Raw genomic sequence first — 60948 nt, 5'->3', positions numbered from 1 at the left:
AAAATCAGGGCACTGTAACTAAGGGAGGGGCTTCATAATGATATGAGGTAATCTGGGGACAAATGTGCAGGAGGAATACTGTTTCTTATTCGTAATCAGTGTCACTCTGCCCCAGGCCAATACGATTCTTGAAAAAATATTAATTCCTTATACATTAGTTAAGGGACTATATAGTTAGAGTGAAGAGACACGCTCTTTCACTAGCCAAGTTTTACAAAATACTGCAGAGCAAAAACATATTTAAAAAAATCAAGTAAGTAAAATTTAAGGTGTGTTAGACATTAAAACTTGCTTATGTCTGCTGGCCAGATGTAGCTGGCAAAGTTTGGAGGGGAAGAGGAAGGGAGAAGACGGGAAACTTTCACAGTTGAAAAAAATTATAAATACATGGCTGTATTCCAAACAAGACATTTTACCCAAAATGTAAATTTGTGAGTTCTCTTGAAGACTTGGCAGTTCTGGTGACCCCGAGTCCATGTTCCCAAAGGCCACCAATTGGCTAGAAGTGAAAAAGTGGCATTCCCAGTGCCCTCTGCCGATGCCGGTGACCTGGGAAGCTTGCCATTCGTGTCTCAGATAGGAAGGGTGTCAGCTGCCATTTGTTATGACACTTGTACTATTCCTTCCTCCCTCCCTCCCTTTCTTTCTTTCTTTCTTTCTTTCTTTCTTTCTTTCTTTCTTTCTTCTTTCTTCCTTTCTTCCTTCCTTCTTTCTTTTTAAATATGGAATGCTTCACGCATTTGAGTGTCATCCTTGCACAGGGACCATGCTCATCCTCTGTATCGTCCCAATTTTAGTACATGTGTCGTGGAAGCAAGCCCTGTACTATCATTTCTTGAAGGTAGATTTAGGAAGAGAAAAGAGTCATATTGTCTGTATTCTTATCTTTCTCAAAAGCAGAATAATTAAAAAGGGCTGTTTTTTTCATCCAACCTGGCATATTTATTTTGATTTCTTTTCTGGCCCCTGTGTCCAGAGAGTCTGTGGCTGTCTGCACTACATGAGTTTCTTTTTTTTTTTTTTTAATTTTTTTTTTCAACGTTTATTTATTTTTGGGACAGAGAGAGACAGAGCATGAACGGGGGGAGGGTCAGAGAGAGAGAGGGAGACACAGAATCGGAAACAGGCTCCAGGCTCTGAGCCATCAGGAGCCATCAGCCCAGAGCCTGACGCGGGGCTCGAACTCACGGACTGTGAGATTGTGACCTGGCTGAAGTCGGACGCTTAACCGACTGCGCCACCCAAGCGCCCCCTGCACTACATGAGTTTCAATGTCAAATGAATTACATTGTCATTTGGCATAAAATAGAGTTTACTTGTTCATTGTGTTCATTGTTTATTGTTTCCTCTCCTCTCCCTGCATTGGAGTGTAAGCTCCACCAAGGAAGGGATCTTTGTGCCTAGAACAGTGCATAGCACATAGAGGGAACTCAATAAATGGTTTTTGAAGACATGTATTGAGCACCTACCATGTGCAAGCATTCCAGAATATTCTATTTTAATGTTTTTGTTTTTGTTTGAGAGAGAGACCATGAGCAGCAGAGGGGCAGAGAGAGAACGAGACATAGAATCTGAAACAGGATCCAGGCTCTGAACCGTCAGCACAGAGCCCCATGTGGGGCTCAAACTCACGAACTGTGAGATCATGACCTGAGCCAAAGTTGGACGTTTAACCAACTAAGCCACCCAGGCACCCTCGGAGTTTTCTTTTCACAGATATTATCTCATTGAAAATGTTAACAATATGTGTACAATTTAGGCATTACTATTCCTATTTACTAATAAGAAAACTGACGCTGACAGAGGTTAGCAGACTTAATCAAGCTCAGACTGGTAGGTTTTCATAGAGCCAGGATTTAAATGCAAGTCTGACCAATGGTTGCACCCTGAACATTTCTCCTCAAATGGCCTTCCATATCTATAATACAATGGAAAAAATGTTTATAACCTCTTCATCCTAAAAGAGAATTATAGGAAACTATGAATCTATGTTGCTTATTCATGACATTCTACAATGTAAATTTCTTTTTTTTTTTTTAATTTTTTAAAATCTTTATTTACTTTTGAGAGAGAAAGAGAGACAGATCATGAGTGGGGGAAGCGGGGGAAGAGAGAGGGAGACACAGAATCTGAAGCAGGCTCCAGGCTCTGAGCTGTCAGCACAGAGCCCAACGCGGGGCTCGAACTGAAGAACCACAAGATCACGACAGGAGCTGAAGTCAGAGGCTTAACTGACTGAGCCACCCAGGCACCCCTACAATGTAAATTTCAATCTTTAGCTGGTAAATGTCTATGAGAAGGAGGATACAAAACATAGACTTTCTTACATCAGAACAATCCTCTCCACACCAGAATCTATGGAGCAAATAGACTAATTGTTACCATTTGGAGTTGTCCTAGTTATCTGTATACTGCCAATAATCAAGTTTGCTTCTCCAGACTGGATGTCCCCTGAATTCCACATCCATATTTCTTACTAACTATTTCGAGCTTTATGGCTCACAGAAATATCAAACTCAGTATCCTCAGAGGCAAATTATTTAATGCCTTCACAAACTAGCATTTTGCTGCCGTCCTTCTCTTTGTTACTAACAGTATCATCCACTCTTTGTCCCAACATAGATCAAACCCAGAATTCTGCAATTATCTGAGCATACGAAGAATAGAAAATTAATGCACTCCCGGAGGAGACAGATTTATAAATCAAGTAATTGCAACACTTTGGTCAGATACCAAATAACAGAGGCACATGTCAGAGCCTGTATGCACGGAAGACTTGGAAAAGCTTTTCTTTAAGCGGGGACGCTAGGGAAGGAGCTGTGCACAACATCAAAGGAGGCATTCTAGTGGAAGTGGAAGTAGGGATTCCCAAAACAAACAGAGCCCCAACCAAACAGCCAAAAGCAAAACAAAACGAGCAAAAAAACAAGAAAACTGGAGTTCCAAGAAACACACTTGGAAAGCCACAATTACGGAGGATGGATTGGACGGCTCATAGAGCTGGATGGAAGACCAATGAAGACGGTCCAGATGAGAGATGAGGAGTCAAATACAGCAATTAACCTGGAGACCGATGGATGTGAAGCAGAGATGATGTCGAGGATGATTCCCTGGTTCCTTTCTTGAGTAAGTGGGAAGATCATGAAACCATTAACTACAAGGAAGAGAAACACAAAGGAGTTGCTTTTGTTTTTGTTTTTGTTTTTGTTTTTTTATGGAAAGACAATGGCTTTGGTTTGAGACATTTTAAACTTGAGGTATTTGTCAGAGTTCCAGGAAGGCTTGTTCTGTCTCAAAGTCAGAAAGGACATACTTGACACTCCCCAGTCCCACCTCCCACCCTTTATTACTTCATATCCAAGTAATCCATCCCCCCAAATTAGAAGTTCATTTATGGCAGGGACCACCTTTTAAATTAACTTCCTGTCTAAGTAGCTAGTGGTATAAATTTTTTTGGCATGAATATTCAAAGAGTCTTGCCTTTCCTCTGCTCAGCAAGGACCAGCTAGGCATTACCCCCTTACAGCTCTTTCCTTCTCTCCCTTCAAGGACCCCTTCACCCCTACTCTAGACTCTAGGATTTGTTGTGAAAATCATGCTAGCCAGCAATATGCTAGTGAGGATTGCTATTAAATGAAGTAAAATGAGTGTGAGAGAGAAAGACACGAATTCTATTTCAATAAATTTGTTATAAGAAAAAAGAAAAAGAAGAGATGAGAAAAAAAAAAAAGAAGTGCTCAGAAAAAGAGGATGTGGCTTATTTTAATTTATGTGGTGATAGTTGTTGAGAAATAGAAAGAAGGAAAGAGTTACATCCAAATGTTCAGGAAGCAGCAACAAACTGAATACAGGACATTGAGAAGGAAGAAAAGATTTGAAAGGTAGTTGCGACATATTAAGATGACCTTTTGAAGAGGCTAGCACACACTGGAAGTACTTGAACAGGTTCGTGTTTGACGGGACTGTGTTTCCCAGAAGGCCCACTCAGCTGAGACTGTAAATCGTGGGGGCGGCTAGGAGTTCTAGCACAGTCACTGACCAGGCAAATGTCAGGGGAATGACGGCACTTGTTTTCGGTTTTGCTCTTCAGTTTTACTGAGGTTTAATTGACAAATAAAATTTATATGCACAAAGTGTACAATGTGATGGTTTACTACACATATACTTCATGACATGATTATCAGAATCAGATTAATTAAGAAATCCATCAATTCAGAGTTACCTTTTTTTGGTTTGTGTGTGTGTGTGTGTGGTGAGGACACTTTAAGGTCTACCCTCTTAGCAAATTGCAAGTACAAAATACAATGTTATTAACTATAGTCACCAGGCTATACATTCGATCTCCAAAGCTTATTCATTTTATAACCGAAGGCTTGAACCCTTTAAATAGCATCTCCGTCTCTCCTCTACCTCTTAGCCCCTGATAATGACACTTCAATCTTCAGCAGGATAGCTATTGATACCTATAGCTTGCTCTATCTCTCATCTATCTATCTATCTATCTATCTATCTATCTATCCATCTCTGTATCTATCCATCCAATATTTATTGGCTGGCTTCCCCCAAACTGATTAGATGAAAAATCCAACCATCAATTCCTGCTATTACTGTCTCTGGAGCAAGCTCCATAGAATTGTCTGAATGGAATACACCTTCATTGCGAGCCAATGATTGTAATTAGGAATTCTGGGACTTGTTATCGATTTGAGTCTCATGTTTATGACCACTGTTTGTCAATGTTGTTCATACGCTTCCTGCAACTGGAAATTACACAAATTTCTCACTGCATATTTTCAATTGTTTTGAAGGATCACAGCCTCTTTATGGAATGCCTTCTCGGATGCCCTGATGTAAATTTCAGGTTTGCTTATAGCCACCATTTTACATGCACTTATCTCAAAGTAATGTCATCATTTGTTAATAATTAGTCTATGGGTTACAGGTAGTTGGATAGCTTATATACATATTTGTTCAACAACTGTTTACTAAGGGCCTACATTGTGACAGGCACAACGATAACCACTGAAAGTGGAGACCAATATAAGACCTCATGAAAAAGAGAGAGAGAGAGAGAAAGCACAAGTGAGGGAGGGACAGAGAGAGAGAGGGAAACACAGAATCTGAAGCAGGCTCCAGATTCTGAGCCATCAGCACAGAGCCCGATGCAAGGCTTGAACCCACAAACTGTGAGATCATGACCTGAGCTGAAGTTGGACACAAACGACTAATCCACCCAGGTGCACCAAAAATGACATTCTAATAGAGATAGACCAAGAAAGTAAAATCAGTAAAATATGAGAGACAGATAGTAGGATGGAGTAGCTCATAGGAGACCAAAGCTCCCACCAAGACCAACAAGAAGAGCCAGATGAAATATAAAATTGATCTGTTTTGAGAGATCAGAAGTTGTAGAATCAACAAGAGCTAACAAAGCTAATATTCCAGAGGGGAGAGCACCAGGGAAAAGTGAGTGTATCCTCTGTAAGATAACTTCATCTTTTTCCCCTAGGGAGCCTTTCAAGATACCGGACACTGGCTTGCTTCTAAGAACCCAGGCTCAGCCAAAGCATAAGGCCATTGTGTGGGAAGAGAGAAACAGGGAGCAAAATTTTAGTCATTGCACATGGCTAGAGTGGCCATCACTTGAGGGATTTCATATACCTCTGGTTTTCCCTTCAAGACATTTGTTGAGTTCTAAACCTTCATAGGGTAGGAAGCTAACAAACTAAGGTAAAACCCTCTGATAAACAGAAAGCCTGTTCCGCAGTCTTGTAGCGCAAGAGACAAAGACCTGCCAGGGGAAGGAGCCACAGTAAATCCACCAGGCTCTTAGCTGGAATCCAGAGAAAGTCATTGGCAGTTTGAAATTTTAATTAGGGTGCACAAGGAAGGCCTCAAAGAGAAGGAGACACAAGGGTCAAGGCTGAAGGAGGTGAGAGCAAGCAGTGTGGCCATCTAGGGGAGGATCATTGCATACAGAAGGGACAGCCCAAGGAGGAGCGTGCCCAGCATGTTCGTGGGACAGCCGAAAGCTCCATGTGGCTGGCAGCACAGCGTGTGAGGGGTAAGAATTGGAGTCTGGGAGACACGCGGTGGAATGCGTAAGGCCCTGTGGACCACGGGACCGACTCTGGATTTGATCTAAATGAGATGAGGGTGCCTCCAAGGGTTTTGTTTTGTTTATCTTTTAATTTTTGGAATCATTCTAGAGGAGTTTGGGTAGAGAAATGTCATGATCTGACTTATTTTTTACCAAGGACATTATAGATGCTGGGTTGAAAACAGATTGAAGTGAGGCATGTCAGAAACAGAAAGACCAATGAGGAGGTTTTTTGAATAACCCAGGGGGGAGACAGCAGTGATCTGGGCGAAGATGGATATGGTGGGAAGGACGGATTCTGGGTGTATTTTAAAGGTAGAGTTCATAAGATTTACTGACAGATTATATTTAGAGTAGAAGAGAAAAAGAGGAAGTCTGCAATATGTTTTGATGAGAACAATTGGAAGAATGGAGTTGCCATTAATTGAAAGGGAAAAGAATGTGGGGTGGGTATCATTAATGGGGAAAATCAGGAATGCAGAACTGGAAAGATTAACTTTGCAATGCTTTCTACACATCTAAGCTAGAGAGTTGGAGCCTGGAATTCAAGGGAAATGTGTGGGACACTGCTTTTGGTTTGCCAGTCATTAACATGGAGATGGTGTTTTAAGTTAGAAGTCTAGGTGAGATCAACAAGGGAGTGGGTGGGGATAGAACCAGAAGAAAGGTCCAACCACTGAGTTCTGGGGCACTTGACTAGTTAAACGTGCTGGAGGGGAAGAGGAATCAGTGAGGTGGAGAAGGAAAAACAGAAACCAAGTGAAGAATGTGTTTCAAGGACTGCGTGCAAACTCTCTGCAATTAAGATAAAAACATGAAGCTGAAAAATGAATAGAATAGTAATATGGAAGTCTCTGCAACCTTTGTAAAAACACACTTGGGGGCGCCTGGGTGGCTCAGTTGGTTAAGTGTCCGACTCCTGATTTTGGCTCAGGTCATGATCTCACATCCGGGGATCAAGCCCCATGTGCTGATGGTGGGGAACCTGCTTGGGAAAATCTCTCTCTCTTTCTCTCTCTCATCCCCTCCCCTGCTTGTGCTCTCTCTCTCAAAAATAAATAAATAAAAACAAACCTTTAAAAATATTTAAAAAAGAAACACCACCACATTTGGTGAAGCAGTAGGCAAGAAAACCTGATTAGAAAGGGTTCAAGCGATAACAAAGAAAGAAATCAAAGACAGTAAATATAAAACATCTTTTCCTAGATTTTTTTTTGTAAAGGAAAACAGAAAAATGGGGTGTGATAGCTGGACAAAGATAGGGCTTAGAAAGGTAGAGGTTTCTGGTGTTTTTTGTTGTTGCTGTTTTTGTTTTTGTTTTAAGTTTAGTTTATGTGGCACTAAGGAGGATAGTGATGGATTAAATTGATAACATAGGAGACAAGGAGCAGAATTGCTGGACCAATGTCCTTCAGTAGGTGGGAAGAGACAGGAATGAATCCACAAAGGGAGAAGTTGAACTTCACTGCGAACAGAGGCAGTTCTTCCGTAGCACAGAAGAAAAGGCCATGTAGATGGTGCAGAGGCAAGGCAGGTGGTGCGTATGGAGAAGCTTGTAGAAGTTCATGACAGTTTCTTTCGCCTGCAAAATGGAAAACTAGGTCAGAATGGAAAGTGAGAACCAAGGGGGGCTGTACATGAGGTTTCAGCAGAGAAAAGGAGGTTATGAAAAAATTGCCAAGGAAAATGAGGCAGTGGGTGGACTAGACAGATAGGGTAAGGCTGTGGGCAGTATTAACTCCTGCTGAAAGCACTGACCATGGCCTTGAAGTGAAACTCCTGAACGTGGGTATGAGTCCAGAGTTAGCCACGTTCAACTATGAGTGTGCAGCAGCTGGGAAGCTGGAGAGTTAGATTTAATTGGGGAGTCACTTTGACAAGGGATAATCAGCTTCTAATTTTGTCAGCTCAACAGGTGTAGGAGTATGTTTTATGATTTTAATGTGTGCTTCCCTAATTTTTAAAAATATACTTCGCAGGCTTTGAGATTCCTCTGTTGTAAAGTACCTGGGCACACTCTGGCCATTTTTTCCTATTGAAGTTTCTGTCGTGTTCCCATTGATGTGTAGGCATTCCTTGCATGTTCTAGATTATTCCCGTGTCTGTTTTAGTCATAGCTGATGTCTTTCCCAATCTATCATCTGCCTCTTAATTTTATTCACAATGTCCTTTGCTGAATAGAAAGCGTGACTTTTAATCTAATCAAATATATCTTATTTTATTATTATTACTATATGATATATGCTTTTTAGGTATTTCAAAAATCTTTCTCCACCTGTGGATCATGTAGATAGTCTCCTATATTGTCTTCTGTGGACTTTATGTCTTTGTCACTACAGGAAAGTTTAACCCATCTGGAGGCCACTTTGTATGTGGTGCTAAGTAGGGAATCAGTTTTGTTTTTCTCCCATAATGATTCAGTTTTTCTAATGCCACCACTAATTAATTTCTCCTCTTCTCAGTGGTTTGTGCTGTTCACATTTTTATCAGCTATACAGTTCCCGCTTATGCACTGGTCTCTCTCTGAGTTCTAAGTTAAAATCTATTAGCACATTTGTTTTTGAGCAAAAAACACTAGAAATCCTTGGCGGGCCCATCTCACATTTTAGCAACTATACTAAAGATGTCCATCATGTATGAGATCAGATTAGGAACGCTCATCCTGCTAAATTTGACCCAAGGCATCACTTTAATAGCTCAATAAATATTAAAAACAGAGAAAGAATGACAAAGAATTACTTATCAAAAAAATGCTCAGGTATCACTCATTTATTCATTCATTTACTCACACATTCAGCAAATACTTATTAGGTGTCTACTGTGGGCCAGGATTCATGATGGGTAGAGCTGGAGTTGGAAGGCTGAGCCAGAAAAAGCAAGTCTCTGAAGTCAGGAAACTGTACAGTCTTCAATAAGAAACAAATATTAAGCAAATAATGATTCCAACAAATTTAACTTTGCGACAAGTGCTCTAAATAAGAGGCAGCTGTTTAATGAGGAAGACTTGACTTGATAGGATTTGACCTGGAAGAGGAGAAAATAAAAGGTGATATTTGCAGGCTGGACAGGATTGGTAACCAAGCTAGAGAGATGGAAGGAAGTTCCAGGTAGAGCAAAGAGCTTGTACAAAGCACCTACGGTAGAAAGGGCCTGAGTGCAAAGGTCTGAAAAAAAATGCAGATGTGTTTGTGTGTGTCAATATTTAGGAGTCAAAGCAGAAGGAGCTAGCCAACGGGGAATGCGTGGGTGGAGTCTGCAAGGGAAGAAGAAAAAAGTATCCTCTAGGCTAGGTTATCTCACAGAACTGTGCATTTCTTGTCTCTTGGTCCATTTAACAGAAGGGTAACATTTCATAATCCATGAACTTAACACACAATTTTCATACTGATGATTTTGAAAATCACCCATCCTTGTAGAATGCTGTTTACGTACCATTTTGAACTTAACTCGATATTAACCTTTTCTTTTACAAAGGAGTCAGCAGGATGTAAATTTCAGATAGAGAGTGATTCTTGTCCTACCCAGTTATTTTATTTTTCCTTAGGGGTTTCCCTTGAGCATGTGGCTTGTCTTGTTCACCACAGCATTCTCAATGCTGAGAACAACGCCTGGGACATAGTAGGTTCTCAGTAAATACTTGTCATATGAGTCAATTATTAAAGCAAACAAATGAAAATTTTGTAGTTTTACGTTTTTGCAAATTTGTTCATAGCACTCCTGGCACTCCATATATCAATGGCAGATGTCACGAACCATCTCTAGTCATGTTCAACACAATTGCCTCAAAACTCTTTTATTGGCTTGTTTTTATTGAGGGTGTGTTAAGTCAAAAGTACTGTAATAAGAATTGATTTATCGTTTATTTCACACTCTATCCCTTACTAAGTTCAAAAATATACTTTGAAATGTCATGGAAATTGAGTTTGGTTAGTACACTATGCTTTATTGAGGCCAATTTTGAAAGGAGAACTTCCAAGAAACATGGACAGCATTAGAAAAATAAAAATTTTATTTATTGGAAAATGAACAGCATTCAAAAATGTTCTACCAGAAAAGGATTCTTTTAAAGAAAAAATTGTCTAAATTTTCAGAAAAGATACGTCTAGCACGGACGGTGGCATCCCATATTAGTGTTGCATAGTCAATCCCTTTGTGTCAGACAAGGTGTGGGGGTCATGTTGAAGGGAAGGGGGGGTTGAAGGATTTTGGTGTGGTGAGTGACTTAACCCTGGGGTTCAGCCCCAGGCCAGGAGCTGAGATGGGTACTAGAAAAACAGGAAGTAGAGAGCTGGGGTGGGGATGAGGTGGGGTGGGGGTATGAATGGCTTGTAGACATACAGCAGCACAGGAGGCGGGATGCCCAAACTAACCAACACTTAGGAAGCACTTAGAATATGCGAGGTCTTATTCTGTATGCCTTTCATACATCATGCCATTTAATTTTGCAACAACTCTGAGAGGTAAATGTTCTGTGCTCATTTTGTTGTGGCTATGAGAGGCTTCCCTCTGTACACGCACCTCTAAAGTAACTAGGTGATGTCCTTTAGTTTTTCTTTTCCCTGTAACTCTGTGCTTCCTTTGCTTTTCGGTTCCATTCTGTGCCCTACACCATGCCAAGACAGATTTGCCCTGAGGATCTCCTGTGCCCACGGACCCTCCTCCCCAGGATCCAGCGGCGGGAGGACTGGCAGAAATCATGTCGGGAAGAGCTGTCTCCATGTACACTTCAGTGAGTAACTGGGCCTTCTGGTCGCCATTAATATGTTTACTTTCCGGTTTCTGAAATTAGGAAACTGGGAAGCCAGGCTGCATAGATGTGCCCCTGTGGACCTGGGGTTGCTGTTCATCCCTCTCCTTAAGGACCACTCTGATTCTGATTTTCTGTGTGTAAATAAACATCCATTTCTAGCTGGCCTTTTTAAAAAAATCAGCCACCAGAAGTCTAAGTAGTTCAATTTTAGAAGTGCAAGTTAACAATAGACCGCACCCAGTGTTAACTTTAATGATCTCACTTAACTGTGCAGGAGTGTTGAGGCCTGAGAGGTTCCTTGAACCATCCAAGACTTAAAGGAAGTTGCTCCTGACTTCTGGTCTGGTGCACTATTTACTATAGCACATTGGAAAACCAGTTCAAGTCGGCAGAGTCGTCTTCACAGGCAAAAGACAAGCCATTTTTTTTAATGAGCATTTTTTATTTGTTTGTGTATTTATTTTGAGAGACACAGTGTTGGGGGGGCAGAGAGAAAGGGAGAGAGAAAATCCCCAAGAGTCTCCATACTGGCACTGCCAGCTGTGGGGCCAGTGGTGGGTTTGAACCCACAAACCTTGAGATCATGATCTGAGCCGCAACCGAGTTGGACACTTAACCAACTGAGCCACCCAGGCGCCCCATAAGTATTTTTTTAATGTTTATTTATTTTGAGAGAGAGAGAGAGAGAGAAAGAGAGAGAGAAACAGTGCAAGCAGGGGAGGGACAGAGAGAGAGGGAGAGAGAGAGAAAAAATCCCAAACAGCCTCCCCACTGCCTGTGCAGAGACAGAAGCAGAGTTCAAATTCAGAACCCCGTGAGATGATGACCTGAGCCAAAAGCAAGCGTTGGATGCCTAACCAACTGAGCCATCCAGGCACCCCAAAAGACATTCTTAAAAAAATTCTCCTACACCCATTTCATTGTCTCTTCAAATTTATACCTGTTATTTCAAAACTGTATTATAGAGGAATCCACTTCAGTGACCCTGTGGCCTAATCTAAACACACTGAATGAATTAGGCTACTTCTTTCGGGTAAGTCCCTTATATTTCACTCTTTGTTTTAACAAAAGTCACAATACACCCCCTCCCATCACCATTTTAATAGCCTCAATTAGGTACTTCCTGCGAAAGATGAAAATAAATATCTAAGATGAATTCTTTTCAGATTGCTCTTCCGCCCTTTTCTGGAATGAGGGAAGAAAACGTAAGCTACCCTTAGGGCATTAGGGGTTAAAGGGCAAGACAAGAGTTTGGAAATGTCCTATTGTCAAAGACTATGATGATAGCCTGAGTAGATTTCTAGAACCTGAAACTAGCTTGCTTCTCCGTCCTCTGGAAGGCTTCATGCTAGAGATCATGATGTCACTAATAGGATGAGGTGTGTTTATGAAATCATTGCTGGAAAAACACGAGGGTTAAAAAGTAGGGAAACAGAAGCATGTCAGCTATAGTCTCATGATGATGACCCAGGCTTATTTTACTAGCAAAGGTTCAATGACAAATTCTGTGGATATGGAAATAACAGAACAACTCATTATGTGTCATTCATGAACGAAACAGAGCATGGGACTAATGCATAGACTGTAAACCGTGTAGTGTTTGACATCGCTTTTGAGTTTAACTATATGGTCAGTATTACAATAATTTTGGCTCTGTGTATAATGGTATAGGATGGTACATGTTCTCAGGAACTGAAATGCTGTGAGTGACGTGGTTGGCTTTTCAAACACCCCAGAAGAGACAAACCAAATGAATTGGGACAGACAAGTTTCTCCTTTGTGGAGGGACTTCCTGGGTTTAAGTCTGCAGTTGAAAAGAGGTGCAGGAAGGAGTCAGAATGCCCTGTCCTTGTTTTCTGGAGATCTGCAAGCATAGTGCTTTTATATTTTAATTTTCCAGGTTGAGGCCTGCCATAATTCACCTAGTTTAAGTACGATGCAAGCCAAACATAAATTGCATCCCATTCTTTTTCTTGTCTTCCTGCAAACTCTGGTTTCGGTGGTGGGAAAGGAAGAGAGACATCTCCAGTAGATGTCCAGGAGTCTGCTTTAGGAGATCAGTTATAAGAAGGTCGGTGGATGGCTTTAATTTGGGACAAGGCAGGGTCTTGGAGCTCACATTTAGTCAGCATCTAGGGCCTCAAGAGATCCGTTTTCTGTGTAACTTACCCTTGATTTTGTTATTATTATTATTTTGTAAACTGGATTCCCTTAATTAATTAATCAATTAACGTCTTTAACTTCTGGTAATTTTGTTGCATCACTGCCATATTGGGTATGGAATTTCTAAAAACAAAAATAAGACCCCCCAAGAAAGGTGTGCCACAGATGAAAACCCTGTCTGAACTGCACTTGGATGTCTGCAGTAAATTTACTCCAGCAGAGGCCACCGAATCAACTCTCGGTACGACTTAGGCAGACGTTCGCATAAAATCCGGGGCTCCAGCTCTTCTGGTGTCTGCGGGTCTGTGACTGACTTCCCAACAGCTGGCGGGGCAGGCAGCGCGCGGGGCGGAGTCGGGGCGCGGGAGCGCGCCCAGGTCCGCGCCCCCTTCCCGCGGCCCGGCGCGCCCGGGGAGTGAGTCTTTGTACAGTCAGGGCTTCTGCTGGGCAGGGCCAGCTGCTAATCCTCCAGGCGGCCACCGGCGCGGGGCGGGGGGGCGCATGGGGCATATAGGTGGCGTCCGCTGCTGAGAAACACCTAGCGCAGGTAAAAGGGTGGCGGCGAGAGGGAGTTCCCACCTGTTGCGCTCTTAAAGAAATGAAGACTTAAGAAAATCCCAGGAGGAGCCGATCGGTGTCTTTCGGACGCGCCTGGAGCCCCACCCTGGGCCAGAGGAAAAGCCCCTTGGGTGCGAGGCAGGCGCTTCACCCAAAGCCAGAAAGGAAAGCTCCTCTCTCCGCGCGTCACCTCCTCCTGTGCCTGGCACTCCTCCTGCGCGGCGGGCCCTGCCTGACTCTCGCCGCGGCCTTTGGCCCCGCCGAGCCCGCTCGCCCCGGCCTCCCGGTGCAGCGCGGGTGACCTGTCCCCGAGTACTCCCATGGCGTCAGACCGCCCCACTCGCTCCCGGAGCGGAGCCCTCTGCCGGCAACTGCTGCTGACCCTCACGGTGAGTGGCCTCTCGGCTGCCGGCTCCAGCGAGGGGGCTCCTCCCGATGGGGGAGCGCTGGAAGCAGCGGTGCGTGGGGGTGGCGGGCAAAGCGGGGGTTAATGGGGCGCCGGCTGGTTGAACAAATGGAGCTGTTGGAATAGGGGAAGGTTGCCAGAAAGAGGCTGGCGACCTGGGCGCCGCGATCCCCAAGGGGAGGAGTAGTGTTGGCGGTAGATGTACTCAGCGCAGGCAGAGAGAGACGCAGGCGTGAGCTGCAAACGCCTTTCCAAAACCGTGGCCTCTGGGTACGAGCGGGGAGCGCTGCTCCTCCCGGTCTCTGCAATTCCCGGGGAAGGTACGGTCCACTTCTGCCCCGGTGCCCGGTTCCGGCCACAGCTGGGGCGAGCGCTGGGCGGACCGGACGGAAAGTGCGCGCCCTTGGGTCACAGAGTGCGCTCCTTTGCGGGGGTTGCTCTGAGTCTCTGTGAGCGTGTGTGTGTTGGGGGAGCGGGTGGGGGGAATCGGGAGAGAGAGTAGGGGAGTGGTCTCGACCCTCTGCACCCGGAAACGGTAGATGGGCGGGCCTTAGGAGACCCTTTGTATAGTTCCCATTGCGTGTCTCCGAGTGCGGTTGCCAGCCCTACTTAGTCTTTAGGGAAATATTCGTCCGGATCTCTTTCCCCAGAGGCATCTGGATTCCTCTGCTCCTATGTTCTCTTGCTCTAACTTCTTTCCCACTTTAAAGAACTGTAGCAACGACCCCACCCATCTAACCCTGGGAGCGAAAGGGGGTGGCCTTATTTGGGGAGGGACAGTACCCCTCCCAGGCAGAAAAGACTGGGATCACATGCTGGGGGGGGGGGGGGAGGGGGATGGGTGGCATATGCTTCAGGAATTTAGTGCGAGTGGACAGCCCCTGGGAGAGTTTGGGATCAGAGATTTCCCAGATTGGGTTCCTAAATCCTCTACGAGGAGAAAAATTAAATAGACCAGGTGCCAAAGAGTACTCAACTCGGTAGTGTTTCACGTTGAGCCCCAGGCATTGGAGCTCAAGTCCTCTGAAGGACAAGGGTACAAACCTGGAGAACAGACAGCAGGAAGATTTCTTCTGGGAGTACTGGAACTGGGGGGCTGAAATTTTCGGATAATTTCGCTTCTCAGTCGCTCTTAGCTTGCAGTGAATTCCTTAAAATTTTAGGTCGTGAAATTGTAGTTGTACTATCATTACAGTGTCTTTCCCTAGGAATTCTATGGACTTTAAAACCCTTAATTAAATTCCCAGGGCACATTAGTATCATAGAAAGGGCCAGGTGCACAGCAGTTAATATTTTACTGTTGAGAAAACCAAGAATGGAATAAATAACGGTTGCAAAATATGTAGTTGATGACAAAGAAATACTTTCGGTTAGATCCCTAATAAAGTTGCCACTTTTTAAACCACTGGCCATTTTCTTTGAAGGAAAAAGGGTGATTAAGCATGGATGATAATAGGCCTGGGCAATAAATAGCTTTGCTTTACATATGCTTACACGCAAGACTTTCTCTGTGTGATCTCAGATCCTTTCTAGAAGAACGTCGATAAACTGAATAAATTAAAGGTGAATAATCCTCATTCCTTGGCTTTTCTTAGTTTCAAAGCTGGATAGGCCAGAAGTGGGGTAGATAGGAAAAAAAGCACTGGTCTGACGCACCCCTCATCCTGCTGCATTCTAGCTGGAAGGCCTCCTCTGATGCTCAGATGCATGTATCTGTACAAAGTCCTGCCTGCTTCAGATGGTTCTTGTGGTGGTGAGCCTCAAGTGTGATAGATGTGCAAAGAGCATCTGAGTAGAAGATATTATTAAATAAGAAGGAGTAATTCCTCTTCACTGGGGGAACACCCTTTACATTTCCTCCTGTTCTTGTACCCAACTAATCCTTCACCATTCTAAACATCAGCTTCTCTCCACTTCCTAATATTGCCTCACCTTGCACACGTCTTAATCACTCGAACTCTGGTTTCTACCTAAACCCCTAACGAGGCTGCTTTATCTCTGAGGTCATAAGGGATCCCCACTGCTAAATATAAACCATTCCTTATACAATTCCACCTTGTAGATTGTGTCTTTATTGAAATTCACTCCTTTTTTCTTTTGACCTTCCTGACCACTCATAATCATGCTCCCTATTACAGGTCCTGTCTGTGAAATACACAGGTGTCTACTTGTACTAAATGTATTTTGTTAGTTGGGATGTCTTCATTGAACAGTAAGTCTATATCTCCCTAGTATGATGTATGACACAGCATTTATTATCTTCTCAGACAATGTTGCTTTTCTTCTCGTGTCATGTATTTCAGTGAATGACACTGCTATACACCTTATTGCTCAGGTAGGAAGTCTGGAAGCTGTTTTTCCTTCTTCACTGTTCCCCTGCCCAAATCCATCATTAACTCCCGTTAAGTCTATCTTCAGAAATATCTTATGGATATCTCTGCTTCTCTCCAACACTCCTGCTATTATAAATAATGTCACGGTGAATAAACTTGTGTGCATATGTCACTTCATGTATTGGCAGGTATGTGCATAGAATAGATTACCAGAAATGGGATGGCCAGATAAAAGTATAGATGACTGTATTCTTTTGGTATATATTACCAGCTCTTTCTCACCCCCATAAAGGTTGTATATTCACTAGACAGAAAGACATTTTATGATGGATAGCATATCCCACCATTGAGGAGATATATATATATATATATATATATATATATATATATATATATGGTATGTGTATATATATATATACACATGTACAATATATGGTATGTGTATATATATATACACATGTACAATTCTATATATATATATATGGTATGTGTATATATATATATACACATACCATATATATATATATATAGAATTGTACATGTGTATATATATATGTATATATATGTACAATACTATAGTATTATAGTATAGTACTATAGTATGTACAATATGCTATATTATATATTATATAGCATGTCATACTATACTCTGTTATATTATACTATGTATATATAGTATGAGACTACTTGATCAGGCAGTCATTTGGCAAAAGGTAAAGTTGAACCCATACCTCATGCAGAACACCACAGAAAAGTCCAAACAGATGAAAGATTTAAATGCACCATATGATACAATACAGATATTAGAAGAAAACATCGTGAATTCCTATTTAAATTTGGGGTTAAGGGGGCGCCTGGGTGGCTCAGTCGGTTGAGCGTCCGACTTCAGCTCAGGTCACGATCTTGCGGTCTGTGAGTTCGAGCCCCGCGTCGGGCTCTGGGCTGATGGCTCAGAGCCTGGAGCCTGCTTCCGATTCTGTGTCTCCCTCTCTCTCTGCCCCAACCCCGTTCAGGCTCTGTCTCTCTCTGTCTCAAAAATAAATAAATGTTAAAAAATAAAAATAAAAGAAATTTGAGGTTAAGAAGACTTTCTATGGTTCACACGGCTTAAATTTCAAAAGCCATTTATTAATATTGAGAAAACCAATTATATTCAATTATAATCATTAATATAAATATATTATAAATGTTATAAATAATATAAATCAATTATATTAAGACACACATACATAAACACTTGTCCGTGGCAAAAAAACTGAACCAAACAAAAACATTATAAGCAAAGTCAAAGGTAACTCATAAATTGTAAAAAAAAATTTTTGCAGATCATATTTTAAAAGTCTAATCTACTAATATATAAAGAGCTCTTATAAATCAAGTAGTCCAACATGAACATGGACATGAAAAACTCCCATAAAGTAATAAAAATGGCCCATAAAAATATTTCACCCTCACTCATAATAAGAAAAGATGAATTTAAATTTCATTGACATGTCATTCCCATTTGGCAAGCATCCAAAAGTTTGACAATACAGGGTAGGCAAGAATGTGGAGAAATAAGAACTCTCATAAATTATTGGTGAGTGTAACAAAGTTACAACATTTATGGACTGTATAGAGTTACAAAAAACACGAATAGAAACTTTTAGATTTGTATGCATCTAATATGTTTCTGCTATTCATATGCAATATTGCGGTTTTAATTATTGAGACTTCATAGAATTTTAAATATCTGCTAGGGCTAATATCCTTTCATTGTTTTCTTTTTCATAATTGTCCTGTCTTTTCTTAATTATTTATTTTTACTTAAGACTTTTTAAATCAGCTTGTCTAGTTCCAGAAAAAAATACTGTTAAGGTTTATATTGGGATCATGAAATTTATAATTTAACTTAGTGAAAATTGATATATTTATGTTGATTTTTTTCTATCTAAAATAATATCTTTCTTTTTGTGTGAGTCTACTTTTGTGTCTTTCAGAAATGTTTTCAGATTTTTCTCCAATAGACTTTATATCTTTCTTGTTAAGTTTACTCCTTGGCATTCTAACTTTTTATTGCTTTTGAAAATAATTTCTTGGGGCGCCTGGGTGGCTCAGTCGGTTGAGTATCCGACTTCAGCTCAGGTCACAATCTCGAAGTTTGTGGGTTCGAGCCCCGCGTCAGGTTATGTGCTGACAGCTCAGGGCCTGGAGCCTGCCTCAGATTCTGTGTCTCCTCTCTGTGTTCCTCCCCTGCTCATGCTCTTTCTTTCTCTCAAAAATAAATAAAGATTTAAAAAAATGTTTTTATAAATGTATCCATCATTTTTAGTTTGGGCATGGTGGGGGTTTTTTTTTGTTGTTGTTGTTTTTCTCCTTCCTGAATGACCTAGCTGCCATTATTGGAAATGAAAATCATTTCCCTGATCCATTCTCCACACTGCTCAGACTCACCTTATTCCAATAGGAAGCTGCTTATGTAATTTATCTGCTTAAAACAAACATTTGGTTTCTTATTATCTTTAGGAAAAAAAGATCTACATATGTTGTTAACACTGTTCAGAATCTATCCCAAACCTACTTCTGTGAATCCAGTTTAAACTTTGTCCCTCTTGTAGCATCAGCCTTTCGAGATTTTGTTTTCAGATCTGTGTCATCTCTGGGTTTCACATATGCTTGTTTCTGTGTTTGGGACGTATAAGCTCTGCCTCCTCTTGACATGGCTCATGTACAGCCACTCTTTGGGTGACCTCACCTGGCTTTCACACAAGGCCATCGTATAGCAACTGTACCTCCCTAGCAGAGCATTTATCCTCCTTTATTGAAATTATGACTATGTCTTACCCTTGAACTGAATGTGTCACGAGGATCATGTTTACTGCTTTGTGTCTGGTACATAGAAGACATTTGGTAAATATTGGTTAAATGCATGAATGAATGGATGAATACTGTTCCCTAAAGTATTATCTTAATCTAGCCGTATCTCATCTTCTCTGCTGTTTTTACTTTAGTCCAAGTCACCATCCTCCGTCTCTTGGATTTCTACTGGAACCTCCCAACTGGTGTCCTTGTTTCCACTCTTGCTGCTCTACAGTCTGTTCTCACAGGGCCACCAGAATGAGTCTATGTAACTGCTCGCCACCTGATGCTTCTCCACAACTGCTTCTTCTTCTTCGTTTTTTAATTTTCTAAACTGTTTGTTAGCTTTTGAGAGATTGAGAGAGCGTGAGCCCCGGAAAGGCAGAGAGAGAGGGAGACACAGAATCCGAAGCAGGCTTGAGGGTCTGAGCTGTCAGCACAGAGCCCGACGCTGGGCTCGAACTCACGAACCCTGTGATCAATCATGAGCTGAGCCGAAGTCAGACACTTAACCAACTGAGCCACCCAGGCGCCCCGCTCCACAGTTTCTAAACCTATGGGTGCTTCTCTTTGCACTCAGAATAAAGTCGAGAAGTTTTAGACTTCTACTTTGAGACTCTATGTGATCTACCCATGATTGTCTCTTCAATGCCTATGGTATCACTCTTCCCTCACTGTGCTATACTACCATGAGCACCGTTTTGTTCCTCTCGTACCCCAGGCAAAATCCTTTCCCAGGGTTTTGTTCTGTTTTTTGCTCCACCTGGAAGACTCTTCCCCAGTTGATGAACTGGTTTGCTTCCTCATTTCATTCAGGCTTCTGGTCTTCCCTTTGTCACCTTTTCTCTCTGCTTTATTTTTCTCACAACATTTATCTCTTGGCATCATGCGACCCTTTTGCATTGTGACTTTGGCATTCTATGACCTTTGTGTATTTATTTTTTTGTCTCTCATTATCAGATAATCTCCATGGGGTCCAAGACTTTGCCTTGTTCATTGCTGAACACTGCCTGCCACCTAGTAAGCAACCTGTAAGGGTTGGTTGAATGAATAAGCAGAAGCGTGCTTTCAACCACCCTGAGCTGGACTCTTCCCTTTCTCATCCCACTCCTGTTCTCTCTAGAGGATGTGGCCAGTGAACATCTTCTCATCTTTTAATTTCCAATCCATCCCTAATTTCCAAATGAAATGTAATCCCAGCCTTGCCTAATCCTTCCTATATAATTTGAGTTGGGTAATTAAATATGTCTTGGCATATGTAGTGGAAATAAAAATGTACATTAGAAATAAACATCCAGATTTTGATTATTTTCAGTTATGTTTATAGCCTTTGTAAATACAGTGTCAGTGCTCGTCAGCAGTCTTGCTTTTGTCGAAAGCTTTGCAAAATTGTAGAAAAAATTGTGAATCTTTCAGAAGTGTGTGTTATAAAGTTTTAGAACAGAATTAAATTTCAGTGGGTTCAAATATATATTGTATTGGAAATGGTTACCATAAATCACTAACTCATTTCAAAAATCTTAAGTGATATATTTTGTAAAATGACCTTAATGGTCATTTATGAGAAGATGTGCCTTCAACATAAATACGTATTTCAAAGTTACGTGCTTGTTTGTGTGAGGTCATAGATAAATCATCTCCACGTTGCTCCATGAAAATGAGTTGATGCTTCTCTTTTTTTTTTTTTTTTTATTTTATTTATTTTTTTTTTAATTTTTTTTAACGTTTTATTTATTTTTGAGACCGAGAGAGACAGAGCATGAACAGGGGAGGGTCAGCGAGAGGGAGACACAGAATCTGAAACAGGCTCCAGGCTCTGAGCTGTCAGCACAGAGCCTGACGCGGGGCTCGAACTCACGGACCGCGAGATCATGACCTGAGCCGAAGTCGGCCGCTTAACTGACTGAGCCACCCAGGCGCCCCAGTTGATGCTTCTCTTTAAAGCATTGGGTTTTCAGGGGCTCCTGGGTGGCTCAGTCGGCTAAGTGTCCGACTTTGGCCCAGGTCATGATCTCGCAGTTCGTGGATTCAAGCCCCGCTTTGGACTCTGTGCTGACAGCTCGGAACCTGGAGCCTGCTTCTGATTCTGTGTCTCCCTCTCTCTCTGCCCCTCCCCTACTGGCCCTCTGTTTGTCTCTCTCTCTCTCAAAAATAAATAAACATTAACAAATTTTTAAAGCATTGGGTTTTTGTTTAGGATATTATTGATTTGATATCGTAGCTCATGTGCAATTGACAATTAACTGAAATACTTTGCTGGCTCTGTAATTTTTTTTTTCTCTCTTTCCTAATCACATACCTGTGCTGCCTTCCTAAGTTTTTAGTGCTCACATTGGTTGCCATTAATTCCTCGATTACGCACTAAATTAATCAGTGAAGTTACTATTAACTCCTTTTGCAGAATAGGAAAAAAAGCCCGAGAGGGTAAGGAATTATTAGACTTTACATGCTTTGTGAAGGAGGGAGCCATGACTCTTGGTCTATTGTTTTGTTCTTCTTCTCCATACAATTTTGTTCTGATTTTACTGCAGTGTATGTTTTAAAATTTTATTTTGCAAGTTGTATAAACTAATTTATAATTATACCAATTTATAATTTATATAAACTATGTACACATTAAAAGGATCTTTCTTTAACGTGTAATATTGATTTGGTATTTTAGATCTTAACACTTGCCTGTGATGCCTGCAAAAAGGTCACGCTACATGTTCCCTCCAAACTAGATGCTGGAAAATTTGTTGGTAGAGGTAAGAAACGGCAAAAATGTGAATAAATCCTAATTTGGTACGATCTTGTAAAATTAGTATAATTTTTAGAAGGATAACTGTATTGGAATTAATGGTTAAAATGATATTTTATCATCTGTAATACATATGTACATATGGTGTCATTCCAATAAAAGAGATATTGTCCTTTCTTGACAAACATGATGATATGAGTAGATAAAAAGGTTTATTTTGAGTAATAATTATTAATATTTATCCTAGATGAAAGGTATGGCATATGTTATAATATACTTCTGTGAAATTGAGAAATAGCATTGGAACTGTCTCTTGAGTTTAAAGGTATTGTTTTTGGAGTTTAATCCTCAAATGTTTTGGCATCTTACTGATACTTATTTCCACATATTTTTTTTTTGTCAATTAACTTTTTTCACATAACTCAAATGTGCAAGGAAGGAGCAGACCAGTGAGAACACAGAATATCATGACTCTTTAACAATAGATGCAAAGAGTTGAGAAATATTTTAATCTAATAGCTGCCGACTAATTCTCTAGATTCTGTTTAAGTTCAGTTCTCTCATGTGTTACTCTATAGCTAATTTCAGTTAATAAAGAAAAACTTTTTTGTGTGTTGGTTTACATATTCAAACATTAGAACTCACATGCCCTTATTTCAGGACAAATGTCTCTTTTTTAGAAGGATATAAAGTAGGTATTAGAAGTGATATCTGTGTTTATGCACAACTTAATTCACCATATGGTTTCGTATGTACTTTTAAAAATGCAACATTTACAAGTGTCAGTGTAATTAATTTTAAGTTTTTGGCTTCCCGCCCCCAAAAGCATAGATTACTGTTAAACCTATGTATTATTTTGTTTTACCTTACAAATGATTGTTCTGTATATTTTCCACAGTTAACCTGAAGGAGTGCTTTCAATCTGCAAATCTAATTCATTCAAGTGATCCTGACTTCCAAATTTTAGAAGATGGTTCAGTCTATACGACAAATGCTATTCTTTTGTCCTCAGAGGAGAGGAAGTTTACCATATTACCTTCCAACACTGACAACCAAGAGGAAGAGAAAATACTTGTCCTTTTACAGCATCAAACAAAGGTATACCAAACTATAAACATGCAGCATAATGAATTGGTTTCTGCAGGTGTAACATTACCAGGGAAGATGTGGAATCAGAAACAATGTGGGATGGTTTTGCTTGATGAAAAATGAAAACCATCATACAACTTAACAGTGTTCAAGTGGCGGAAAAGGGTTTTGCCATATCAGTTATTCCAGGTTATAATTACTTTTTATTTGGGACATAAAAGGAGAAATTGGGCTACTGCAGCATGAGAAGTTGAAATCAGACACAGAGAAGCCTATCTTGATCTTTCTTGTAGAGTCGATTTCCAAAACAAGTTTTAAAACTCTGTTTCTGGAGGTCTTAAGTATCTTAGCAGAATTTGTAGTCTTAAAAAGTAGATGACTGTTTTAGGTTGAGGTTCAGACCTCATACGAACTTACTGTATTATGACACCAAAGATCCAAATGACTTCTGTTCAGCCACTGGCCATTATTCACTGCAGCGGTTTGAGAGTTATCACCACTGTTCTCTCCTCCTTCTGACACAGATCTCTCTGTTGGTCCCTGGCTCTTCCTAGTTGCTGGTGAGTGGAAGGTACATATGCTAGATTTAGGAGATCACTCACTTCATTCATTTTCCTTGCATCTCTCTCCTCCCATCGTTTTGCATGGCAATATGGCAACGGTAACGTAGTCAATTTTATTTTTGTCTTTGTAATTTTGTTTCTAGGCTTCCCGTTCCATCTCTCTTTCTTCCATATTCTCACCAAGTTATTTCCTCAAGAGGATTGATGTGATAACAGTTAGGACCATGATTTCTTTGTTATCTTTTGGCTGTGTTGACATTTAGTTTGGTTTTCAAGCACTACCATGGGCTTACACCTTCCCAGCTCCCCATGAAAGGAGATGTGTCAGAGTTCCAATGTTTGAGAGTATATTATTCATTGGCTTTGTTATTTTTTTCCTGTCTTCTAAATGTAGGTACTGAAGAAGAGGCATTCTAGAGAGAAAGTTCTAAGACGTGCCAAGAGAAGATGGGCTCCTATTCCTTGTTCAATGCAAGAGAATTCCTTGGGTCCTTTCCCACTTTTTCTTCAACAGGTAAAATTTACTTTCCTTTCACTGTGAAAGTCTATGGCTTCCATTTTTTTTTAATTTGGCTAATGAGTATGCAGTTATTTTGAAAACAGTTGCATATGAATATATGAGTGAATGAGGATGTGTATTGTATGTTTCAATATACAGGTATAAATATATATCTTTACACCGTCATGCATTTTTTTTGCAGTTTTAGTCATGCAAAGCCTTTTTATGAAATTGTGAAACTCATCTAGCACTCTCAAACACATGGTTCCTTAATGAATTTTCATGTTAGTAAGGGTATCACAGAGTGTAGTCTAGAAACCCCAAAACATCTTCCATTAAAGAAGATAAAATTACTGACAAGAAGACAAATGCCACGAAGGGGAAAAGACACATACATCCTCCTTGTTAATTGTTTATCCCCAAGTCCACTACTTAGATCAGACTATATCCATGTTTTCTGTCTCTTTATAACTTTTTATATCCCACCAACAAATTTAATGTAGCTGAAAGAAGAACATATTAAAGTCGAGAAAGAAATCATTTAAAAATAATTATGTTAGTCATCCTGATATACAGTCAAGATCTTACTAAGAGTATCAAAACAACTTGGGAAAAAATTTGCTTTTTGGATCAAGTACCAGAATATCATACATGCCAGGATATTACATCATTTCTCTTCTCACCCATTCCTGCCACTCTTTGTCTTCAGCTCCTATAATAAAAAAGATGTTGACAAATAATGAAAACTAATTAAGGAAAGCATTTTCTGTGTTTTTGCCCTGCTCACAGTAACTTTAAACCTAGAGTCTCAAATCCTGTGTTGCATATAACAATTCACACTTAAAAAATTGACAAAAGGGTAATTTTTCATGCTCAGAATACTTTGTTTTCTCAGACAGTTACAGTCTTAAATGTTTGGTCCACATAGGTACCATTTAGCCTTTAAAGTAGTCCTCAGGTATTCTGGAAATCTAAGATACTACTATATTTTTCTTCTCATGCCTTGCTCTTATAATTTCTGTTATTAGGTTTCCTTATTCTGTTACCTGTTTTTTATTTGTACATGATAGTGAATTAAAGAGGGCAATTACTTATTGCAATAAAAATGGCAACATGATTGCATGAATGTATAGATGAAAGTTTTGCTGAAATAAAAATCTGTCTCATATATATAATATCTGCTTTCTAGATTCAATCTGACACCGCACAAAACTACACTATATTCTATTCCATCAGAGGACCTGGGGTAGACCGAGAACCTATAAATTTATTTTATGTAGAGAGAGATACTGGAAACCTGTTTTGTACTCGTCCTGTGGATCGGGAGCAGTATGAATCTTTTGAGGTAAAGTCTGAAGATTACATATTGTATTAGTAATTATTAAGCTTGGCTGCTTTATCTCTCATTCTCAATTCATTTACCCTCTTCTGTTCTCTGAGTTTGTCATCTAGGCTCTGGCGACATCTAATAGCAGAGACTTGAAACAAAAAAAACTTTATAGAATAAAGAGCATTAGATTGTTAGATTGGGTCTTGGCATGATAGTTTTACTTTTCTTCTTCTTCTTTTTTTTTTTTTTTCAAAAGAAAAAGGGAATACCACTCTGAAAAACAGTGATTCAGTTGGCATAAAAGGTCTGTGAACCTCTTCAGGGTACAGAGAGATATCATGGGAGGTCAGTGAACTTTGCAAGTTAGACGTCAGTATTTTTGCAACGAGAGAAGGTTAACTTGTGGTGAATAGGTGAGGAGTGTGGACAGTGCTTAATCAAGATTATCCAGTCTTTCATCATCTGGTTAACTTCCCATGGTGGCATGAGCATTAATATGGGAGAATTTAACCTAATATTGTATTGATTTCCCAACAGGACCTGGTCATTTTGCTTAACTCAGTTTTCATTATTTTACGTCTACTTTGGAGGAATTACTTATTCATCAGTAGACCAAATTAAGTGAATAGACTTGCAAACTTAGAATTAAATATTTATGTTTAGAATTGCTACAACATGGCCTCCTAAGTATCTGTGATGTTCTGCTTTTTCTGAAAGCTGTTATGAGAAAACTTGGAATTAGAATTCATATTATAAAAGTAAAAGAAATAAATTGTATTCCACACACAATGTATAGCCATGCATTTGCTTTATTTCTGACTTTCCTTTTTTAAATTTAAAAATTCGTACCTTAAAAATCTAAATATAACTACCAAATATAACTAAAATCCTAATTAGTAGAATATAAGATAATATTCTAGTTAACAGCACCTGGGGAATTTGGAGCCCTAAGAAACCAAAGTTAATGAAGATCCAGAAAGTTATATTTAAAATCCGTGCACCTAAAACTTTCAAACAAAACAAAATAATAGAGAAATGAAAAGATATTCTAGGCTCGTAGGTCGGAAGAACAAACATTATTAAAATATCTATACTATGCAAAGCAATCTATAGATTTAATGCAATCCGTATCAAAATACCAACAGCATTTTTCACAGAGCTAGAACAAACAATATTAAAATTTGTATAGAACCACAAAAGACCCTGAATAGCCAAAGCAGTCTTAAAAAAGAAAAACAAAGCTGGAGGCATGACAGTTCCAAACTCCAAGTTGTATTACAAAGCTGTACTAATCAAAACAGTATGGTACTGGCATAAAAAAAAAAAGACACATAGATCAATGGAACAGGGCAGAAAACCCAGAAATAGACCCACAATTTTATGGTCATTTAATCTTTGACAAAGAAAGAATGAATATCCAAGGGAAAAAGACAGTCTTCTCAACAAATGGTGTTGGGAAAACTGGACAGCAACACGCAAAAGAATGAAACTGAACCACTTTCTTATACCATACACAAAAATAAATTCAAAATGGATTAAAGACCTAAATGTGAGATCTGAAACCATAATAATCCTAGAAGGGAGCACAGGCAGTAATTTCTCTTATATCAGCCATAGCAGCTTTTTTCTAGATATGTCTCCTGAGGCAAGGGAAATAAAGCAAAAATAAACTATTGGAACCACATCAAAATAAAAAGCTTCTGCACAGCAAAGGAAATAATCCACAAAACTAAAAGGCAACCTACCGAATGGGGGAAGATATTTTCAAATGACATATCTGATAAAGGGTTAGTATCCAAAATGTATAAAGAACTTATAGGGGCACCTGGGTGGCTCAGTCGGTTAACCGTCCGACTTCGGCTCAGGTCACGATCTCGCGGTCCATGGGTTCGAGCCCCGCGTCGGGCTCTGGGCTGACGGTTCAGAGCCTGGAGCCTGCTTCCGATTCTGTGTCTCCCTCTCTCTCTGCCCCTCCCCGTTCATGCTCTGTCTCTCTGTCTCAAAAATAAATAAATGTTAAAAAAAAAATTTTAAAGAACTTATAAAACAACACCCAAAATACAAATAACTCCATTAAAAAAATAGGAAGAAAACATGAACAGACATTTCTCCAAAGAAGACATCCAGATGGCCAACAGACACACGAAAGGATGCTCAACATCGCTCATCAGCAGGGAAATGCATATCAAAACCACAATGATATATCACCTCAGACCTGGCAGAATAGCTAAAATCAAAACAACAAAAAAAGCAAGTGTTGGCAAAGATGTGGAGAAAGGGGAATCCTCTGGCACTGTTGATGGGAATGCAAACTTGTGTGGCCACTGTTGGGGGTTTCCTCAAAAAGTTAAAAATAAAACTACCACACAATCCAGTGATTGTATTACTTGGCATTTACCCCCCAAATACAAAAGCACTAATTTAAAGGTATACTAGCACCCCTATGTTTATGGCAGCATTATTTACAATGCCCAAATTTGTGGAAGCAGCCCAAGTATCCACTGAATGGATAAAGAAGAGTGATATATACAATGGGATATTATTCAGCCATAAAAAAGAATGGCCATTTGCAATGACAAGGATGGAGGTAGCAAGTACTATACTAAGCAAAATAAGTCAGAGAAAGACAAATACCATATGATCTCATTCATCTGTGGAATTTAATAAACAAAACAAAAGCACAAAGGAAAAAAAAAAGAGATAGTCCAAGAAACAGACTGGTAACTGTAGAGAACAAACTGCTAGTTACCAGAGCGAGGGAGAAGCGGGGAGATGGGTGAAATAGGGATTGGCGATTAAAGAGTACATTTATCATGATGAGCACTGAGTAATTTATAGAATTGCTGAATTACCATATTGTACACCTGAAACTAATATAACACTGTATGTTAACAACTGGGATTAAAATAAAAAAAAAAAAACATTTAAAAAACAAAATAAAATAAGAAAAAGCCACAAAACAATCTTCAAGACTGTTCTGGGAAATAATGATAAAAGCCATTACACTCATGAAAAACGTGCAGCACTAGTGAAGAAACCAAAATTATCTATGTTATTATATTAGATAAACATAAAATGCTGTAGTATACCACGGGATTAACCACCTCTTATCGCAGTAAGGTCATGTCCACATCCCAAAACAATAACAAATGGCAAAATTCACACTGCAATGCCACACAGTTTCCAAACTAAAGCCAAAGCAAGTATAAACCATATTTTAATTTTGCTTTTTTTCTTATTTTACTCCTCACAGCTGATTGCCTTTGCCACAACTCCAGATGGATACACTCCAGAACTTCCACTGCCCCTGGTAATCAGAATCGAGGATGAAAATGATAACTACCCAATTTTTACAGAAACAACTTACATATTTACAGTTCCTGAAAACTGCAGAGTTGGTGAGTACCTACCTTAACAATATACAGTAACTTAATGTTTTAATTCATAAGTTGAGTTTCATGGTGGCCATTGGGAGGCAGCATATCTTGCTGGCAAGAGCAAGGCACTTGTCACTCAGACCTCTGTGGGTGGAATTTTACTCTGCCTTTCACTAGCTGTGACCCTGGGCAAACTTCCTAATTTTGACAAACCTTAGTTTTCTTATCTGCAAAACGGGTTATTGATATGCAAGATTGTTATGGAGATTAAATGATACATTATACACCTGGAATGCCAAGCATCGTACCTGAAAAATAGAGAAGTTATTCAGTATCTTATTTTGCCTTCCTGTGTGAGATAAAATAAATGCTTTTAAGAGAATGTACTCTAAAAAGGAGTCTTTAAATAATTGAAGTCTTAGCCTTGAAGAGATCTACTGATATTCCATAGTGGTTAAATGATTGACAATATTCTGAGCATAATCATAAAGGTCATTGAAAATCATGCGTTTTCTCAATCATATTAAAATGAACCATTTCAGCTGGAAGTCAGAATGCAATCTTTGAGTCTTCTAGAAAGATCTAACCAAACCAAGAATTTTGGACACATTTTTGACCATTTGATCCATTTAAGTGGAGACTTACAAATAGAAAGAAATTAAAGAATAATTGGAATTCTTTAGTCTAGAAATACAAAGGCAATTGGAGGGGCATTGTCAACATTTATAAATTATACATTAAATACAGTAAATGCGGATACGGTCACCAAATTCCAAAATGTTCGAATGCTGGGATATTTACAAGAAATGATACTTCATATAGAAGTCTGCAAATGTATGAATTATTACGCTGACATATAATTAAGCGGTCGAAAAGTTTTTTGAGTAGATGGAGAGGAGTGAAAAAATGGGAAAGTTGAAAATGTAAAAGGTTTGTATACTGAAGAGGATTTTTCAACATGTAGGCTCTACCGTGGGCCAGGTATGTGCAACTGACAAAGATGAACCTGACACGATGCACACGCGTCTCAAGTACTCCATCATCGAGCAGTTGCCAGCGTCAGCCACGCTGTTTTCTATGCATCCGACGACAGGCGTGATCACCACGTCATCATCTCAGCTAGACAGAGAGGTAACATAAATACTGGCAGACAAAACCTGATTATCACATGGCCATTTAATCGTAGATCTCTGTCTAGCACCTGTAGATGTGTTTTTGAAAAAGCATGTTGTGAATCTAATTTTATAAAAGTTAGTATTTTAAGTGTGTTGATGGAGATCATTAACCTCACAGTCTGCTAATTTTGAACTGCTAATTTGTTCTCTCTTGAAATGTATGTTTTACAAGGTCAATTGTCCTAATATAAACATAATTATAGTATAGTAGTACAAACAAGGCCAAATATGAGAAGTGAAACTTTTGAAAATGTTCGGAAATTTGTTATTTGCAGGTAACAATGCTTCTTTTTTTTGCCTGTGTCATCTCTTCTTCAACCATCTCATCTACGTTCTTCCCCTTATATAAATTATAAGAAAAGTTAATTTCTATCTCTTTGATCTCTAGTTTACCATTTTCCATTGATTGCTTGAAATCCTTACTTGGGTGTTTCACAGGTACCTAAGATGCAATATACATATAAAATTGAACTCTTCTTTACATCTAAATATGCTCTTCTTCCAATGTTTTTGAGTTCAGGTGACATTAGTACATTTTTTTCCTGTTAATTTTTCTGTTGTCAGCTTGGATTCATGTCTTCAAAATTGTATGTGATGTCTTCTCTTGCTCCCTTGATCAAATCACTTTCCAAATCATGTTGATGTTACTTGCAAAATTATCTTCTAGGTATATTCTGTCCATTTCTGCTTCAACTATCCTAGTTTAATGAGTCATTCACTTGGTTATTCACTATTACTTCCTTCACCAAGCATTTATTCATCTGAATTCTTTTTTTTTTTTTTTTTTTTTTTTTTTTAGTTTATTTTTGTTTGTTTTGAGAGAGAAATAAAGAGCAGGTGGGGAAGGGGCAGAGAGAGAGAGGGAGACAGAATCCTAAGCAGGCTTCTAGCTATTAGCACAGAGCCCAACACGGGGCTTGAACTCACTAACTGTGAGATTATGACCTGAGTTGAAATCAAGAATTGGACACTTGATGTTCTGAGCCACATAGGCTCCCCTATTCATCTGAACTCTTATAGTAGTTTATCTGGCCTACATACTACATTTATAATCCTTAATCTTAAAATATAGTAAATACCTGTTTGTCAGGTATATCTTTGATTCCTGAAAACTTCGTACCAGATTCATTTCTTCTTCCTCTTTTGTTTTCTCATGGATTAGAACAGTGGCCCTTAAATTTTCTGGTCTCAGGACCAATAAATGCTATTGAGGATTCCCAAGATCTTTTGTTTAGTGGGTTATATTTATTGATACTTACTCCGTTAGTATTTAAAGCTGTCAGAAGTTTAAAATATTTATTTATGTACCCATTTAAAAAATCATAAATATATTACATGTTAACATAAATAACATTTTTATAAAAGATAATTTTCCAAAACAGTAAATAATCTGCTGGGAAGACTGACATTATAATGCATTTTTCCAAGTCTCTTTAATACCTGGCTTAGCATAAGACTGGTGGATTCTCATATCTCTTTCTGCATTTGGTTTATTATAATATGTAGCTTTAGCTAAAGTATATAAAGAAAATCCAACATGATATGAAGTTAGAAAGAAGAGGAGTATTTTAATAGTTATTTCAGATCATTATGGCTACTGTTTTTTAATAGTACACCAAAACTTGACAGGTTTGGTTTCATAAATATTTCATCAGTTTTTGGTTTTTGTTTTGTTTTGTTTTGTTTTGTTTTGTTTTGTTTGCAGTGTGCAGTGTGCCTTATCAATGAGTTTTGTACTTTGTTACATTAAAGTGCATTTGTCTATCTTATACTGTGAGTGGATAGTTTACCCATGTATGATTTTGTAACATCATGTGTTGACCATTTGGAAAATAGTGGTTCACTGAGTTATGCAGATCCTCCTTCCATATATTGATACATTTCATATACCATAGAGGAAAAAGTCACCTTCTCACCTCCACTGATATCACATTGGTCAATACAGGCTTTCTGGAATTCTCATTCTTGCTTGAAAACCCCAATTTATCATTGGTAACATAGTTGTTTTCCTTGAAGTGACAGATTCACTTTATGTATGACAAATTGTCTTCTAACACTAGTTTAAATAACTGTCGATGTCTTTCATGTCAAAAATGGTATTTTATTTAAAAAACCCACACAATAGCTAATTCAGTTCATAAACAATCACACAGGTACTTCCCTTGAGAAGAACATCATACTATGTTATGTAGAAGAAATGCTTTATGCATATCTCCCCTTTCTTCACTAGACTATGGGTTGAAATTTAAGAAAATTTAGTAAAATTCTTCTTTTTTTTACTGCATCTACAAAGACATCCCTTAGTGAAATTGTATTTTATTAAAATTTTATTTTATTGTTTATAAATTCATTTATTTTTACTGTGAGTGCGTGACAGTGAAGAAAACAGTATAATCTGCAGAATAAATGAATGAGTGAATTACTGCTGCAGCTCTATAAATTATACAGATTCTTCATGGAATTTGTGTGCTCAGGAAAAGCAAATTATAAACCAAATCCTCTTTGACCATCAAATCTTAAATAGATCCTTCTATAAGTCAGTTGAAAACACAGGACTAATGAAGGAGTCTGGGAGTGTTTTCACCCACGAATGTTTTAGAGACACTTATTAATGCCAGGATTCCAGCTTTCATCTGTTGCCTTCAACCACTTAAGCACTTTACACATCACAATTTGTCTTCCATCTCAAGATATCACAAGTTAATATTTAGGTCCCAAACTTCATTTCTTCCTTTGCTTTATCAGCCAGTTGATTGTTTTCAATAAACCTCAGTTCACTACAAACAAAATACGCATTCTCTCCTGCAAGTACACTAGCATGAGTTTTTAAATGAGGCCAGTATTTTTAACTCTATCTATATGATTGATTATGAGAGAAGAGTAAATCAGGAAAATTACATGTGTAAAAAGCATAGAGATAGAGAACTTTTAGTTTTATTTTAGGCAATACACACAGACGAGAAAGTTTAAGAAGTGACGGAATTAAGAGGAGAGTAAACATTCTTGGTGGAAGGTTAGGCTGGTTTTTTACGTATTATTTTGTCTTATGAAAAGAGTTGAGGGGCACCTGGGTGGCTCAGTCCGTTACTCCGGCTCAGGTCATGATCTCGCAGTTTGTGAGTTCAAGCCCCACGTTGGGCTCTGTGCTGACAGCTCAAAGCCTGGAGCTGGCTTCAGAAATCTGTGTGTGTGTGTCTCTCTCTCTGCCTCTCCCCTGCTCATGCTCTGTCTCTGTCTCTCAAAAAATAAATAAATGTTAAAAAAAAATTAAAAAAAAAAGAGTTGAATTATGTAAGAAGGGTATTAGTATTATCATTTTATAGAAGAGAAAACTTAGCTAAAAAGACTTTTCCAGGGGCGCCTGGGTGGCTCAGTCGGTTGAGTGTCCGACTTCGGCTCAGGTTATGACCTCATGGCTCGTTCGTGAGTTCGAGCTTTGCGTCGGGCTCTGGGCTGACAGTTCAGAGCCTGGAACCTGTTTCGGATTCTGTGTCTCCCTGTCTCTCTCTGCCCCTTCCCTGCTTGTGCTGTCTCTCAAAAATAAATAAACATGAAAAAAATGTTTTAAATGACTTTTCCAACTGCCAGAGAGATTACATTTGTTACTTTAGAGTTAGGAATAGAACCCAAGACTTCTAAAGTTCATCCAGAAGGCATTATTATTAGAGTTGCTTTTAATCCTTTCATGCTTCAGTACTTAAGATAAATAAAACCATTATGAGAAGAAACACATTTTTCTTAAACTCTAAGTGAACGTTCTTCAATCCCTGATGAATAGAAAGCCCTAAGAACCAGATTCCATTTTCCATAGAGAGAAAAAATTACAATTCCGGATCTTTTTACAAATGTAAATATTTAAAATCTACCTTTTTTATGTGAGGATATCTCACCTAATTATTACAAGACTGGTATGAGAGTCACTGCTATGTATTTTTCAGCTTAAAAATGTACTTTGGAAAAGAGATAAAGATTTTGATGAACTACTAGGCAATTTTAAAATGTGCTATGGCTAGATCTTCTCTTTCTGGTGAGTGAAACTAAAACCAATTCTTCTATATTCTATGAGTAGCACTTTAAATTTGAGAAACTAGTGGCACCTGGTGGCTCAGTTGGTTAAGTGTCTAACTCTTGATTTTGGCTCAGGTCATGATCTCACAGTTCAGGAGTTTGAGCCCCACATTGGGCTCTGCACTTACAGCATGGAACCTGCTTGGGATTCTCTCTCTCTGCCCCTCTCCTGCTCACTCTTGCTGTCTCCCTCTCAAAATAAATGATTAACAACTTTAAAAAAATAAAAATAAATTTAAGAAACTACTCTATTTTAATAAATTAATAGAAAAATACGGGTGTCAGGAAATTATTCTTTTGCTAGTACATGAAAACTATGAAATTTAAGTGTTCTTCTTAAATTTTTAATGCAAGAAAATTTACAGAGTGTAAATTAGGATTTCATTTATAATGTTGCTTTTGCATAATAATTAAATTCTTTCCTTTCAGCTAATTGATAAATACCAGTTGAAAATAAAAGTCCAGGATATGGATGGTCAATATTTTGGTTTGCAGACAACTTCAACTTGCATCATTAATGTTGAGGATGTAAATGACAACTTGCCAACATTCACCCGTACTTCTGTAAGTGCATGATAGTAATAAAAGAAAAATGTATGACCCAGTGTTAATTGGTAAACATGCATACCTTTCTCCATGCTGCATGATTTCAAATGCAGTATCCCCAGTCACGTGACAGTAACCCGGACTCAGGGTTTAAAATCATGTGACCATAGTCCTTGGAAATTAGAACTGAGTTTACTTCCCACTGTGCTCTATTGGTTACAGTAACTAATTAAGCCTTTTTTTGTTGTTTTTTTATTATTTTAGTATGTGACATCAGTGGAAGAAAATAGAGTTGATGTGGAAATCTTACGTGTTACCGTTGAAGATAAGGATTTAATAAATACTGCTAATTGGAGAGCCAATTATACCATTTTAAAGGGCAATGAAAATGGGAATTTTAAAATTGTAACAGATCCCAGAACCAATGAAGGAGTTCTGTATGTGGTTAAGGTAAGAATAAATTAGTAAATTGGTTATTTGTAGCTTATTATATCATAGATTAGCATACTAGGGTTTAATGAGAAGAAGAGAATTCTGGTAAATATATGAATAATGTAGATATATAGGTAAATGTAAATGTTCTCCGTGTCTATAATAGGATGGATATATTCAATTTGGGAAACCTTTTATAAAGGCATGATTTTTAAAATGATATATATATATGTGTGTGTGTATATATGTGTGTATATATATATATATGTGTGTGTGTGTATATACATGTACATATGGTCAGTAGTATCCACTTTATAACCAACATCTCTTAACAGTTCAAATACTGGCACAGCTTTGATGCCCACGGGGGCCAAGTTTGGGGCCAAACTTTCCTGGCCCATTCTTTCTGTAGCTGGGTCAGGGAGACTCCACTTATTTACTGAATTTCCCAAATGGTGAGTTATTCCTGGTAAGACCCACAGGGAGAGCGTTTGTAGATCTGTTCATCTATATCTAGCATACATTACAACCTTAGCTTCTTGGTTAAGAATGGGAATCGTCAACCATTCAAAGATGCAGATACTTGTAAAACCTCTTTCTAATACTATTCTGCAACATCTCAGAAGACCTCACTGCTATTTCCAGAGCCAGTTAGCCCATAAAGCCACCTGAGCTCCATTTGTTTTGGACACAGTCCTAGTCTTCATTGTGCTGTATCTTTATCTAGAATGTGATTCTATCCTGGGTCTGTGTAGTTTCCCTTTTTGTACATTTTCACAAAGAGGATGAATCAAAAGTGACGAATTCTTTCTTCTTACCATGATGAAAATTAGCTGCAGTTTTGTGGGTTAATTTCTGTATTTCAGAGAGTAAAGAAATGTCCTTTGAATCTTATCTCTTTCCTCATCCAACCCCTACCCTAATCCTTGGTATTCTAAGAAAGAATCTTATCTCTGTGAAGTCTTAACACCTGACAAAATCTCTGTCTTGTAGGGAATGGCTTTACCCATTCCCATTATAACTAATATCAGGCAAGATAAAATAAAAACGTTCCAGTAAATTTGGTACTACCAGTGTTTTTTAGAAAGTACCTGGGATGGAAGAGCTAACAAAAGACAGTGTAATGTCCATGAGCTTTCCAGTTTCTTCTCTGTCCTCTCTGAAAAACATTTCAGAAAATTTGACCCATAGTTTCTACCCCAAACCAGGTACAAATAATTTTATTCATGTCAGAATGGTAGGATAAGTTGTCCCAAGAATGAATGGAGCAGAAAATAACTATTGGTTAGGTTATGGAATTCCTAACCTCTCAAGTGTTAACCTCACATACTTTTTGCAATCATTATCAGGACCTCTGATATTACTTACAGTTGAGTAACAGTTTTTGTTTGTTTTGTTTTGCTGGTTTTGTCCACCCAAATACTGAATCAGTTGAAGGATTCTCCTCTTCCAACCACCACCTCGTTTCTGAGTCTATGTTTAATATTGTCAGGACTATTCCCGGCACGAGTTATGTATGCCACTTAGCATGGCCAAACGTTAAACGTCTTGATCTGATTTTCAACACACTTGCTTTTGTAGCCACTGAATTATGAAGAAAGACAACAGGTGAACCTACAAATTGGTGTAGTTAATGAAGCTCCGTATTCTAAAGAGGCTAGCTCACGATCAGTCATGAGCACAGCAACAGTTACCGTTAATGTAAAAAATCAGGATGAGGGCCCCGAGTGTAGCCCTGCAGTGCAAACTGTTAAAATTAGAGAAAATGCGCCACCGGGAACAAAGAGCAACGGATATAAAGCATATGACCCCGAGACGAAAAGTAGCAGTGGCATAAGGTATCTTCTTTTAGTTAACTCCAAATTTACCATGTTTTTAAAATTCATAACTTGTTTTGATGCCAGAATTATAATTTGGCCTATGACCCATTTTGTCATTTAAATTTATCATTATTAACAGGTATAAGAAATTAACTGATCCAAAAGGGTGGGTGACAGTAGATGAAAACTCAGGATCAATCACAACTTTCAGAAGCGTGGATAGAGAGACAGAGACCATCAGAGGTGGTGCATATAATATTACAATCCTTGCATCAGGCAAAGGTAAGAACTTTGTTTTTAATCCGGCTACATCAATTCTCACCTACTTACATCCTCAGTGTTTAAGCCAACAGTATAGATTTTTAAATCAGCTGCATATATTTTCAAAATGTATTTCTCCCCCAAAAGACATAGAGCAAGTGAGAAGTTTGCTGTAATTTATTAATTCATGTCTGCTTTCTAATAACACCCCCCGTTTTGTGTAATTATAAAATAATTTAATTATAGAAATACTGGAAACCGTGGCTTATTAAAAGTAAACAATAATTGAACATTGAGAAAGTTACTTTGGTAACATTACCTTCAATTTATCTAGTCATCTCTTTTTTTTTTTTATTTTTTCAATTTTTATTTATTTATTTATTTTTTTAATCTTTTTTTTTTTATTATATGAAATTTATTGTCAAATTGGTTTCCATACAACACCCAGTGCTCATCCCCAAAGGTGCCCTCCTCAATACCCATCACCCACCCTCTCCTCCCTCCCACCCCCCATCAACCCTCAGTTTGCTCTCAGTTTTTAACAGTCTCTTATGCTTTGGCTCTCTCCACTCTAACCTCTTTTTTTTTTTTTTCTTTTTTCCTCCCCCTCCCCCATGGGTTCCTGTTAAGTTTCTCAGGATCCACATAAGAGTGAAACCATATGGTATCTGTCTTTCTCTGTATGGCTTATTTCACTTAGCATCATACTCTCCAGTTCCATCCACGTTGCTACAAAAGGCCATATTTCATTTTTTTCTCATTGCCACGTAGTATTCCATTGTGTATATAAACCACAATTTCTTTATCCATTCATCAGTTGATGGACATTTAGGCTCTTTCCATAATTTGGCTATTGTTGAGAGTGCTGCTATGAACATTGGGGTACAAGTGCCCCTATGCATCAGTACTCCTGTATCCCTTGGATAAATTCCTAGCAGTGCTATTGCTGGGTCATAGGGTAGGTCTATTTTTAATTTTCTGAGGAACCTCCACACTGCTTTCCAGAGCGGCTGCACCAATTTGCATTCCCACCAACAGTGCAAGAGGGTTCCCGTTTCTCCACATCCTCTCCAGCATCTGTGGTCTCCTGATTTGTTCATTTTGGCCACTCTGACTGGCGTGAGGTGATACCTGAGTGTGGTTTTGATTTGTATTTCCCTGATAAGGAGCGACGCTGAACATCTTTTCATGTGCCTGTTGGCCATCCGGATGTCTTCTTTAGAGAAGTGTCTATTCATGTTTTCTGCCCATTTCTTCACTGGGTTATTTGTTTTTCGGGTGTGGAGTTTGGTGAGCTCTTTATAGATTTTGGATACTAGCCCTTTGTCCGATATGTCATTTGCAAATATCTTTTCCCATTCCGTTGGTTGCCTTTTAGTTTTGTTGGTTGTTTCCTTTGCTGTGCAGAAGCTTTTTATCTTCATAAGGTCCCAGTAATTCACTTTTGCTTTTAATTCCCTTGCCTTTGGGGATGTGTCGAGTAAGAGATTGCTACGGCTGAGGTCAGAGAGGTCTTCTCCTGCTTTCTCCTCTAAGGTTTTGATGGTTTCCTGTCTCACATTCAGGTCCTTTATCCATTTTGAGTTTATTTTTGTGAATGGTGTGAGAAAGTGGTCTAGTTTCAATCTTCTGCATGTTGCTGTCCAGTTCTCCCAGCACCATTTGTTAAAGAGGCTGTCTTTTTTCCATTGGATGTTCTTTCCTGCTTTGTCAAAGATGAGTTGGCCATACGTTTGTGGGTCTAGTTCTGGGGTTTCTATTCTATTCCATTGGTCTATGTGTCTGTTTTTGTGCCAATACCATGCTGTCTTGATGATGACAGCTTTGTAGTAGAGGCTAAAGTCTGGGATTGTGATGCCTCTTGCTTTGGTCTTCTTCAAAATTCCTTTGGCTATTCGGGGCCTTTTGTGGTTCCATATGAATTTTAGGATTGCTTGTTCTAGTTTCGAGAAGAATGCTGGTGCAATTTTGGTTGGGATTGCATTGAATGTGTAGATAGCTTTGGGTAGTATTGACATTTTGACAATATTTATTTTTCCAATCCATGAGCAGGGAATGTCTTTCCATTTCTTTAAATCTTCTTCAATTACCTTCATAAGCTTTCTATAGTTTTCAGCATACAGATCCTTTACATCTTTGGTTAGATTTATTCCTAGGTATTTTATGCTTCTTGGTGCAATTGTGAATGGGATCAGTTTCTTTATTTGTCTTTCTGTTGCTTCATTGTTAGTGTATAAGAATGCAACTGATTTCTGTACATTGATTGTGTATCCTGCAACTTTGCTGAATTCATGTATCAGTTCTAGCAGACTTTTGGTGGAGTCTATCGGATTTTCCATGTATAATATCATGTCATCTGCAAAAAGCGAAAGCTTGACTTCATCTTTGCCAATTTTGATGCCTTTGATTTCCTTTTGTTGTCTGATTGCTGATGCTAGAACTTCCAGCACTATGTTAAACAACAGCGGTGAGAGTGGGCATCCCTGTCGTGTTCCTGATCTCAGGGAAAAAGCTCTCAGTTTTTCCTCGTTGAGGATTATGTTAGCTCTGGGCTTTTCATAAATGGCTTTTATGATCTTTAAGTATGTTCCTTCTATCCCGACTTTCTCAAGGGTTTTTATTAAGAAAGAGTGCTGGATTTTGTCAAAGGCCTTTTCTGCATCGATTGACAGGATCATATGGTTCTTCTCTTTTTTTTTTGTTAATGTGATGTATCACGTTGATTGATTTGCGAATGTTGAACCAGCCCTGCATCCCAGGAATGAATCCCACTTGATCATGGTGAATAATTCTTTTTATATGCCGTTGAATTCGATTTGCTAGTATCTTATTGAGAATTTTTGCATCCATATTCATCAGGGATATTGGCCGGTAGTTCTCTTTTTTTACTGGGTCACTGTCTGGTTTAGGAATCAAAGTAATACTGGCTTCATAGAATGAGTCTGGAAGTTTTCCTTCCCTTTCTATTTCTTGGAATAGCTTGAGAAGGATAGGTATTATCTCTGCTTTAAACGTCTGGTAGAACTCCCCTGGGAAGCCATCTGGTCCTAGACTCTTATTTGTTGGGAGATTTTTGATAACCATTCAGTTTCTTCGCTGGTTATGGGTCTGTTCAAGCTTTCTATTTCCTCCTTCCACGTTTTGGAAGTGTGTGGGTGTTTAGGAATTTGTCCATTTCTTCCAGGTTGTCCAGTTTGTTGGCATATAATTTTTCATAGTATTCCCTGATAATTGCTTGTATCTCTGAGGGATTGGTTGTAATAATTCCATTTTCATTCATGATTTTATCTATTTGGGTCATCTCCTTTTTCTTTTTGAGAAGCCTGGCTAGAGGTTTGTCAATTTTGTTTATTTTTTCAAAAAACCAACTCTTGGTTTCATTGATCTGCTCTACAGTTTTTTTAGACTCTATATTGTTTATTTCTGCTCTGATCTTTATTATTTCTCTTCTTCTGCTGGGTTTAGGCTGCCTTTGCTGTCCTGCTTCTATTTCCTTTAGGTGTGCTCTTAGATTTTGTATTTGGGATTTTTCTTGTTTCTTGAGATAGGCCTGGATTGCAATGTATTTTCCTCTCAGGACTGCCTTCGCTGCGTCCCAAAGCGTTTAGATTGTTGTATTTTCATTTTCGTTTGTTTCCATATATTTTTTAATTTCTTCTCTAATTGCCTGGTTGATCCACTCATTCGTTAGTAGGGTGTTCTTTAACCTCCATGCTTTTGGAGGTTTTCCAGACTTTTTTCTGTGGTTGATTTCAAGCTTCATAGCATTGTGGTCTGAAAGTATGCATGGTATAATTTCAATTCTGGTAAACTTATGAAGGGCTGTTTTGTGACCCAGTATATGATCTATCTTGGAGAATGTTCCATGTGCACTCGAGAAGAAAGTATATTCTGTTGCTTTGGGATGCAGAGTTCTAAATATATCTGTCAAGTCCATCTGATCCAATGTCTCATTCAGGGCCCTTGTTTATTTATTGACCGTGTGTCTCGATGATCTATCCATTTCTGTAAGTGGGGTGTTAAAGTCCCCTGCAATTACCACATTCTTATCAATACGGTTGCTTATGTTTATGAGTAGTTGTTTTATATATTTGGGGGCTCCGGTATTTGGCGCATAGACATTTATAATTGTTAGCTCTTCCTGATGGATAGACCCTGTAACTATTATATAATGTCCTTCTTCATCTCTTGTTACAGCCTTTAATTTAAAGTCTAGTTTGTCTGATATAAGTATGGCTACTCCAGCTTTCTTTTGGCTTCCAGTAGCATGATAAATAGTTCTCCATCCCCTCACTCTCAATCTAAAGGTGTCCTCAGGTCTAAAATGAGTCTCTTGTAGACAGCAAATAGATGGGTCTTGTTTTTTTATCCATTCTGATACCCTGTGTCTTTTGGTTGGCGCATTTAATCCATTTACATTCAGTGTTATTATAGAAAGATACGGGTTTAGAGTCATTGTGATGTCTGTATGTTTTATGCTTGTAGCGATGTCCCTGGTACTTTGTCTCACAGGGTACCCCTTAGGATCTCTTGTAGGGCTGGTTTAGTGGTGACAAATTCCTTCAGTTTTTGTTTGTTTGGGAAGACCTTTATCTCTCCTTCTATTCTAAATGAGAGACTTGCTGGATAAAGGATTCTCGGCTGCATATTTTTTCTGTCTAGCACATGAAAATCTCGTGCCAATTCTTTCTGGCCTGCCAAGTTTCAAAAGAGAGATCAGTCACGAGTCTTATAGGTCTCCCTTTATATGTGAGGGCACGTTTACCCCTTGCTGCTTTCAGAATTTTCTCTTTATCCTTGTATTTTGCCAGTTTCACTATGATATGTCATGCAGAAGATCGATTCAAGTTACGTCTGAAGGGAGTTCTCTGTGCCTCTTGGATTTCAATGCCTTTTTCCTTCCCCAGTTCAGGGAAGTTCTCAGCTATTATTTCTTCAAGTACCCCTTCAGCACCTTTCCCTCTCTCTTCCTCCTCTGGGATACCAATTACGCGTATATTATTTCTTTTTAGTGTATCACTTAGTTCTCTAATTTTCCCCTCATACTCCTGGATTTTTTTTTATCTCTCTTTCTCTCAGCTTCCTCTTTTTCCATAATTTTATCTTCTAGTTCACCTATTCTCTCCTCTGCCTCTTCAATCCGAGCTGTGGTGGTTTCCATTTTGTTTTGCATTTCATTTAAAGCGTTTTTCAGCTCCTCATGACTGTTCCTTAGTCCCTTGATCTCTGTAGCAAGAGATTCTCTGCTGTCCTCTATACTGTTTTCAAGCCCAGCGATTAATTTTATGACTATTATTCTAAATTCACTTTCTGTTATATTATTTAAATCCTTTTTGATCAGCTCATTAGCTGTTGTTATTTCCTGGAGATTCTTCTGAGGGGAATTCTTCTGCTTGGTCATTTTGGATAGTCCCTGGCCTGGTGAGGACCTTCAGGGCACTTCCCCTGTGCTGTGGTGTATAACTGGAGTTGGTGGGCGGGGCCGCAGTCCGACCTGATGTCTGCCCCCAGCGCACCCGCTGGGGCCACAGTCAGACTGGTGTGTGCCTTCTCTTCCCCTCTCCTAGGGGCAGGATTCACTGTGGGGTGGCGTGGCCCGTCTGGGCTACTTGCACACTGCCAGGCTTGTGATGCTGGGGATCTGGTGTATTAGCTGGGGTGGGTAGGCAAGGTGCACAGGGGCAAGAGGGGCAGGCTTAGCTCGCTTCTCCTTAGGTGATCCACTTCAGGAGGGGCCCTGTGGCAGCGGGAGGGAGTCAGATCCACTGCCGGAGGTTTGGCTCCGCAGAAGCACAGAGTTGGGTGTTTGCGCGGAGCGAGCAAGTTCCCTGGCAGGAACTGGTTCCCTTTGGGATTTTGGCTGGGGGATGGGCGGGGGAGATGGCGCTGGCGAGCGCCTTTGTTCCCCACCAAACTGAGCTCTGTCGTCCGGGGGCTCAGCAGCTCTCCCTCCCTTTGTCCTCCAGCCTTCCCGCTTTCCGAGCAGACCTGTTAACTTATGACCTCCCAGACGCTAAGTCGCGCTTGCTGTCGGAACACAGTCCGTCAGGCCCCTCTGCTTTTGCCAGCTGGACTCGGGGGCTCTGCTTGGCCGGCGAGCCGCCCCTCCACCCTGGCTCCCTCCCGCCAGTCCGTGGAGCGCGCACCGCCTCGCCGCCCTTCCTACCCTCTTCCGTGGGCCTCTCGTCTGTGCTTGGCTCCGGAGACTCCGTTCAGCTAATCCTCTGGCGGTTTTCTGGGTTATTTAGGCAGGTGTAGGTGGAATCTAAGTGATCAGCAGGACGCGCGGTGAGCCCAGCGTCCTCCTACGCCGCCATCTTCCCTCCTCCCCTAGTCATCTCTTTTTAAAATATTCACTGTGGAAGGAAAATTCATTGCAGGGAGAACATACTTACTGCCCCATAGTGCATTCCTGGAAAATGGTTCTGTCTTTTTACAAGAAACTATCAATATACTTGGGGGTTAGAATTCTGATTAAGGACATTATATAAAAGTAATCATAGATACGATTAATAGTATATTATAAAATTAGGAAGACAAATTCTGTGAATCCATAAAACCATATGAAATGTAAAATGTTCTGTGAGTCCTACCAAACTGAGGGAAGTATGAGCACAGTGGTTATATATGAGACCCATTTAGTACATGTTATACGTTTGACCTTTGTGCATCCATAAACCAAATATGCCAGCTCCAGTAAACATAAGTTATTACACTTTGGCTTACAAAGTTGGAACTCAGAAGTGACTTTGAAAGATGTTTTAGGTAGTTCAGTCCTCTCTAAATTAATGAGAGATGGTTCATATACATTGGCTGAATTGGAAAGGTTGTAATTATTATTAATTTAACTTTGATTAATTGAAAATTGCCCTTTAAGGCCTCAGCTTCCTTTGTCCCGTTGTCAGGACCTGCTTTTTGGTCAAAGGCAAGTGAAAAAGAAGAATGGTATGAAAATCAAATCTGTTCTTTTTACATTCTTTTTTTAATATTTATTTTTGAGAGAGAGAGAGAGAGAGAGACAGAGCCCAACCAGGGGAGGGGTAGAGAGAGAGGGAGACACAGAATCCGAAGCAGGCTCCAGGTTCTGAGCTGTCAGCACAGAGGCTGATGTGGGGCTCAAACCCACGAACCGTGAAATCATGACCTAAGCTGAAGTAGGATGCTTAACTGACTGAGCCAGTTAGGCACCCCTATTCTTTTTATATTTTAAATAGCACTTGGCAAATGGTTTGTTGATAGATAAGATAAAACTACTATCTGGGATTAGACATTTGGGATATAATTTTATTCTACATTCTCCTTTGTTGCAGAAGAGATTAAATAATTGAGAGATCAAATATGTGTATGGAGTTTAGATGAGTTAATCATCACTGCAGAATAGAATAAATGTGTAGTGGGGCCTTTCCCATTCATTTCTGTTGAAGAGGGTAGGGGATAAATAATTTTATGTCTATTTATTCTTTGAACTGAGATTCTACAAAAGGATGTTTTTTGTGTGTTTTTTTTTTTGTACCTTTTTCTAAAATCTATACTAGCTAATTTCATTTGCCCCCCCCACCCCCACTACAGCTGCTTCGTAATGAAAGAGTCTCTTTCGTGAGTGAACACTGACCTCTGGGTCCATTCTCACTTCCCACCCTCCTGCTTCTCTGCAGCACTTAACTTCCTCTTTCTGAAACTCTTTTGCAACGCTTCTGTGTATAAATTGTTCCACACACTCCTCTATTATCCACATGTTTTCTGGTACCACCTTCCACTCTCCTGAACATAGCTATTTCTTCAGTTGGCGTTCAATTTCTCTTCTTCTCAGTATCTTCTCAAATTCAGCTCTCCTGGCAGTGTCACTCAAGTATCTCCTCCATATAGCTCAGTTTTAGGTTTCTGTGTTTGTTGTATTATTCGCGCTTTGGGGAGGAGCGTGCTTTCAAAAAATGTTTGAAACATTTACCAGGAGGGCGCCATGCACAAAAATCACAAAACCATGGCTTTGCATGACTTCATATTTGGAATTAGTACTTACTTATATAGAATTGCTTTGACATTAGGTGACCATTGCATACATATGCTCCAATGAATAAGGGGATTATTTATTTAATCAACAGATGAATAACAGCTGTGAGACACTGAATTAGATGTCTAAGATCTTTGGTTTACATATTGTACACCAATATGAATGACAGTGTGCAAAAAAAACGGAGTGTATTGAACAACTCCAAATGTTTAATGGAAGGAAATTCAGGCATTCAGCACAGTAGTAGAAGAGCAAACACGGAAGAGTTTCAACTTTCAAAGACAATGCAATTAGATTCAGTCAGTAAGCCGTGTGCTTTCAACTCAGTGTGTGGACTCAAATGGAAAAGAAGTGTTCAAGACCACCAGCAGTCCCAATTTCCGGAGAGAGCCAGAAAACAGTACATAGCGTGAGAACAAGAGATTGTGAGAGGTGAAATTACTCTGCCCTGAGAAAAGTATGCCAGGTGGATGAAATACGCATCTCCCTGCTTCCTTTGTCTCCCTCTTCTTCTCCCTCTTTGTTTAGTTGTCCAAAATGAGAGATAGTTGCATTGTTTCTTGGCAGCTTGTTTCTTCACTCTTGTCATCTCATTTCTTCTCTCCTGGTTCCCCGTTTCTTCTTGCTGGTAAATGTCCTTTACTAGTCCGTCCAATGGTGTGATATAGGTGATAAATCCTGCCTGACTTGCTCTGAAAAATATCATTCGCATGCTTGATTTGATAATTTGACTTGGTTTAAAGTTTTGAGTTAACTCCTTCTTTTCCTCAACACTGTGCAGGTCATACTCCATTATCTTGTGGCATCTCTTGTTGCTGATGTTTATCCTACTGTCAATCTCATTATTGTCCCTTTGTGGATAGTATGTCTAGATAACTTTTATAATTCCTTAGGTTGCATTCTATAGTTTTAATACAACATTTACGGTGTGAATGTATTTTTATTTATCTAGCACGGAAGACCATGTTTTTCTTTAATTATGGGATATTTTCAGCAATTATGTATTTAAATACTGCTTCCCCGACGTTCTAGTTGTTCTCTTCTTCTAGAGTCCCTATGAGAGGAATGTTGCTGTTTTATTTCTACTGGAATTTAAGCTATAATTTCATTGTTGTTTAAGTAGTTGCCCTTTTCATGTCTTTGAAGATAGTAGACATACATGTTTCAAAGATGTCTTGTGTAGGGTGAATCAATCTTCTGATGGATGATTTTGGTTTTCCTTTTAGCATTAATCCTGCTCATTCTGGAATTTTAACTTGCGAGCTTCTATCATGTGGGAGGTGTTTGGTTGTCTCTCTGTTGTTGGTTTCTCCCTCTTTCCTGCTTCACCCCATAGGAGTCTTAGAGTTGCCCCCACCTTGTCCTTTGCTGTGCCCCACGTTTCAGAACCAGTTCTGGCCCTTGAAGACACTGCAAGTATCATAGGTCCTGTTGCCTGGGTTGAGGTTGTGACTGTAAGGCTGTGCCCCATCTTCCAGCTCTCCTAGGTTGGCAGTTTTATCTAAGACACGGCCCCAGGCAGCAGGCAGCACAGGTTTGTTCCCCTCTTCTCCCCGCTTGACATCCAAGCCCTTCTTATTAAATGGAAGAAAGAATAAGTGGTTTAGAGACAGAAGTCCTGGATTTGTGTTCAGCTTCGGGCTTCACAACTGTGTTACTGGTTTGTGGCCTGGACACATGCTCACTTCCTCTTTGAATCCCCTAGGTTGTTTGCCAGCACAGTGCCCTGTACAAAGTGGTTATTCAGCAAGTTTTTATTAAATATATATAGACAGATGAGGGGTGCCTGGGTGGCTCAGTCCGTTATGCATCCAACTCTTGGTTTCTTGTCAGGTCATGATCTCATAGTTTGTGGGTTCACGCCCCAAGTTAGCCTAGTGCTGACACCGAGGGGTCTGCTTGGGATTCTCTCTCCTTCTCTCTCTGCCCCTTCCCTGCTCATTCTCTTGTTCTTTCTCAAAACAAATGAATAAACATAAAAAATAAAATAAATATATAGATAGATGCATTCCTTAGGCTACAGCCACTCTGATTAGTTTGGTTTGCAAGTGATTTTCTGCTTCTGGAGTCTTTCGTCCTTCAAATGGTCCTACGTACTATGTTGTTCTAATCTTCCATATCCACAGTCTTACCTTTCAGTTCCTCTGCTCCAAAACCTTACTCACTTCCTAGATGTATATTAAACTCCGGGCTCCTTAGAATGGCTTTCAGGGACCCTTGGCTCTTCTCTGAGGTTTTGAACTCCAACCAATTTGCCTTCCCCTTCATTATGTCTAGAACATGGATGTGCATGTTATGCTTTCCCACCTTCCTGAATGTCCTTGTGCTTTTAAGTATACCAGAAATGCCCTTGTTCATCCTCTTTTCTCCTTTTTAAAAATCAGTCAAAACTAACCTCTATAACAGTTTCCATCTCAGTTGCATGGATAGTGAATGGATGACAAATCTAAATAGTTATTATCTCTCCAACCCATCCGAAAGTGACAATTTTTTTTAACATTCCTTAAGGGCACAGCTTTGCGCTTGTCATTGATATGTCACAAGTGCCAAATTCACATTTAAAACTTTTTTTTTCCAATGTAGAATTTCCTAGTTAAAACTCAGAACATTAAAATGTTCTATTTTTATATCCAATTATCTAGATGGGAGAACGTGTACTGGGACACTGGGAATTATACTTGAAGACGTGAACGATAATGGCCCAGTTATCCCAAAACAGACGGTGGTCATCTGCAAAACCGTCATGTCATCTGCGGACATCTCTGCAGTGGATCCTGACGATCCTATAAATGGCCCACCCTTTGACTTCAGTTTGGAGAGTGTTCCTGATGCAGGCATAGAAAGAATGTGGAGACTGACAAAAATTAATGGTACGTATTATTAAACATGACTTTGTTCTTTTCAGCCTCCGGATGTCTAAAATATTTTTTTCTTGATGCAACATGAGAATAATCACCGTGTGGGAACCACCAATAAAAGAAGGAAAGTTCCTCCATTCCGGTGTGGTGGGAAGTAGGACTCAAACTCAGGAACCATGAGACCATGACCTGAACCAAAATCAAGAGCCGGTTGCTTAACTGACTGAGCCACCCAGGTGCCCCTCTTGCACCGTTTCTAATCTCTCCTGTGTCAAGATTCTGTTAGGGGCTGTGTGAGTCCCCATTCCCCCTCCCCTGTACATATCCCACCTTAGCCTGGGTCTAATGCCATCACTTCCTGACTTGCTGACCTCTCCTCCACATAGATTGTTCACTCACTAATGGTTTCCTAGGTCGTAAGGCGATCACCATATGTTGCAGGTCTGTTCCCTAGGAAGTAAACTCTGAGACAAGAGTTTCTCAGGCAGAGTATTAATAAGGAATTTGCTTGGCATCAGTAGATGTGAAAGGAAGGAAAGCAGAACTGGGCAGAGAAAAGCCAAGCTGCAACCAAGTCAAAGAACAGCTGTAGTTAACCCCACAGGGAGTCTGAGTTAAAGGCCCTTCAGGGGGCCCCAAGTTGAGCCTCTCTACTGTTTCATTGCTCAGTCAGTGGAGTGGGTGCCTTGAGGGGCGTGACTTTTGGCAAAATGGCACAGACATTGAAGAAGCTTATGGCCTCCCCAAACAGCTGGGACAATGTGAGGACAGTATGTCCCTGAGTGCAGGGAATCTGGGTATGCGTCACAGTGTCCACTCTGCTGTCCCTTGTCTCTGCACTGCATTGACCTCTGACCTTTTCTTGTCTTTTGTTTTCTAGTTGGGATTCTCCCCCAACTTAGTTCCTAGTCTGTACTTCTGACTTTCCCCATGAGAGGATCTATGGTGGTAAGAATGGCAAAATGGAGGGGCCTCTCCATGCCAGCTGCCTCACTCACTCCATCGGCTCTTCACTCTGCGGTGCTCTCGGCATCTCCTGACTGTACTGCCCACGGGCCCTGATGGCCTGGTCGCCCCCCACTTCAGCGTTCACGGTTCAAGATCTGCCATAAACAGAGGGTTTGCCCTTAGGGTGTCCTTGAATGGTTTTCAACCCCATGCTTCCAATGAATATTCCTCTATTTCTTTTATGACAAATTAAAAAACAAAAGTTGTGAGCCAAGGGAAGGGAAATAGGAAGAGGGAAGTAAAACAAGGACACATAGAAGCTACGGCGACAAGTTAAGACCCTGTGTCCCGAATCCTGCTCTGTGGACCAGGAGTATTTTCAGTCTTTCTAAAAACAGTGTTCTGGTGTGTGTGTATGTGTGTAAGGTTATCAATTGTTCTTTCTTGGGAACAACTAACCTTATTTTTAGATTTTGTTCTTTCTACTGATTTGGTGTCATAATATCATTTTTTTAAAGATAATGTGGAACGAGATGGTAATTTTTTTTTTAATATTCCTACTTCATACAGTAAAACAGTGGCAGGATTATGTTGGTCAAAGCTTTGTTACTTTAAAGTTTTACTCATCTGTGAAATAACCCAAAGTCTGGGAAACAGCAAACCAAGAAGAACGTATCCTAAAGAGGCTTTGAAGTCAGATAGGCTGTGTTAAATGCTGGTTCCACTGTTTATTAGTGACATAAATATGACCATGCTATTTATTCTCTTTGGGCCTTAATTTACTCATATGTAAAATGGGATTATTTGAGGGAGTAAACAGGATAATGAATGCATCAGACCATGGCACATTATGCACCATCAATTTTGGTTTTGTTAATATTATTATTTCCTACACATAAACTTACCAAGTTAACCATGCTTTCTTTTATTTGGTTTTCTTTTTTAAAATGTTTATTTATTTTTGAGAGAGAGAGAGAGCTAGTGGGAGAGGGGCAGAGAGAGAGGGAGACACAGAATCGAACGCGGGCTCCGCGCTGACAGCAGAGAGTCTGTTGCGAGGCTTAAACTCACAAGCTATGAGATTGTGAGCTGAGCTGAAGCTGGACGCTCAACCGACTGAGCCACCCAGGCGCACACCATCCTTTCCTTTATAATAGACTTATTCACTGATTTCTTTACCCAAACATCCAAATTTATATTTACAGCTTCAAACACCTTAAAAATCAATGGAATTGTCACACTGCGGGGGGATTATTCTTGGACATGCGCATGTGGTGTTTACGTTGAGGATAGTATTATATCTTTGGATATGTGCTTAAGACTCAACTGGATTTTGATGTGGATATTTTCCACCCTTGACCTAAAAGCAAATACAGGCCCCAGTGTCCTATAGGACCATGAGATGCCGTAGCAGCAGGACCGCTCATGCCTGCTGGTATGTTCAAGGTCAGCCACGTTCTAAGTTGTCAGAATCAGTCTCTGACAGTAAGTCACAACTGTGTAATACTGTTTGGCACAATATATGCAAACAAAGTAAGGAGAAATGTCCAGAATTTCAGACTGTTACTCTATGATGAATCGTGTATAAATGAAAATTGCACTGTATGTTTCTCTTAAAAATTTTTAAAGTGGTGATAAAGACCAATGTCTTAACAAGCCTATTACTTGTGATTGGAAAAGGTTTGTTTATGGATGGAAAAATATATTATTCCAAAAGCCAAAAGACATTTCTATAAGACACAGCAGGGATAAAGTTTTCTTTGCGGTATGTTTACCATCGAGGTAGATGAGAACTCCTCAGTCCGTTCCCATTCACGATCCTGTGCCGGCTGTGCCCTCCCATCAGGAAGATCCATTTGTGGAGAAATTTGGTGAACATCCTAACATAGGAGGCATTTGTGACATTCTATATCACTCGGTTTTATTTTCTTTCAGATACAGCAGCTCGTCTTTTCTATAAGGACGACCTTCCATTTGGACCATATCAAGTACCTGTCAGAGTTAGAGACAGACATGGCCTGTCAGTCGTCACTCCATTAAAAGTTACACTATGTGACTGTGTTACTGAAAATGATTGCGCACTTCGCACAGACCCAAGGACTGGCAACGGAGAAGTGAGGCTTGGAAAATGGGCCATCCTTGCAATACTGCTGGGCATAGCATTGCTCTTTTGTAAGTCCCTGTATGAATTCAAATAAGAGCCTCTGAAATAACTTTCAAGGCTCATTCTTCGAATCAACACTGCTCTCTGTAGCTGGCCATTTGAAGATAGTTCTATTTCAATTTAGCACAACATATTTAACTTATATATTGAAACTAGTGTTCTCTCAGCACAGACCTAAAATTCAGCGCAAAAATACAGCCCTTATAGCACGTCTTCGCGGCATCTCTGGTTAGGGCGGACTTGCCAATTGCCTACGATTTCACCATAGGCCATCGTGTGTATGTTTTCTGGAAAGCTGTCTTCATATTAGTCATCCTAAATTCGTAACTTCACATTGTTTTATGATAAACGGAAGCAATTTCTCTCATCCTCCAGGTATCCTATTTACCTTAGTCTGTGGGGCTACCGGGACAGCTAAACAGCCCAAAGCGTTTCCTGATGATTTAGCCCAGCAGAACCTCATCGTGTCAAACACTGAAGCTCCTGGAGATGACAAAATGGTAAGTAATTTGTCTTTCTAAAATAAACACAAAGGACAAACTGGCCTAACAAACTAGAATTCTCTTTCCAGGACAAGTTCTTTTGCAATTGGGTACCTTACAATATATAAAATCCCATTGTTCCTGTGGAAGTAGATAAAATTAGGTTGGTTCTCATGATGATATGTGATATTTCACTGTGGTCATAGGGTGTTACTTCACACTAAAAATCCTTCAGCCTGTCATTATTATTCCTACTTGAAGTGTTTCATGATTTCAACTTTAGGTCTTTTTTTTTTTTTTTTTTTCAACGTTTATTTATTTTTGGGACAGAGAGAGACAGAGCATGAACGGGGGAGGGGCAGAGAGAGAGGGAGACACAGAATCAGAAACAGGCTCCAGGCTCTGAGCCATCAGCCCAGAGCCTGACGCGGGGCTCGAACTCACGGACCGCGAGATCGTGACCTGGCTGAAGTCGGATGTTTAACCGACTGCACCACCCAGGCGCCCCAGGTCTTTTTTATATATTGAAACTGCTGTTTGTGCTGTAAAAATATTTCATTTAATTATTCACAGATCATCAGCATAACTATTTTAAGTTTTTTTTTTTTTTTTTTTCCTGGCAGCAGCAATAAAATGACTACAAGCTTTGATCTGTGTGGGAATAACTTTAATGGAGTCTTTCTGGTGCTAATGTGGGTTAGAAAGAAGCCTGAGGTCAAATTTATGATCCAGCAGTGCTAGCCAGTGACTACAGAGATCCAGCTTTGGTTTCTGGCCTAGTATATGGATGAGGAACATGTAAATTTTCTACAAAAAGCATAATGATGATAAGAACAGGACAGATTTAGAAAACTTTAAAAAGTGTAAAATGTGTAAAAAAAAGTAAAATAAAACAAAACTTAGAGTTTCCTACAAAAACAAACCATGGAAAATTAGTGGCCAGAGAAGCATCTCTGCTGATTTATTTTTGTTTATTGAGATTGCAAGGATTTTATTTTTAATTAATTAATTAATTACTTTTAGGGGCGCCTGGGTGGCTCAGTCGGTTAAGCGGCCGACTTTGGCTCTGGTCGCGATCTCGCGGTCCGGAGCCCTGTGTTGGGCTCTGTGCTGATAGCTCAGAGCCTGGAGCCTGTTTCAGATTCTGTGTCTCCCTCTCTCTGACCCTCCCCTGTTCATGCTCTGTCTCTCCCTGTCTCAAAAATAAATAAAACGTTAAGAAATTTTTTTAAAAATTAATTATTTTTCAGGAGAGAGAGTACACACAAGCAGGGAGGGTGGGAGAGGCAGAGGGAAAGAATCTTGAGTAGGCTGCACACCCAGCATGGAGCCTGACACGGGGCTTGATCTCATAACCCTGAGATTATGACCTGAGCCAAAATCAAGAGTCAGAAGCTCAACTGACCGAGCCACAAAAGGCACCCCAAGATTGCAAGGATTTATTATTCTAGCCAAGATGTTTATGGCAACTTTATTTCTATATTTTTGTTCTAGTGGAGGGGAACTAGATTAGACATTGAATAAAAATACCAATCGGGGCGCCTGGGTGGCTCAGTGGGTTAAGCATCCAATTTTGGCTCAGGTCATCATCTCATGGGTCATGGCTTCAAGCCCCACATTAGGCTCTCTGCTATCAGTGTGAAGCGTGCTTCAGATCCTCTGTCCCCCTCTCTCTGGGCCTCTGCCCTGTTCTCTTTCTCTCTAAAAAATAGATTAAAAAAAAATTTAAAAATTAAAAAAAAATACTGATCATGTGTTGTAGACTCTGGGTCTGGAGTTCTCAGGCAGAGAGTGGACGCAGGATTAAAATGCAAGAGAGGCTAATGTTCGGGAGGAAACAAGAGCCCCGAGTAAGGGTCCTTGCTCCATTTTTATTGCGATCAGAAGGCATACAAGTGTGATGGACGTGTGCAAAGAGACAATGAAACCGTGAACGTTAACTCATGTGTGTGAAGGAAAGGGGGTTTTGGTGTTAGGGGTCTGGATCCAGGCAGATGGTTATTTCTGGCATGCCCGAGGCCCTGAGTCTGTTTATCTTAGCCTGCCTAGGGACTAAAACAGTGAGATCCTGCTACCTCAGGGTCAACAAGGCATCTTTCTTTTGCTAATTAGCTTATTCCCCACAATCCTCATTTCTGTTTCTGCTTTAGGCAGGTGAAGGGAATGAATTTAAACCCAGCAGGGTAAATACATGTGAGACATTGATAACGGAATCCTGATTTTGAGGCTTGAGATGTTGGAAGGATTTAGTAAGTGACGTTGTACAATACTCTAAGAGGTTGTCAAAGGAGGAATATACATTAAGCTTTCTGATTTGTCTCAAGGATAGACCACTTGACAGTTGGTGATTTCCAGGACACTGCATGAAGTCCTGGGGTTACGATAGTCAGGTGGTCAGTATAGCCAAGACAGATTTAGTTCCTGCCCTCAGAGAGCTTACTTTATAACACAAGAATTTATAACATTATTTACGTTTTGTTGTGGTGGTGGTTGTTCTCTGTACTTCCCCAATGCCAACTGTTTCCGTTTCAGTGTTCCACGAATGGCTTCACAACCCATACCGTGGGCAGTTCAGCTCAGGGAATTTGTGGCACCTTGGGATCAGGAGTGAAAAATGGAGGCCAGGAGACCATTGAAATGGTGAAAGGCGGACACCAGACCCTGGAATCGTGCCGGGGGACGGGGCATCATCACACCCTGGATTCCTGCAGGGGAGGACACGTGGAGACGGACAACTGCAGATACACCTACTCCGAGTGGCATAATTTCACCCAGCCCCGCCTTGGTGAAGTGAGTTTCCCTCGGTGTCCTAAGAATTGATTTTGATATCTTTTCAGCGTTCTGAATTGTTACAATTTAGTGGCCTCACCTTTATTTTCAATTAATTATTAATCTACTTAATTGGGAAGTTGTTTTTCCTCAATTTTGATTTAATAATGCTCAGATATTAAGTGGATATTTACTTTTCCTCTCATTTTGTTTGGTTTTTAGTTCTTACTGAAATAATGTTAGATGATATTTACTTACTTACTTACTGGACAGGAACTGTCTTATTTATTTGGTAGAAGAACAATTGAAAAGAATCTTTATCCCAAGTTATGTGATTTTATTTTTAAAATACAAAAGTTATCTGTGTGATAACATTCAAGTTATTTTTTTTCCCATGACTTTGTGTTAATATTTCCCATGTGATAAATCGTATCTTAGAAACCAAAAGTGTGCTACGAGGCAATTATAGCCTTATGGTCAGTAAGCCTATCTGGAAAGATCTGAGCCCACCACCATTTGGGTTCAGTTTAATGGGATTTTGCATTTCACTCTAGACGTGATTATGTAACGTGAACCCTAGGATACTTGCTGCCACATATGTGATTTTTAGAAACATACTATAGAGTGAATTTATAGAGTGATTTATGATACAGACCAATCATGTGCATTTTTTATATGTAGGAATCCATTAGAGGACACACTCTGGTTAAAAATTAAACAATGAAAGGTAAATCAAAGCAATTATTTTTATGTTAGTAAGTTTTGGTGTTTAAAATAATAATAATAAAATATATTGTGTTTCTCCCCTGGCAGAAGGTGCAACTGTGTGATCAGGATGACAATCATAAGCATGCTCAAGACTACGTCCTTACGTATAACTATGAAGGAAAAGGATCAGTGGCTGGTTCTATAGGTTGTTGCAGTGAACGACAAGAAGAAGATGGGCTTGAATTTTTGGATCATTTGGAACCCAAATTTAGGACACTAGCAGAAGCGTGCATAAGGAGATGAGTGGATTCTAATAAGTCTACAAAAGCCAGTGGCTTTATCTGTCTCCCAGCCCCCCACCCGCCCCCACTTTTTTAAATACAAGCCAGGATTTTTTAAAAATAGAAGATGCTATGTTTTGGGTTTTCCCCTTCTTTATTTTGATGAGATCTCTTTAGCCAAATGCATATTTACAGAAAAATGCTGTAAATAAGTATACAAATTACCCATTTTTTACATAGTTATAAATTAGTTGTCTTCCATCCAAGGAGATCTACAGGGAGAAAAATTAAGGAAGTCCACATTATTGTTTACATTTGGGTATAATGTCAATAGCCAACTTATAGTGCAATAAAATGTAATTAATTCAAGTATATATCATAAGCTACTTGAAATATAACCTAATAGAAAATTTCAGAGAACTTGCTTTAGCATTATATTCATTTACCTAATTAATGAATTGTGTGGTGCTTAAAAACTGTTGCTGTCCTGAACATTATGAAGTGTGTATATTGCATTCTTGATAATGTTTTATTCTCACAGCATTACCTTTCTCAAGGTAAAGGGAGAGTCCCAACCAGGCATTGACTGTTAATACAATTCCATTTTGGTGGACTTTAGTTTCTAGGTTGTATTCTATACAAAATCCTGAACTGAATCTAAATTTCTCTGTTACCAACCTTGTCAGGAAAATTTAGTTTTAAAAACTGCTCTAAGAATGTATTTTTATTTCTGCAAGGCCTTGGTCTTTGGTCTCTCTCTCTCTCTGTCTCTCCCCCTTTCCCTCTGTGTCTGTTTCTCTCTCTCTACTTCTCTTTCTCTTCTCTTTATTTTTTAAATTTCTACTTGGGTTGGAGAGTCTAAATATTTTAAAAAACCATCACTCTTCTTTTATAAAGCGAGTTATTCTGTTTTTGTTTTATGTAAGTGTATTATTCTCTGTTTTTCTCGAAATTAATGTCATGTTGATGTTATTGTTTCAAGTATCTTGGTTATTGCTTCATTATTTCCTCAACAAAGGAACTTATAATTCTGTCATTAAAACTGTAAAAATATGTCATGCTTTTATTAGATACAACATTCTGTGTTAACAAAAGGATATTTAAAATTGGAATATGGTTATTTGGTATATAATAGCATGTTTATAGTTCATATCGTTAATGCAAGGACACAGTTTATAAATGCAAAATAGTGAGGGATTTTGAAATAAGCTTTGCAGAACAGGGATCATGAAAGCTCTCTAGGAATAAGTATTTTATAACTTTTTAGATGAAATGGCTAGTTGTGTCTATCTGTTTGAGAAGTCTTTTTTTTTCATATTTTAAGGTTATAGTTTTTAACAAATGTAGAGTGGGCCAAACTATTTATATTTTGAAACAGTAAGACAAAATCAAACTTAACAGCCAACCAAATTCCAGGCCAGGCTTCACAGCTGATTTCAGTCAGTGAATTTTCTATGTACACTAACCACATGGACATTTGAAATGTATTTCTGTTATCTATGATAGGAATATGCCTATCTTAAATTCGCAAGGTTGGCTTATGACAATTATTCCTAAAGATTAACACTGGGTAATTATTCCATAATCAATTTATCTTTTCAATCGTTTTCTTATTGTTCAGTTAAAAATACTATTTCTTAAAGATACTTTAAATAAAGCATGCACACAGTGTTGTATATTACTGGTTACGATAAAGAAAATCAGGTAATTTAAAAATATTATTGTATGAGTTTGTTAATCATGTGTCTGAAAGGAGCTCATAAGATTGTATTTGTCTTACTTTGAGAAGTGTCTTCTTTAGAATTGTGTTCTACATTTTTTAGAATTTTAGAGTTTGATGTGGAGAGATCATTGGTCCATGGTTATCACATGTATATAATTTTGCTATTCTAAAGGTTGTGATGCTATGGGATATTGGTTAAGTTGCATAGTTTCTCTGTGTCTGTTTTTTTTTTTTTAATTTCATCATAAAACGGGGGATAATAACTTAACTCTTTTCCTAGGGTGGCTGTAAGACGTTTGAATAAAAAATGGTTTTTAAGCATGAAACTCATACAGAGTGGTCCACCTAAAAGGCACTCCTGTTATACTAAGTGATTTAAAATATATCACATGTACAACCCCACTTCATATTCACTAAAATCCATTAAGAAAATAGGATAATCGAAAGCCTGTTTTGCTTTGTTTTACTTCAGAATGTTTGCCAGTTGAGAATATGTCTCTTCATAATGATTACCTGATGCCTGGGTCTTCTATATCCAATGTTTTAGCACATACATTGCACAGATTTCTGAAGCATCTGCAAAGCATTACCTAATTTTTTTTTAAGTTTTTAAATTTATTTAGAGAGAAAGAGCATGTGCGCAAGTTGGGGAAGGACAGAAAGAAGGACAGAGAGAATCCCAAGCAGGCTCTGTGCTGTCAGTGCAGAGCCTGACTCGGGGCTTGAACTCATGAACTGTGCAGTCGTGACCCAAGCCCAAACTAAGAGTCAGGTGCTTGACCGACTGAGCCACCCAGGCACCCCAACTCAATTCCTTTTTTATCTTATTTGCATAGCACATCCTATTTGTTGCCTCCAAACTGCCAAACTTTCTGAGAATTTTTAATACAAGTTTAATACAAGTTTTAATACAAGTTTATTCATTCATTCCTTTGCATACAGTCATTTAATGCCTTCCCAGTGTAGCCTTCTAATGCAGATTGTGCTGGTATGCGAAGGTACAAGATGAATTAGCTACTCTCCCTACCCACCCACCCACTACAAGACAAGATAGGGTGTAGTATTGAGTGGATGTGGGTATGGAATGGTCCAATGCCTGTAAAACACATCGCATGATACCTGGCACATGGTAAGTGCTTGATATAGGTGAAAAAATTCCAGGTGATATAAAAGAACTATAGAATTCTAGGGAGTGAAGATACGCTCCTGCTACTCTCCTGCTAAGCGTTTTGAGCGTGAGTGCCCTACTTCTACTGTCCTCCATTCCTCTCTTCATACATTCTTCCCACCAGTACCCCGGCTCCCATCCTTGGTGCCACTGAGCTCCAACAGTGACTCCAAGAGTGCCACGCATCTCTTCCCCCTTCTCTCCTTCCACCTCCTGTCAAAGAACACGTGACCATGGCATTCTCCTGCCTAAGGGCTTTGGAGGATAAATTTGAAATGCAAATCGCATTCAAATACCAATCTTCCTGTACCCCACACAACTTCTTTGTGCCTTGTTCATAATAGGGTCTCCTTTTGCAGTGTCTATTTACTTGTTATCCACTTCTTTGTTGCAAAAGTACTTTTTAGAAGATCTAGTTCAAAAACCACTTCTTTAGCATATGACATTTTTTTTTAGTCATACAACATTTATGTGTCTAGAGCATATTGCTGTAAAATGTTCATTTTTAGGTTTATATGTATGTTCATATGTATGTTTGTGTGTATGCGTGTGTGCGCATGTGTGTCTGTATGTTCTGTCATATAGGAAGCTTACTGAAGACAAAGAAAGGTGTTCTCATTTGTATGCACATTGAACTCTGGCCATCAATACATTCTGATGAGTCAAATTGTATTGCCCAGGTCACAAAGGGAAAAAAAAAAAAAAAGAAAGATTATAAATTAAGTTATCGGATTCTTAGCACACCACAATAACTTTCCCTTGACGTAGGTTTTCCATTAAAGATGTGATGTATATTAGATTCTGCATTGAATTCTTTTTTCAACACTGGACATCGAATGCACAGAATATCAAACATATGCATTCACTACTTAGAAAGTGAGGTGGTGAGGTTCTGGAATCCCTTCTGCTTCTCCCCTTGGGGTCCTGGGAGTGGCAGATCCTATCTGTATATTGTGGTTCAGGTTAGCTAATTCCTTCCCGCCTCCAGCAACTGCATGACCTCAGAACCAGCTACACTACCCTGAAATGTAACCCTCAAAGGTTTTTCCTCATCTTCACCACTGTATGCCCAGCATATAGAACAGTAGGCTTTCTGTGTGTTTGTTATATGAATGGATGGATGGATTCACATAGGTACTGACTGAGATTGGACTGCAGCTTTGTGTAAAGAGCCATTTCTTCCTCAATGTGAAACTCATTGACCAATGTGCAAATCTTAGTTGTGACCATCATTTCATTGTCAGCATGTTCTAACACTAGTTTTTCTAAAGGACTGCTCACTAACTTCCTGAGGAAAAGCAACGAAACGTCAGTTATATTTTAGAAATCCAAGAAATGATTCTTATGGGTTTGCCAAAGCCAGGTTAATTATTTGTGACGGTTGAAAGTCAGGCCTTGACTTAAAAAGTACCTTGAGAAACGAGAAGGCAAGGGAATGGTGCAGATCTAAGAACTTCCGATTCCTCTGAGTTAAAGTGGGACAACATTCTGTAACGGCACCACAGTGCTCAAGAACACCATAAGAAGGAAACCTTTTGAGGAAAGGAAAGGACATGTGCAGCTGTGAGCCTGGGAGGCAATGACTATACTGCACTGTGAGCTGATAATGTTGCCTGAAGATAACACATAAGATAGAGAGGACTGTCCTGCCGTTGTAAGGAACAGATCTATCCAGCCAATGGTGGGCAAGGCTTAGTAAATAGCAAGTCAGGTATGCTTCTGGGTTTTTGGTTTTAGGAATCATTAATATGCCTTCCTCTATTATTTCTTCTCCCCAGGGTCTAGATTTCAGTCCTCAGACTGAAATCTTAATAAGTTACTATGTCTTTTTTTTTTTTTTAAGTAAGTTCTACACCCAGTGTGGGGCTTGAACTCATGACCCCAAGATCAAAAATTGCATGCTTTACTGACTGAGCCAGCCAGGCACCCCTGAAATCTTAAAAAGTGAGATCCTGTTTTTCCTGTCCTCTGTCCTCACCTTCCCCCTGCCCCTTACTACCTCAATAGTTGAACGATTTAAGTGACTTCTGCTTAACTTCTTAAAATAGAGCAAATAAATGCATCCTCCAGCTGCATTTTAAATTAAACACACAGCATAATGTCTTCATGTAAAACAAAACAACAGAGTGCTGACAAAACAGGAAATAAGAAGGAAACTAGTATTTTGCAGATAGCTAGTGTAGTAAGCAGAACACTTTGATCTGATTTTATTAAAAAACACATTTTATAGAGGAATATTACTGTGTCGTGGCTTCGGGACATATTCTCTACTTTTAAACCCATCTGGTATGTTTTACATTCTTGTTATATATGAGACTCAGGAGAAGAATCTCATTGTGGCCCTTTGTTGGAAGGAAAAGTCAAGGGCTGTTTTGGGCCACTCTTTAGCTCTGTGACTATACCCTCGTTCCCCGGCATGAAATCTGGACATAGGTAAGAGGTTAGAACTATGGAGTTTGTACTAGTCGTCTCTCTCTCTCTCTTTTTTTTTTTTTTAAAGTTATTATGTTAAGATACAGGAGAGAGGACAGAGCAGAATATTGTTTCTTTTGCAGTTGACAAAGATTAGAGTGAACTTGTGAAAATATTTGCATTACTTTTTTTAGAGTGTGGTTTACAGACCATCTGCACCCAATCACCTTTGGTGTTTGTCAACATAAAGATCCACTATGGAATCAGAATCACAAGGAGGACAGGGAGGAAGTATGGAAGACTTCAATTTTAGGAAGTTTGCTAGGCGACTTTTACACCCTCTCAAGTTTGAGAACCATTGATAGGGATTTACTGA

The 60948-nt window shown here is 39.4% G+C and overlaps 1 protein-coding gene and 1 non-coding gene across 3 annotated transcripts; one reads left to right on the top strand and one right to left on the bottom strand.

Annotated features, from left to right (window-relative positions):
* Nucleotides 1-716: 716 nt before the first annotated feature.
* LOC123588673 lies at nt 717-819 on the bottom strand. The gene has a single exon (XR_006707976.1). It is a non-coding gene; the product is annotated as a U6 spliceosomal RNA (small nuclear RNA).
* A 12606-nt stretch (nt 820-13425) lies between these two features.
* Nucleotides 13426-56322, top strand: DSC2 (desmocollin 2). 2 transcript variants are annotated; one of them, XM_045457273.1, is made up of 17 exons: nt 13426-13960; nt 21811-21895; nt 22787-22986; nt 23935-24054; nt 25229-25384; nt 28623-28767; nt 29711-29877; nt 34419-34553; nt 34800-34985; nt 36549-36805; nt 36927-37069; nt 47702-47929; nt 50801-51037; nt 51405-51529; nt 54044-54301; nt 54962-55007; nt 55094-55166. In XM_045457273.1, exons 1-16 carry the CDS (start codon nt 13892-13894, stop codon nt 54995-54997), a joined length of 2547 nt encoding a protein of 848 aa, XP_045313229.1. In that variant the 5' UTR covers nt 13426-13891; the 3' UTR covers nt 54998-55007; nt 55094-55166. The 2 variants fall into 2 exon arrangements, with proteins under 2 accessions (XP_045313229.1, XP_045313228.1); XM_045457272.1 differs by lacking the exon at nt 54962-55007 and having other exon boundaries at nt 13427-13960; nt 55094-56322.
* Nucleotides 56323-60948: the final 4626 nt, after the last annotated feature.

Source organism: Leopardus geoffroyi, chromosome D3 (genome assembly GCF_018350155.1).
Source record: "Leopardus geoffroyi isolate Oge1 chromosome D3, O.geoffroyi_Oge1_pat1.0, whole genome shotgun sequence".
Taxonomy (NCBI): Eukaryota; Metazoa; Chordata; class Mammalia; order Carnivora; family Felidae; genus Leopardus; species Leopardus geoffroyi.
The sequence above is the reverse complement of the archived record's forward strand: the minus strand, read 5'-3'. Positions and strand labels throughout refer to the sequence as shown.

Bases quoted from the DNA above. Each gene is read 5' to 3' on its own strand.
- DSC2 (XM_045457272.1), top strand. From the start codon at position 13,892: ATGGCGTCAGACCGCCCCACTCGCTCCCGGAGCGGAGCCCTCTGCCGG. The intron at 47,930-50,800 runs GTACGTATTATT...ATTTTCTTTCAG, and splicing joins GAGACTGACAAAAATTAATG to ATACAGCAGCTCGTCTTTTC. The intron at 51,530-54,043 runs GTAAGTAATTTG...TTTCCGTTTCAG, and splicing joins CTCCTGGAGATGACAAAATG to TGTTCCACGAATGGCTTCAC.